Source organism: Abramis brama (genome assembly GCF_963993115.1).
Source record: "Abramis brama genome assembly, chromosome: 13".
NCBI lineage: Eukaryota > Metazoa > Chordata > Actinopteri > Cypriniformes > Leuciscidae > Abramis > Abramis brama.
In genome coordinates this window covers 21,187,024-21,246,046 of record NC_139975.1, presented here as the reverse complement: position 1 = coordinate 21,246,046, position 59,023 = coordinate 21,187,024, and the positions used below count along the sequence as shown (strand labels likewise).

The following is a 59,023-nucleotide window of genomic DNA, read 5'->3' as shown; positions in this document are numbered from 1 at the left end:
TACATTCTCGAGTGCAACCCTGCATGCTAAAAAGAGCAAGATGACATGTATTGCAGGAAGTCTTCAACAGTTCCGCGTATCATTAGTGATATCCATAGGCAAATCTTGAGGAATTGTTTTGAGATTTGCAGGTCAGGTCACTAATGTAAAAGCTCAATTTCAGGCTTTTCAGGGGCTAAAAGATGAGAAGCTTGAAATCAGAGTCGATCTCTGATCTAGTTTGATCCACATGATCTATTTGTTCAAGTGCGATTCACCGGGTCACTGCATGACGATCTGGTCCGGCTCGAAGCATTTCCTGTGATATTCTCTGCTGTTTTATATAAACATTTTTTATTGGAAATGTCCAGGAAAGATATTGTTATGGCATATCAGGTTTCCAGTTAGCCGTGCTTTTCTTTGCATTTAAGACTAATTAACTAATTACATTTGTTTTCAAGCAATTGTTTTTACATTTCTGAACAAAGAAAAACTAAAAAAATGAAAGAACCGAATACTCTTCTTTGATATTTCAGTCTTTATTATGTGTTCAAGCAGATGTGTGTTCATCAACATAATGCTCCTGTTTCAATAGATATAACTTAGCAAAAAAAAAGAATGTAAATCATAGGAGGAAATATATATTATATAAAAATTGTATAATATACAAAAAAGTATATATATGAACTATTGTTATTTATGTGAGTCCAAATAAAAGTCTGATCCCAAATGCGTGTATTGTTGCATCATTGTCCTATTTTTCAGAACATTGTGTTGTAGGAGGAGGTTAGTAAATGCCCATATAGTTATGAGCAAGAGCAGATAGAAGACTCAGTGCACACAGTCATATAATAAGGCATTGCTTATGTTCCTCAGCTGTTTATCTGGCACGAGCAAGGGTTCCACACACAGGATGACTGACACAAAGGTCACAATAACAAGCTTTTGCACTATAAGCCTACATTATAGTCACATTTTAAGCATGGATAAATGCCATTGTATTAGGCAACATAATAATATTTTTTTATTTATTATTATTTATTTACTTACTGTAGGGTTAGGACAAGGGTGTGGTTTATCGGTAGTTGCATTTAATCATGCATCATTTACAGTTATTACTACAGTAACTACATGCAACGTGTAAAAAAGTGCAAAAGCTTGTTATTGTGACCTTTGTGTCAATCATCCTGTGTGTGGAACCCTTGCCCATGCCAGATAAACAAAATCCCATTGGAAAAAATAAAATTGCTTAAAACGTTTTAAAACTGTTCTTGCCTTAACCCGCATAGCAACAGGAAGCCTTTTAATCACCAACATTGATTTATATTTTGAAAGAAAGGTTGGGACAGATTTAGCATAAGTTGCAGTTTTACATCAGTCGTCCTTGTTGTTTGTATGTCCGTAAACAGAGGGAAAAACAGTAGCAGATAATGCTACTTGCTTGCTCAGATTATCTATTTTTCGGATAAATGCTTGTATTGACTATGGACTTTAATCTTACTGTCAGTGGGTCCTGGTTTAGCTAGTCAGATCAGTCTTATCCGCTTCAGAGTGCCTGCACACAACAGACCTGAAAAATGGCAAAGCTCGGCATGTCCTGATTTTGCTGAGTTCCAGTACAGTTTCCTCTGTAGACGCGTTCCTGGGTCAACATATTTTGATATATCAACATATCAAAACATTCCTGTCCGAAAATGTAATGCTAACCATATCCTTACCCTTAAACCTAACCCTACACATAAGTTATCCCTAAAATCAGATTTTGTAAAATGTTTGCAACTGCTATTTTTCCACTTGATTAATTACTAAATTGTGTAATATGTTACAACTGAACATACATTTAAAAGTTTCTTTTAAAGTGCAAGCTATTGAAAATCGAAGTGTGTAAATAAGGCTATATAATTTTTCACATTGCATTTTTACAACAGTATGTTGTAAGTTTGTCCCATTAAGTAATCAAAAGTTCAGTTGTGGTAGCACATATTAATGCCTTATTCTCCATGACCATATTCTACATCCCTTAATCCTACCCAGTACCTAAACTTAACCACTACACTACAAAAACTACCTTACTAACTATTAATAAGAAGTTTATTGAGGCAAAAGTGAATATGTGTTCCCCAAACTAAAGTGTGATTATTCATAGTTAAAGGTAGGGTAGGGTAGGGAATTTTCAGAGAGGCTAGCAATAGCGAGCTAGCTTTGAAAGCATAAGATCCCACCCTCCCTAGAGAGTGTCTCTAAATCCACGCCTCCTTCAATACACATGAACGCACAGCAGGGAGCACAAAAGTGTCACGAGAAGGCGTTAAACTAACTAATGTCTCAAAGCACATAACATTACAATAATAATGAACAAAAACAGCTAAAGGAGCACTGACCTTTACCACCTGACTGCTGCAGATTCATTTCGGTATCGATAGTGTTGCCATTGAAACGCATAAATTCGAGTCACAAAACGTTCTGAGTAACGTCACAGGTTTCACAGGCGGCTGCTGTTTCGTTTGCGTTGCTCGGTGACTGACGTCTGTCTAACTCAGCATAGCATGAGACGCACTGATGACGTGTGAGGTAGGACATCGTATCGTTGCATTCAGACCGAGGGCAATGATTGGACGAACATTTTATGGTCCTACACCTTTCACAGACGATATATATACATGTAAATACATTTAGACCACTTAACTTAGTGATTGTTATCAGGATGTGAAGAGACTTTCTACCAGCATAGCAACAACAACAACAAAAAATCTGGAACAAATCGTCTACCCTGCCTTTAATGAACTTTACCTGTGGTTAATCTCTACTAGGACACCTGAGTGAACTAGTTTCATCTGAAAATCACCTTCAAACAAAGCTTTTAAAAAAGGGCAAAATATCACAATTGACAATCAATGATCCAATCGATTCCTGATGGACAAACTCAAGTGCCGCCCTATATTTTTTTTCTTGTTTGAGAGGCAATTTCACTTGGATCAGAATACGGAAGAAAAGACGACAACTTCAGTGCGACTTTAAGTATTCAAATACTTTTTGGGGCTACTGGGTAAGTAACACACTGAGACAATATATATGAATTATTTTAGTTCTTTGAAATTGCTTGTTCTAGTATCATGATTAGGATGAATGTTTCCCCAAAGGTTTGAGAGAAGTGAAATGTACCTTTTATTTAACTAAAGCTGCTGCGTCTGTCTGTTCCCTTCAGTGTAATTGAAGACAGAGTTTCTGCTACAGTGCTTCAGTATCTTGGTTGAGTCCTGCACTAGTACAGTCACAGCGGAGGCAGTGATTACGGTCCTCTGCGATAATGACTCTTATCACAGACTCCATGTGTGAGCATGGAAATCAGGCCCAATTTGAAGAGCTCACCCCAGCCTGCTCTTCAGCACAACACAAGACCTTCAATTGCTTTGCCACTACGGCTGCAAAGACTCCAGATTGAAATATTCAGTTTCAGTGACAGTGAATGCGTCAGAATGTCAGCAGAATTGTAGAAGATTAAAATGTGTGAACGAAAGCTTCTGGCTGGCATGTGCCAGATTGTTGTGTTGAACGTGTGATTTGTTTAGCTGGCTGTATGCAGCGCAGGCTTAGCTTCATATTGATCGAGGAATAGATCTCAGGTTAATCTTGCTCTGTGTTCAGTGAGGCATTATTTTTTTGTACAGGCTTTATTCCTTTACCCCGAATACTGTGAGATGTCCTGTTTAGTCTGCTAGTAAAGTTGTTTTTCTAAAAGATAAATATCCCCAAACCTATTTAGCATATGCAGAATGTATTGCTTTTTTTGTGTTGGCTGAGACGTCTCTTCAAATAGACAACTAGTTGTATTCAAATACAATCTACTCTGACATGATTGATAGTCATAATTTACTATAAAAGTTCAGAAGGGAGGGTAATTTGATTGATTTGTAATATAAAGAAAGGTCTGTCATGCAAAAACTTGCAAAAACACTGTTCTTTGGAGGTATAAATGAAATAATAAAGAATAAAAAGTATCACTTTTGCCTTGGAAACTTGGTAATTGAGTAAAAGTATTAATTTTCAGTAGGTTCTATGTAATGTAAATTCAAAATTCCCAGATAATTTTCAAACAGGGGCATGCACGGACCCCCTAGTATTTTTTTTATTAACCCTAAAAATAAATGTTCTGTATTTTCAATGGGGTGCACAGAACATTTTAGAAAAACATTTTAATGTTTGCACAATATTTATTTATTTATTAATCGGCTATCGAAATTAACATGTTGTTCACTTAAAGTTTTTTTTATTATAATATTAATTAAATGTTTAACATAGTAATTTAACAAATAACTGACACTATACTTATTCATTATGTTTTCTGAAAAAATGGCCTCAAATCATGAGATTAAATGTAATTATTTTTATTCAATTGACAGACCCAGGTTTTAACAGAAATAATCAAAAATATCTGCAAATAGTTTTTTTTTTTTTTTTAGTATTCATATTTTCTTATACATGATTTCAAGAGTTTCTTCTTTCACATAAATTGAAGTAACTATATATAAAAATGTATTCAGTCATATTCAGTTATACGTCACAAAGGGTTTTTCATTCCAACTTGAAAATAAATTTGAATTCCATTGGGGGAAAAAAAAATAGTTTTGGTTGTGGTTTATTATATATTTATATTTTCCAAATATTTTAATCTTTTTTTTTTTTTGTCAATATTTGTATTTTATTTATAGTTTTGGCTTTAGTACAATATAAACAAATAAAATGTCTTACTATTTTTCTCACACAGTATAAATGGGTCTTTACATGAAACTGCAGTAAACACTTTAAACTGAAGTTGTGAATCACATCACAGCCTCAACAAGTCTTGTCGATCAAGCTCTTCAGTGCCAGTGATAATGAGAGTCTTATATGTACCCAATAGCTAAATGTAACGTTAATTCCCACTTAGCTTCATCACCTAGTCTGCAGTCAAACACCCTCTAATTACCATCTTAATTACACAAGTAATTAGAGGATCCAGAATGACTTGTTATATCATTTGTCACCTTGTCTCGGTGATGTAAAACAACAAATTAATTAGATCTGCCTGAAAAGTGCATTTTAGCATCACTCTTATGTGTCACAGTGGCACTTTGTCAGGATAAATGAATATCAGACTGAAGCGTTCTGATTATGAACGCAGGGTCAAAAGTTCTCTTGGTGACCCTGAAATGACATTTAAATGCTACAGATAAAGCCTCCAGTAGCAATAACATGTTAGCGCAACACAATAGCTGGCATATTTCCAGCTCACCTGACCTTGCACTCTCTAAAATCTCTTTAATTCACTAAGTTCTGTTGAAATCCGGCAGCATTATTCATTGCATGAAGGTGTTCCGCTGGTAGCATTATTCAGTGTTGTAGTGGAGTTTTTAGGCTGAATGTAATGAGGCTCTGGCTGATGGCTCATGAACACCTGCGGCAGCTGCATACCTGATGACTCTCTGACACCTTCATAACATCCCCAAATCAGCCCACTTTAGTCCCATCTGTTCCACTCATAACTGTCCCACTGTACCACCTTCAACAACCCCACCTCCACACTTACCAGCTGCTGCTCAATATCAGGGAAATTTATGGAAAGAAATCGAATAGATGTGCAAAAAAAAAAATTAGCTTAAAGGAACAGTTCACCTAAACACTGAAAATGATGTCATTATTTACTCACCCTCATGTTGTTCCAAAATTGTATCTATCTATCTATCTATCTATCTATCTATCTATCTATCTATCTATCTATCTATCTATCTATCTATCTATCTATCTATCTATCTATCTATCTATCTATCTAGTCTGTCTGTCTGTCTGTCTGTCTGTCTAAAAAAAAACATAAGATGAAATTGAAATTACTACCTGTATGTAATTTTCTTTTTATCAATATCATATGGCAGAAGGTTTTGAATTCATGGTAAAAAAAATAAAATAAAAAAAGCTCCAACCGGGCAGCGACCACTGAAAACAGGGACAACTGTTCACCATATTAAATAGTCATTAGCATTAGCATGCTTCACTGTTCACATTAAATCATAACAAAGCCATTTCTGGCTTGTGCATTCAGGCTTTACTGCAGAGAATGTAAAAAATGGACAGTATTATAATACAGTTGCCGGATGGCCTATTTTTTCAATTCATGCATTATTGATCACACTTCTTCACAATATATTAATGCTATACCTTTCCAATCAGTCTTGCACAAGAAAATGTATCATACTTGGAGGTGAGGAGGAGCAGCGAAAGAGTACCTCCTGTCTTTTAGAAATAGCACACTGGGCCGGAGGCATGGCGTCCAGCCAACTGACTGATGAAGCGGCGCTCTAAGTCCTGCGCAACGAGGATCTAAGCAGGCAGTAGATCATTACTTTCCTGGGCCCAATCGAGATTAATCTCACAAGCAGCCATCAATCACACCGGTCGCGCATGTATCCCTGAGCCTCGGGGCTTTATGGTAGTGTCTGACAGAGAGTGATGTACCTGTGATTCTGCGAGATCTCAGCACACCTCTGGAGGTACAGGACCTCTGACATGCACAAGGAACTGGTCATCGGCGTGAGTGTGTGGTCATAGATCTCCAGCTGATTGATGCTGCAATACAGTTGATATCAGCTAAGGGTGAGTGAGCTTTCTCTGACCCTTTCTCAGTGTAAGACCCTCTGTGGCCATTCATTTTACACAACCTCGACTATACTGTGAGACATTTTCCTCTGCAATATATTCTGTTTGTATCGACCAGTCAGATCCAGCTGAGAAGAAAAGTTGCTCCCTGTGTTGTCAGACCCACAATTGATTTTCACTTAAAAACAAAAAGAGATGGTAACAGTCGCGTTCTAAATTCCAGTCCCAGGGGAATCTGTTCTGAATCTGCGCATTCTGTTATTCTGGGATCTGTGTCTCCTTACAGTGCGTTCTGTCCTTTAACCACAGGATCTCTATCACAAGGAAGTGTAGAGACAGAAACTCACTTAACACTCAGGTTATGTTGAGATTGGTTTTGTTATTGAAATTTATATTATTGGTGTTGAAAAATATATTATTGGCTGCAAATTACATTTATGTTATTGGTGTGCTTGCCCAGGCAAAATTCATTGCCATGCAATTGCAAAGGTTATTTTAGTTACAGAATATGGATGGTTGTTTAGAAGCAGTTCATTGGTTGCATTTTACATTTTGGTATATATACAGCCATACTATTTTACTTATTATACTATTACCAAATGCTACAGATAACAGTTCTACAATAAAGTATGTATTTTCACTATATAAATACAATATTAGTGTTTATAACTTTCATTTTTTATGTATGTCGTGAAAATCAATTTCCACCAAGAAATTCAGACAAAATACAGTTTAACTCATAAAATAGTGAACATACATACCCACAGTGGTAAAAACGGTAAAAACAGAATGGGAGAAGTAAGTTAAAGACCGGAAAATAGTGCACTAGGTCCAAAGAGTCTAAAACTTGATTTATTTTTATTGTTTACATATTTGTACAGACAAAAAACTAATTGTAAATTACTTGAAGAAGTTTTGCCATGACTAAAACACACCATCAGAGCACTACAGCATCCTTAATATCAGTTATTATGATTATAATGTCAATGTAGACAGCACTGTTTAACTGAATTATCCAAAAACAATTCCTGAAAGTGGTGGGAGGAAATACATGTTGTAGAGATGGATGCAGATAGCATAAGCCTTTGAGACGTGATCTCTTGGGTAAGAGCTAGCGATGGTAATTTGACTGTCAGTCGATTAATGAATGAAATACAGCACCTGAGCTCTTTGATCTCGGAGCGCATGTTCTGCGTAAACACCTCTCCAAATATACCACTTCGTCCTTCTGGGAATGATTTTCCTGTGTCCTCGCTAGTTTTGTCTAAGCCTTTGATATTTAATCGAATCAGTCTTTCATGTGGATAAAGAAAGATTAACTACAGATTTATTCAGGGCAACAGTGTTTGCCTAATTAGTTCAGGCGCTCATAATAAACTGGATGAACAACCTTGACTTATATGCTTCTAGATTTCCGCTTCGAAAGCCGTTACAGGATTCTGGAAAAAGCAGCTTGAGTGGCTTGAAGCTTATTACTACCATGCCCCATTTTCCAGGCCATTTAGACATGAGTGTTTACAGTTGTTCATCTCTGATTAGTGCCTGTTTCAAGAGCTTTGGTTGGGTACGACAATCCTGAATGTGCCCAACACATGATGGACTTCTGCAGGAAAAAGGCAATGAAATGTATATTATTGGTGTGCTTGTCCAGGCAAAAGTCATTGTCATGCAATTTTAATGGTTATTTTAGTTACAGAATTTTTTTGGGGTAATTTACCTTAAATTACACAGCATCATTTGAGCCACTGGTCTGTAAAATAACTGATGTAGTCGCTATTGAAAGTATACGTCAGAGTAATGGTTCATTCTGAACCAAAAATGATTTAAGGTTTAGTGAGGGAGTCAACTGGGAACTCAACTCAGTAACCTCTCTGAACGATTCAAATTGCTAACTCACAATCAAGTTTGTGAATCTTTATGGTTGACTCACTAAAAAAGAACTGGTTCATAAAAGCTATTTGTTTGTGAATAAAACATCAAGGTGCACACTGTGTTTATTGTTGAGTGCAAGAAACACTTCTGTACTCTAAAGATATAGGCTAATTAATGTATATATCTGATGAATCTGCAGATGGACTCACAAAGTTTTCTGAACTGTTGCCAGTGGCAATTGGATTATTAGAGGAAATAAAAAACGTGTCATATTTTTTGACCATTATATTCACTGTCCCTACTTAGCACAAACTTTGCATTAACGTTCTGAAGTTTAATCTAGTTGTTAAAGTCACCATGAAATCAAAATTGAAAATTCTTATTTATAATAACATGCTTGTTATAAATGCTTTATCTGTGCACATCTTTTTTTTTTTTTTATTCATGGCCTCATAATCTTTAATCAAAAACATTAACCTCTCCTCCCCCTCAAAACCATATAGTTAGCAACGCCCAACTTCCTACAAACCAATCAATTCCTGAAGGATGAAATCAAGTCCCGCCGTACATTTTTCTCATTCCAGAAGCCATACACAATAGGGAAGAAAAGACTATCGCAAGAGTCGCAACCAGTGTTTCATGCCGACTTTAAGTCTGACGTCAAGGTTCACTGTTTCCAGATCCAAACACTCTTCAAGATCCCAAAAGCAAATAAAAACAGTGCTATTATATTGTAGACTCACAGTGTGTTCCGTATTTCTAAAATAATGACAACCATTATCTCCATTACAGAATCTTAGTTGGCCAGACAGTGATTCATATTTTCTGAATTGTTAAAATACTGGCGTCTGAGACAACGTGAGTTTTTTAAAACTTAGCTTAAAGGTGTGCTATAAATGAATAGTGCCCATAAACTGCCGTTAAATTTTTATGAATTTGTATGATCTCATTCATGTGTTCCTTATGCCCCAGTGATGGTTATATTTTATCATGCTTACTTTTTTTAAATTTTCGTACGCTTTACATCATACAACATTTACATTTACATTGTGTTTACATTGTAGATCTGGTTTGATAGCAATCTCAATTGAAACAGAGTAGAGACTTGGACCCCGAAAAAAAGTATTTCATATGTCACTACTTACTCCTAAAAACAACATTAACGGACAACTGAACTGAACCAAACAGGGCTTAAATACACAGTGAACTAATCAAAGAAACAAGACACAGCTGCACATAATAATCAATCAATGCATGTAAAAATGTATACATGTGAAAAATCACACAAAGAACACTGATAACGTGTAACATCTATGTAATGCCCACATTTCCTGATCTAATCGATTCCCAAGCCAATTAGCAGTGCTTGCTAATTAAGAGCACATAATATTGATTGTGTGCTAAAAACGTAGACAGCCTTATACTAAATGTGTAAATCTGCCCCTGCTAAACGCTCTGTAAACACAATTTACTGCTGTAGCAATCAGCAGTGTTGAGTTCATGCCAGGTGTGTTTGTCCTCTATGTCAACCCTCTGTGCTTGTCTAGCCACATTATCCCTGAGTTCTATAGAAGAGATGAGTTAAAACATTGAGTCATTGATCAAGCGTTGGTACTTGTGGGTGTGCTAATGCCCACACACAGCTGGAGGCTGCTGCTGTCCTTCCTGTGAGACTCCAGTGCACGTGTCTTCTCCTCAGAGGACAGATAAGAAGGATGTTGTTGTCTTCTTCAGGCTTCAGTGGCTCTGCACCAGTCTGTCGTTCTCTCTGGAGTCAACCGTGACCATTGTCTCAGAAGAGCTTCACATCATTCTGGGTAAGAGTTTACAGCAGATTCAACAGGGGGAACGTTTGTGGTATTTTGATGCCCTTCAGTGATTACTGCACATGAAATGCCACACCTCGGTGGGATTCATCTAGAAGTATTTAACTCTTTTATGAGGAGATAATTAGAATTTTGACCAGAACAAGTAGCTTATTATTATTATTATTATCTTCATCGTCTGCCTCCACCTTGCTGACAATGGAGAGGTGGTGTAAAGTTATTATTACCAGAGCTTCTCAGTGATTTTAATCCTGTCCGAATGTGCCATCTCAGTAATCATTACGGACAATGTCAGTAAAGATTACAGCGACTTTTACCTTCTAGAAAATGGTCTGGAAAAATGACCTCAAGTAATACTAATCCCGTGCCATAGACCCGCTGTAAATATTTACGTAAATATTCCGTCATTTCCTGCTTAAAAGTAGTTTTTTGCAGTTTTTCAAGTAAGGAGGTGCTTGAAAAAGCATTCAATAGCGTTTTAGGCGGTGGGGCGTCAAGTCTGTGGCAAAACTCAAGGGTTTTCCACATACCGATCAGATCAAAAAGACGGTTTGGTAACACTTTACTTGAAGGGGTGTGCATAAGACTGACGTGACACCTTCATAATCATGACATGACATGTCATGAATAGAAAGGAGCTTTTATGCATGTTTGCAACTGTCATTAAGTGTCATTCGCTCAATTATGACATTTTTAATGCAAATATGACATTGTTTGAGATGTCTTTGTCATGACAACTTGACAAACCAATATATCATAACCTGTCAGTGTCTTTGTCATGACAACTTGACATTACCAAGACAACATAATCTGTCATAAACATGACATAGCAGATTAATTATCAAATTTAAGAAACTACTTAGCTTTATGGATTGAATTTGTCATTAAAATTACATTTTATTCATGATCAAAAATATTCATGACACAGTTATAAAATAATTTGACAGAGTATTAACACTTAATGACATTTTAATGACAAATTAAATTTGTACCACTGTAGTTGAGGTCAAGAAAAACATTCATGAGACAGTTATAATGGCCTCGTGACAGCCAATGTCAAAACCAACCACATGACAGTTTAATGTAATGTTAACCCATAAAGCTAAGTGGTTTCTTAAGTTTGATAATTAATCTGCTGTGTCATGTTTATGACATATTTATGACAATTTATGTTGTCTTGGTAATGTCAAGTTGTTATGACACTGACAGGTTATGATGTATTGGTTTATGTCAAGGTGTCATAACAAAGACATTTCAAACAATGTCATATTTGCATTAAAAATGTCATAATTGAGCGAATGACACTTAATGACAGTTGTCATAAACATGCATAAAGCCTCCTTCATATGTATGACATGTGTCATGTCATGATTATGAAGGTGTCATGTCAGTCTTATGCACACCCCTTCAAGTAAAGTGTTACCGAAGGTTTTCACTTGCATCACAGCGTCCTCCGACACAGTTAGCATTGCAAGTGTATTGTGTCAAATAATGCCTCAACATTTTGCACCTAACAACCCTTCATAACTAACACTTGTCCTGTGGAGACAAAGTAGTATTACAGTGGGTTTATTTCTGTGCAGTTTTTTCTGACTGACAGCTCTTAGAATGGCACCTAACAATGAGTGATGGGCCATTTTTCCTGAGCTAGATGAAACGGATAAAACACAAAAAGGTATTGACTTCTATAATATATTTGTGTGGGTGTGTGTTAGGCTTTTTCTCTCCATATTGTACCATATTAATATTAATTAATGTCAATGATGTTATGATTGCATTGTAAAGGCGTTAAAATAATGATCATTGATGTGCAGAACTTATTCTTGTACCATTTTAATATTATCTGATGTATTTTAATGTGGGACACAATTTTAGCTTCTTAACTTTAGCTTTAGTTGAAGTTTATTTTATATTGTATTTTTTTTTATTTATTTTTTTTTTATACAGCTTTTCAAGTTTTTCACAAAAATTGAGAATAAATAATAATTGCCAGGCCCCCCTGCAGTCCAGCTGTGGACCTCCTGTTGAAGACCCCTGCTGTATTGCTACATTTTCAGAGCATTCGATTTTGGAAAAATACTGAGAACAATGTAGGCAACCACATACAAAGAAAGCAATTCCGAAACAAAGATATAAATTGTTTTAGGCTTTTGCGTGGTGTCTTTCTCTTTGAATCAAGCGGATCTTTCATCACTATGGTCTGAAATGTATCAAATTTGTGTTGTGAAGATATACCACCACTTGTAAAGGAGATCACGACACAGAGATAACTTGGAGAGATAGATACCAATCTTGAATTACTCTTGAAACTATTACTATTTACATCCATTTATTTTATTTTTCACTGATACAAAGAGAATAGTTTTTTCTTGAGGCAAATAGCTTATGAAGTCTTTCTTTAGTTCCCTACAACTGCTCCTGAGGAAATGTGTCATGTTGAATGTACCGTTATTTGTGTCTGTATGAAATAAAAAGAAATAGGGCTAAGATTAGATATGCCTAGTGACCTGGGAATAATCCACATATGATACGTTGACTGTCTAAACTGATTTTATTCTTCTCAATGCATCTTAGGTTCATGCATCGTATGATCCTCATGTTACAAGAAATTGTTATGAATATTAAACATGGTTTTATTTATTTATTGTAGAGTATACATTAACGTTCACAAATTTGGGGTCAGTAAGATTTATTTATTTTTTTAAGAAATTAATACTTTTATTCAGCATGGATGCATTAAATTGATCAAAAGTGATAGTAAAGACTTCACATCTGTTTTAAATAAATGCTGTTCTTTTAAACGTTCTATTCCTCAAAGAATCCTGAATGAAAATGTATCTCTGTTTGCTCAAAAATATTAAGCAGCACAGCTGTTTTCAACATTGATAATAATCAGAGCTGTTTCTTGAGCAGCAAATCAGCATATTAGAATGATTTCTGAATGATTGTGTGACGCTGCAGACTGGAGTATGATGCTGAAAAAAGCACAAGAATACATTACAATTTAAAATATATTAACATAGAAAATAATTATTTTGAATTGTAATAATATTTAATAAAACACATTTGTGTATTTTATTCATTTAAAAACCATGTAACTGTATATATATATATATTAATGTTCCTCAATATTCCTTTGAAAAGCACTTACAGGTAAACCATGCTGTTTGTTTCTGGTCTCAGTTGCCTCTGTTTTTTCACTGTGGATTATCAGTAGTTTGTTAAATTATCAGCACTTAAATCTTTAGTCTCTAATCTCTGACTCATTGCAATTTGATTGTATCAGTTTAATCCATTTCCCCGTACCCTCAAAAGAACCACACTAAATATGTTTACAGAACAAATGCTCCATCACCCCAATTAGTGTTTCCATAATGCATACTACTTTATATTCACACAAAAAGAATGTATATTGCACCTCCATTAGTGGCAGGTGGTTATGCCAAGCCAGCTTTCTGAAACCAGCATTTGAAATCTCTTCACCCATTGTGATTCATCTCCTTCCTGTGGCAATGGAAAGATAAAAGAGCGTTTGAAGGAGAAAGAGTGGTGAAAAGAGGATGACCTGACCTCATGCCCAGGAGGTGACCTGTTCTTTCTACCAAATGAAGGCGGTTTATATCCCAGCCTCCTGTTAGCATTCTCTGCACTCCCTAAAAGGACAATTATTATTCACGCATTTACAATTAGCTAAACCAAACAACTCTCTAATCGACAAGCTTCCACCTCGGATCTAAGTAATCAAGATATTTGACTAATTAGATCATTTGCACCACAGATCGCATCACACTGTAAATCTCTGAGAGAGCATCTGAAGTCAGCTGAAATGGCTTTTAAAGGGGGATGTTGAGATTAAAAAGCATAAAGATGATTGGATGACCGTGTACAAAGTTATTTGTTAAAAGTGTCTGTCTGCCTTCCCCTCTAATCAAGAGAGATCTGAAAAGGTTATGAGCATTCACTCTCTGGCACATTGAAGATGCCTGCCATCATCACCCTCTGTTTTTCGATAATGGCAAATTAAATTTGAAGTAATGAACTTTATTTGCCTTCTAGACATTTCTTTGGCTTTTAACTGTACTGAAATGGCGTTCATGCAAAGGTTCACACATGCAAAAAGTAGTTATGGTTTCTGCTCACATCTTACAGTGGTAGGTGAAAGCACAGCACATTCTTAGATAGCGATCTTGGAAAGGAAAGCACAGTTGTCGATCAAATTCCTTCTACAGATCTTTCATTTAGACAAGACTTATCTTCAAAATCTCTGCCGGTTTCCACACAACATGGGATTCCGCCAGTGAGAACGCTTCCAAAGCCCTTACAAAACCGCTACCACCCACTGAGAAAAACGTGGGTTTTCATACCAATGTAAAATGAGATGTGAAGTGGTCCGTGGAGAAATATGGTTTAGGACTTTAGGAATAACCAAGGGTGAAAGCTCACTGCGAAGGTCAGTTCTACTTGTCTTTGTCCAATATTAAATATAAAAACCACTTCTGTTTAAACAAAGCTCTTGTATTCTCACAACATTTAATCTTATTGATTCATAGTGACTGTTATCATTGTAAGCTTTACTGGCCTTATGTATGCTGGATCTAAATCCAGTCAGGAACAGTTTACGATTGCAAGTGTGATGTTGCTTTTATAAAACAGTTCAATAAACAAGAAGTTAGTGCTGAAAACATACATTTTAGACCAAATATTGAAAGTTCCTTTGGCGATAGTGAAGGCAGTTACAACCAAAGTCAACACACAATCGATGTTACAATGGCTGGCGTGTGCATGTGATCGTGAAGTCCACAACACTGTGGTGTCCCATTTGTCATTTTAGATTTCAGAATGAATGAAATCCAGATGTTCTACATCCGTCATGTTGTCATGTGACCTACAGCATCAGTTGTGTCGCTTCACTGCCATTCACAACTCTTCTCCCATTTTCATCAGAAAGAATTATAAAAGGCGGAAGGCATTTCACATAATACTTTTCGCTTGCTATATAGAAGGGAAGTAGGCATACAGTATATCTGTCACTTGTTTTTTTCCTGAATGAATCAGCATATTTGAACAAATCAATTCAATGAAGTAACTTGTATTGGTGTTACACTCTTTTTTTTTTTTACACAGTCATTGATAAGTCGAATCCCTCACACACTGCCATCTGCAGTGGACTTTCAAATGAGAGCTTCACTGTGAATTATGAGTGAATCAAAAACAAACACCAAGGAAATCCTAGTGTTGAAGAGATGCCTGAGGGATCGCAAAACTGCATTAGGCTTATTACTGTTTCAATAGGCTACATCAAACACTCCACTTTTGAGGGGTCCAGATTCTCCTGCACCATTTATTGTGCGATATGGATCCAACTCCTGTGAGATACCTTCACAGGAAGATTATGGAGCAGCAACCACAATAGCAGAATGGGACCAATAGCCTTTAATATCACAATATTGTCTGAGTGTTACTGGACTTCCAATAAACTGGGATTAAAGGATCTGAGGAGAAAAATCGATCTTGTTCCCTGTACATATCGGGGGTCTTTAAACACTTTCTCCATGAGACAACTGTTACTGAAGGACAAAATACTAACATTGAACCATGAACAGTCTGTCCATACATGACTTAAAATACCTCTTTCAATGATAATCTCCACGATTTGGGGTGTCAGAGTTTTGCACTCTGAAATCAATTATATAAAGTTGGAAATTACATTCTGCCAGTTTCAGCTTACATCTGAAAGGCGTAAAGACCCTTTCACCTCTCGTCATAGGATAATCCTCTCAGGAGTACACTACAAACTCCATAAAGTGCACTCTGTTGACACTGATCAATTACTAGGACATTTACAATAGCTCTTATTAAACAACCCCACCGCAAACCCCGAAGACTGGGCGGAGATCGAACCGTGACTCACACCTCAAGGTCTCCTTCATGTCAGGTAATAAAGTGAAATTATGTGCAATGACACCGCTTTCTAACATGTGATTGCTTTGACCTCCTCTCATCATTTGTGATTAACGTGTCATGCATGGTGAGGGGAAATGTGAACACTGTTCTCTAGTCACTTTTTACAGTAGGCCTAACTTCCCACTTTACATTTTCTCCGTTAATGTGAAACAGGAGCATTATTTAAAGAGTCACATTAAGTGGTGAAGCTTGTTTATGAGAAACAATGTCACAATTGAGTTTTAAATCACATTGCAGATACATAAGTCATATTGTGAGTAAATACGCAATTATGAGAAACACTGCAATATATAAAGTCATCGTTGGATATAAAATCACAATTTGGATTTTGTGAGATTTAAAGTCGCAATTGCGATATTTCAAGTTGTATTGCAAGATATAAAGTAATTGTAAGACAGGCCTATAAATCGCAATATAAGTTATAAAATTGCAATTGTGAGAAAAAATATTGTAACTGCAAAATTTAAAGTCACATTATGAGATAAAATCAATATTGAGAGATATAAAGTCATATTGTGAGTTATAAATCAATTATGCGAAACAAAGTCGCATTTTTTTATTTTTTTTATTTTTTTTATTTAAGCTTAAGCAGATACAGGCTTTAACAGTTCATGTTCCGAGAGCCTATCGTGATCTGCAGCTAATCAGGACTAGATATATAGGATAAGTGACATTAAGCTTCAGGAGATTACAGTTTTTTTGCTAAGGAGGTGTTTGTTTAGTCTCTTCTTGAAGGCCTGAACATTCTTTGAGGTGATTTCACCTACTACAGTACAGGGGAGGCAGTTCCAAGTTGTTACAGCCGAATGAAGAAAACTCCTCCCCAAGCATTTGGTGTTGGACTTGGGGAGTTTTAGGGCGTGACTTGGTCGTGCTCTTCGAGTGGTTCGGCAAAGGAGATCAGGTGGGGGTAGCAGAGCTTTCTGATCCTCTGGACAGTTTTCAGTGTGCATTTTGAAAAGCACAGTTGTTGCTGCAACAATTCTACGATGGCTGAGCTGGCAGATTGCATATTTCCTTAGGGCAGTGTCCTCATCCTCCCCAATGATTTTCAGTGCCTTTTTCTGGATGTTGTCAAGCTGCCCAAGGGTGGTCTGTGATGCGTTCATCCAGGCAAGGCATGAGTACTCCATGGTACTCCTGACTTGTGCCTTGTAGACATTGGCCCTACCTTTGACATCAAGCTTGTTGGCCAACCTGCGCAGAGCTCCAAGACGCTGTCCAGCACGCTTGCAGATGTTTGACAGGTGATTAGTCCATAGCAACTTCTTATCAATACATAGTCCCAGAATATTCAACTGCTCAAAAAGGTCAATTCTGGTTGCCCCAAAAAAAAGGTCCGGGCAGGATGGAGGCCTCTTTCTCGACAGAACCGTAGCCTTGCATTTGCTGGGCTCGAACGTGACCTTCCAGGTATCAGCCCACCTGTGAATATTCTCCAGGTCTTTATTTAGGGATGCTGCCACATTGGGACCATTAAGTGTCGTTACTGGGGCGTAAATGGTGGAATCATCCGCATATAGAAAAATGCTATTATCGCACTGTTCTACAACATCGTCTATGAAGATGGAGAATAATAGCGGGCCGAGAATGGATCCCTGGGGCACCGAGGCGTTGATTGGTTGAGGTGATGAGGACTGACCAGAGAGCACGACCTGGATGGACCTTCCTTCCAGGTAGTTCTGTAGCCAAGAATGTAATGGCCTAGTTATGCCTTTAGCAGAAAGCTTATCCAGAAGGCCGTTGTGCCAAACCTGGTCGAACGCTCCTTTAATGTCTAGTCAAGTGCAACAATGTACACCTCACCTCCTTTGTCTAAGATGTTGTTCCACGTCTGCGACAGAACTGTAAGGAGGTCTGCTGTGCAGTGGTTCGGTTTAAATCCATACTGTTTATTAGAAATTAATTTATGACGGAAGAGGTAGCCCTGGAGCTGTTTATGAACTGAGGATTCCATCACTTTGCTAAGGACTGGGAGGAGGGATATGGGACGATAATTTGTTGGATCTGATTTTGAGTCTCTTTTATGTATTGGTATCACTCTGGCGTTTTTCCATTGTTTGGGGAACACGCCATGTGAGAAGAGAAGTTGAAAGAGACGACTGAGGGGGCTGGCCAATTCTGCTGCACATTCTCTAAGGACTTTTGTTGGTATTTCATCAGGTCCCGTTGCCTTTGCTGGGTCAAGGTTGCGAAGAATGTTTCTAATGTCTTTGGGTTTGAAGTGCACATAGGCAAAAGAGGATGTTGGTTGCTGGCACTGAGGCAACGATTGCGCAGATGCATCAAGCAAAGTACACTTCTCTGCAAAGGTTTGGCAGAAGATGTTAGCCTTTGCACTGGCACTGATGTGGGTGGTACCCCGGTGTTCAATGACAGGGATGTCTGTGAAACCACTTCTGCCTGAAAGTGAATTTACTATGCCCCACCACTTTTTTGAGCTTAGTGAGTTATCTGCAAGATCATTCCTCAATTTGGTGTAATACTCCCTTTTTGCCCTCTTTTCAGCTTGACTGAAAGCTGCTCTTGCCTTGAGGAACTTCCGTTTCATAGCCGGGTCATCAGAGGTCCGTATGTTGTGATAAAGCTTTCTTTTTCTCATGGCTAATCTTCTGCACTCTGCATTGAACCAGGCTTTATCCCCGGGCTTTTTGGTGATGGTCTTGTTGGGAATATATAATGCCATGGCATCTCGCAGTATGGTGGTAAAGTTTGTGCAGATGATTTCAGGATCTTCATCCTTGAGAATACTGTGCCAGTTAATGTTAGTAAGGTAACCTCTCATTTCCCAGAAGTGAGCCTTATCATATCTCCATACTGTTCTCTTGTATGGCTTATCTCTGAAGACTGGGATTTGTAGCTGTATTAGAACAGGGTTGTGGTCAGAGGATCCCATTTGTGCTAAGGTGGTAGTGGTTGCTGGTGTGTCTGAGAGAACTAGATCTAGAATATTATCTCCTCTAGTTGGTTCCCTGACAATCTGATCTAGTCCCAGACAGTTGGCGAGTTGTAAGGCTCGCCGTCCAGCAGTGTCTGTTTTATTACTGCCCAGCCACTCGTGATGGTGTACATTAAAGTCGCCTATGAGCATTACAGACTGTGCTCTATATTCATCCATCACTGAGAATGTGTTCTTGTCAAGGTAGTCCAAGATATCACAGGAGGCACTTGGGGGGCGGTATATAGCACCTATCAGGAGTGTCCTGGTTTTCAGAGCAACAGTGAACCACATGAGCTCAAAGTCATCAGGGTCTCTAGCTGGATTGTGATAGATGGATATTCCTTCTAGACAGTATACTGCTATACCACCACCGTTTTTTTCCAGTGCGGTCTCTGCGACAGTTGAGCGAGTAGCCAGGGATCTGGATGGAGTCAGCCCCGTCTGGAGTGGTGGAGTCAAGAAAGGTCTCAACTATGATGACTATGGAGGGTTTCTTCACTGAACAACAGTTGGCAAGATCCCCAATATTGGACCGTAGTCCTCTGATGTTCACTTCAAGGATAGTCAGTTCGGATTCGCCAATTCGTAGTCGTGGTCCGTGCAGTGGTCGGCATTGGGTAATCCGATTGTTTCGAGGCTTTCTTTCTAATTTTGTAGCAGAGGTTTGACGGCACAGGGGGAGCTAACCCCTGTGCCCATTGGAACACACCTGAGCAGTGCGGCAGGAATCAGTGCATACATGGCCTGATCCGAAAGCATCATGCCTAAGCAGAGGACTCATAACGGATCGGGCCCCAGAAGGAGCCACTTGGCCAGGGACGGGGTGATCGCACTATTAGTGATCCCTACTACCCCATAATGATCCCTACTACCCAATATTTGCAAACTCTAAAGTCACATTGTGGAGAATAAAATGGTCATATTTCAACAAAATCACATTGAATGTTATAAAACAATTATGAGAAACAATATGGCAATTGCAAGATATAAAGTCATTCATTTCTTGTACTATATGAGGCGTAAACAGGCTTCCATATAGACTTCAGCTCATATTTTCTAAATGACTGAGTAACATTAAATTGGAGCATAATGGTTATTCGAAAGTAGTAACATATGAGCCAATATATCTAACAGCTGAACTGTAGTATAAATTTGTGCTGTACAGTTTCATGGTTAGATTCATGTTACAGTCCTGATATGAGCCGTTCAGACAGCTGTTGTTGTAGGTATTTTTAACATAGCGTCAGCACAAGATGGTGAGATCAGGTAAAGTGCCATCAACCTTTCTAAGGGGCTTTTACTCTTCCACTGGATAAAGCAATTTGCCTTCTACAGTCGTAGCTGATGAGTTAGATGTAATTTTCAGTGCTGCTTTTAGTCCCTCTGTTCTTGGGTTAGAATAGGGCAGATTTTCACATGGGCGATGTGGTTTGTGATATGTGCCGTCTCTGGAGACGCAGCCGGGGCAGGTTAGAGTGCAGGCTACTGTCACCATCTTCCACCTCACTTCTTTAATACTCACTGGTCTCCAGTGAGGCTGTTTCACCGGAAACAATGGCACATCAATATTTTAGAGCTGTGACATACAACAGTCAGCCTGGAGATTTGTAGTATTCCTCTGCTTGGAAGAGGGACAAAACTTATCCTGTGAGCTCGACTCTCATGCATAGTTTTTGATGTTTTTCTTTACTTCCTTCCTGTGGTCTTGAATGAACTTAGCCAAGTGGGTTAGAGATTTAGAGTACTGCTGGAACCAATGAATTTTCCATAAAATATGTTCTGATAAGCAAACAAGGAATTTAAGCATCCAGCTTTCAGTGGAACACATGTGTGAGGAGCGGTATGGTAATCTAAGCTATCTAGCAGAGAAATCTCACACCAATGTAGGCCAGACATGTGCTGTCTATTAAAGGTCAAGGGAAACATGTTCGCCTGAGTTTCCTCCCATTCTCTCTGCAGCACTTCCTTTCTCTTGAATATCATGACTGTTTGAAAAAGTCTGGCAAGCCAATAAGCATGAGGCTGTTCACCAGAAAAAGGCCTACAATAAACTTTTTTGAAGATAATCAGCAAACAAAGCTCATTGCTATAACAATGTTTTTAATCAATTTGCATGTTAAAACTGGAGGGCGCAGGCTGATATGTCCTTTACATGAAATCTGCCAGCAATCACAACATTATTGCATGGCACAAGCTGATTGGCCTCTGCTGATTCTGCAGCCAATGATATTGCTTGCTCAACATTTAAATAATCTGAAGATGAAATACTCCAAGGCACTAAAAGGCAAGTAAAAAGCCAATGAGCACCAGTGACTATACGTAAAGACACCCATTCTGTTGTTTTATTTAAATAGTCTGCTTCCTCTGAAACTCTCCACCTCCCCAGTTCCACCTGCCTAGATCTGCTATAGTATTTATGTATGTCTATTTATGCAGCATCCTCACAGCATCATGTCTGTGTTTAAGCAGAAGCAAGTCCATACTTGCAGCAATAATCAACGGCAGCAGCCTAGCAGATCTAGTCCACCAATACCAAACACATTAATATTGACACTACACCAAAAGTTGTCATAATTGAAAGCAGGTTGTTCAATTCACCAATTCATGAAGTAAAATATAATTAGGACACACCAAGGTAAACAACACGAGAGAATAAAGGAAAAATCTAATTATAATTTAAGAAACTTTTAGAAATGCAAGTCAAAACTCAGACACAAAAACAAACAAATACACTTAATTAGGATCCTATGGTCTCATTTTTAAAAAATATGCAAACAAAAAAATCAAGTTGAGCTAAAGGGCGGAGCACTCGTGCAGAAATCAATCAATAATGCATCAAACTTTGTACAAAGCCCTAAAGACACGAGTGACAAGCTCTCCCGGTAGCTAGTTTTACTATGGATGAAATATTGACAGGTTTTAAAGTGACAAGGCACAGAGGTGACTGCTACTTAAAGTGGTCTTGACCTGTTTGCATTTATTCTTGTCTCTCGTTCACTCTTCTAAATGCATAGGTGGATAAATAAAGAAACATGCTAGACAATCCATCTGGCTTATGGAACATTTTAAAAGCTCTATCCTGAATGACTCCTCAGTCCATGTTTTACTTCTTTCAGAACATTGCATTATAAAAAATAACTGTATTTTGTGGGAATTACTTTACATTTTTAATGTTCAGAGTTGTTTTCTTTACAGTGGATAACTTAAGTATAAGTGAAAAACAGGTTTTTAAGTTTGTAAAATGGGACTTCATTTGTGGTTAGAGGTGTTCTGTTTTCTCCACTCCATCTATAAAAGTGTACACAAGCTTTAACATCAACATGACCTTGGTTTTGGAAGAACGAGGATTCTCTTGTCTCATGATACACACACACAAAAAAGAAAAAAGGGGAAAAAAACAGCCCTTCCTGGCTGGGACTGATATTATTTTTAGCAAAATAATTTTTCTTCTTCTTCGATGTTTAAAGATATTAAAACAGACAAAATAAATAAAAAAACATTCTGTGAGGAGACCTATCTCCTATATCGATAACACACTTTCCTCTGGGGGCGGATAGTGAACATTCTTAAATAAAATATAACACAGGGCCATTTATACAGTAACACATGGCAGTTTCTCTATCGCACTGACTAATTCCCTGCTGGAAGAATCTGGACAAGTTTAAGGGAAAACGCCTTAAATGGAAAACAACTGCAGCTGTCACCCATAAATTTACAGAATCGGAATCTCTTTTACATTTCAATAGTGGAGTGAAAGCACAGGAGGAAATGTTCACATGATAGTCTCCACTGCTTTCACATTTACAAGCATTGTTTAATGGACATACTGAGAGATCATTTTGGTAAATAATGTATGAAATGTGTTAAATCTTTTCAAAAAGTAGTCGGCTGGGTGCCATTGATATAATGAATTTCTGTATCCACTATAAAGGGTATTTAAAAGGCAGCAGTTTTATACTTCAGTCCTGTGATGTGACTGATAATGCCAAGATGAGAAACTATGATGCGTTCATTTTCTGGATTGGGGTGTAACACTACACATTTTCTTACTATAGAGTGCCACCTACTGGTTATACTAGGTAACACTTTCAAAAGAGCACTGAATGCTTGGTAAAACATTCTTGATGAAAAATATCTATAAAATCACACTATTTTATAATATTAGTTATAATTCATTAAATATATTACAAAATTCTGTATTTAATATACTCTGAATTTTTCATACAATTCCAGCATTGCTGAAGTTCATCATTATGTCAGCAGTCAGCAATGGCTGTTAAAACAAGGAAAATTAATTTCTCTAAATAGGACAGGCATGATTCAGCATGTTGTTTCTTGGTCAAGGTTGAAAATGAGGTAGCAGGTCTCCAGATGGTCTGTCCCGATCATGTGCTGGAACTGTGGCTGCAGGTCTCCTGGCGTGAGGCCATTCAGAAAGTGCTCACTGATTTCCTCATAGACTGAGGCTCCAACATCCTCTATAACGCCAGAAAGCAGAACAGCATTTACTTACTTGTATATGCAGAGACACTCTGAGAACCAAATTTGTTGGCAAACAGTATTCAGAACTATACTGATATATATACATTACAGGCCAAAAGTTTGGAAACATTAATATTTTTAATGTTTTTGAAAGAAGTTTCTTCTGCTCATCAAGCCTGCATTTATTTGATTAAAAATACAGAAAAAATAATAATATTGTGATATATTATTACAATTTAAAATAATTGGTTTTCAATTTATTATATTTTAAATTATCATTTATTTCTGTGATGCAAAGCTGAATTTTCAGGATCATTACTCTAGTCTATCACATGATTCTTTAGAAATCATTCTTATATGATGATTCATTATCAAAGTTGGAAACAGTTCTGCTGCTTAATATTTTTTCATAACCTGTGATACTTTTTTAGGATACTTTGATGAATAAAAAGTAAAAAAAAAATAAAAAAAAGAAGCAAATGTTTTAAAAGTAGAAATCTTTTGTAACAACAATATACACTACTGGTCAGTAATTTGGGGTCAGTAATTTTCTTTCTTTTTTTGAAATAAATCAATACTTTTATTCAGCAAGGATGTGTTAAATTGATAAAAAGTGATAGTAAAGAAGAATTTATATTATTAGAAAATAGTTTTTATTTTGAATAAATGCAGTTCTTTTTAACCTTTTATTCATCAAATATATTAGGCAGCAGAACTGTTTCCAACACTCATAATAAATCAGAATAGAATGATTTCTAAAGGATCATGTGATAGACTGGATGTCACATGTGACACTGAAGACTGGAGTAATGATGCTGAAAATTCAGCTTTGCATCACAGAAATAAATGATAATTTAAAGTATAATAAATTGAAAACCAATTATTTTAAATTGTAATAATATATCACAATATTACATTTTTTTCTGTATTTTTGATCAAATAAATGCAGGCTTGATGAGCAGAAGAAACTTCTTTCAAAAACATTAAAAATAGTAATGTTTCCAAACTTTTGGCCTGTACTGATATATTCATTCAAATGCTCTGAAACAATAATAGCAGTAATCATTAAAGGGGTATTTCACCCCAAAAATATTTTTGTCATCATGTACTCACCCTCATGTTGTTCCAAACCTGTATGAGTTTCTTATTTCTGTTGAACACAAAAAGATATTTTGCAGAATGTTGGTCTCCAGACAGTTGATGGCACCCATTGACTTCCATAGTAGGAAAAAAAGTCGATGGCTACCGTCAATTGTCTGGTTACCAACATTCTTCAAAATATGTTATTTTGTGTTCAACCGAAGAAAGAAACTCATACAGGGTTGGAACAACTTAAGGGTGACTAAATGATAACAAAAAAATATATATATTTAAGCAGGTTGTTAAATTAATCACTGAAATAAAATATAATTAAGACTGACCCAGGAAAAAAAAAACAAGAAAAATCAAGTGAATAAAGAAAAAATAACCAACTTGTAATAAATGTCATGGCTACACTTTATTTCGATTTAGACATTATACTAACTATAAGTAACTTTGCATGTCATTTGCAACTCTTGTTAGACTATTAGTAGAATGTAGTAGACTGTTAGGTTATGGTTAGGTGTTAGGGTAAGTATAATAAGTTGACATGCAGTTGCAAAGTTACTTATAGCAAAGATTTTATATACAGAAAAAAGGGACTTACATATAGTCTGTTGGGGAGCATCAAAATAAAGAGTTAGCAGATATTAAGCAGACAGTCTATTAATACTCTAATGAGAGTTAGCTGACATGTAGTTGTAAAGTTACTTATAGTTAGTAGAATGACAAAAGTGGACCATCGAAATAAAGTGCTGCCAGTTTGATATGTGCATTATTACCTATGTATTTCTCTTTTAACAGTTTCATTGTGACAGAGAAACCGCCTGCATCTTTGAGCTCCAGTTCCACATCAAACGCATCATTCTCTGGAACACAGTTCAGGGCATCTCTGGCGTAGCTGACTACCTCAGCCAGGTCGTCATCCTCAGCTTCTTCAAAGTCATCTGGATAGTCAGAGATGTCCTCATCATCAGCCACAACTGTCATAAATGATACATGCAGTCAGAGAATATTCAAAGGTGTTAAAGCCAGCATAAATTCTTAGATCACCATCAGCCTACGCCTGTTGCCTTGGATGTTGCCTCATAATAATAATAATAAAACAATGGAAAACATTATTAATGTGATTATATGGTACCCCTACCGTTAGATTCCTCAAATGCATCTTCAACCACATTGGCAAGGCTGGAGGAGACATCTTCCCTCGAAACATCCTTGGAGGACACATAGCTATCATGTTCATCAAAGTCCTCTGAATAATCAGACTCTGTTCCCTCATGGGCCACTTCGTCCTCAGCACTGAGTGACGTCTCTATTTGCAGTGTCTTGTCAGAGACAGCTGAGGCACTATCTGTTCTGCTTTCCATAGATGCGTTTTCTACATTAAAGTCTTCTTTTGTTTGAGGTCTGGATTCAGCATTCACCTTTGTAAGTTCTTTCTCCTGGTGCTCGATGAAGTTTCCCAGATGTTCCTGCACGTAGGTCATACTAAGTATGCTGCTCGCACTCGGTCTGTTTTCAGGAACCACGGACAGCATTTTCCCGATTAATGTATGGATGTCCTCTGAATACCTCTCGGGAACCTTGATGTACTCCCCTTTTATGATCTTGTAAAACAGACTTAGGAGATTTTTAGCTTCAAAAGCTGGTCTGAGGGCACAAAGCTCATATAGTAGGCAGCCAACAGCCCATATGTCAGATTTGATGCTGTATGGGACATCCTGACAGAGTTCAGGACTCAGATAACTGGGGGTTCCCACACAGGTTGAGGCCATATCCAGCGTGTGGTTCATAATCTTTGATATTCCAAAATCCCCAAGCTTAATCACACCTCTCTTGGTTAACAGCACATTGGACGGCTTGATATCTCTGTGAAGGATCTTTTCATAGTGGATATAACTGACGGCCATGACAACTTGCACAAACCAGTTCATAATTTTGCATTCTTCAAAGTATTCCCCACTCTTCTGTTCTTTAATGTGGTCATCCAACGTTCCACCGTCACAATAATCCATAACAATGTAAATATACTCATTAGTTGGGTCAAAAAAATTGTCAATCCATGTTATAATATGAGGATGCTTCAAGCTCCTGAGAATGTCTGCCTCTTGCATCACAACATCTTTGGACTTTGTTTTTCGGGAACTGTCCACATGAATTCTCTTGACTGCACATAATTTCTTTGTATCAACATGTTTCATCAACATTACAACGCCTGCTCCTCCTCTGCCAAGATTCAGTACATTTTCATATTTCTCCATGTCTTGAACCTATTCATTCACCAAACATCTTCTTTATACCCTTACTGGTTGCAGAAACATTTATTTTGTCTCGTTGAGAGCTAGATATGAGTAGCAGCTAGTGACACTAGAAAATTATTCACAAACTATTGGCAAACCGTCATTATGTGATCCTCCAATTAATAAACAGGTTCGTTCTGCCAACTAGCCAAAGTAACAGGTGAAACAAACTTTTTCGAAAACAAACATCTTTAAAATCTTTATTACCTTTGGGTCCTCAGTGCCTCATTGATAAAAAAAACTCATTTATTTTTATTTTTTATTTTTAAATAATGCGTCGTGTCAGGAGAAGAAGGCGACTGTGTTGTCTTCATGTTACCATGACAGCTCCTCCTCAACAAAAGGGAATCCGATTCGTTCCGAACTTTAGCTACCTAACTGTTAAAGGCGAATACATTGCTTAATTAAAATGACGAAGGAGTAACGTAATGTAAAATATAACTGCCCAAAACTAATCACATCGAACATTTTAATGTTTTTTTTTTCAGCAATAAATATCCATACCTTTCACAAATGTATTATAGGAGTAAGGACGTCATCATGAGGCTCTGTCGTGTTCGGTTGTTCGTTTGGACTGGACACTAGATATATATATACATAGATTCACATTAGTGGCTGTTTCTGTGGGCCGCCGTCCGCCATATTGGACCGGTCAAAGCCGGTCTGTGAACACGGAGAGCAGGTTGACTGAGCGTCTGCAATCGCAGTTAGACGAATATATCTGCAATAGACCGCAGCAGATGATTTTGCTAAACTAACACAATACAAGAAGACGAAAGCGTCAGCTGTACAACATTAAAAAGTCACCACAGTAAAAGTAAAAACGTTTTTCCCCATATTGAGTTAATACACATAAAAACATATTAAAACAACCAACGCAATCACACCTGTGAAAAGTTATCCAATTTCTTCGATAACTTAAATCTCGGCGATTTCATAACCAGAACCTGCGCAATGTTGTGGCATCATTGATTATTACCGTGAGTGACGACACGCTGACCGTTCCAAGATGGCTGCCGCGCCGACGTGTCTGGAGCGGACAGGCTTTGACCGTCGAATTTGACATCTACGTATACATATCTATGGCTTGGACACATTTGCACGTCAGTGTGATTGTCTACTCTAAACCTTACTATTATAATCTGTTTTAAACATAAAATGCAAAAATACAGTTGAAATTAAAACACATTAACTGGTCATCAATATACTGGTCATCACCATGAATTAAAAAAAATCGATCATCGATGAAGAGAAAACAGTAAACTGTTAAGGTCTCTAAATGTATTCAAGCGCATCATCCCTCATGTCTGCGCAAAGGTTTGCATTTACACTTTCTTATAATAATCGGCTTCAGTTGTTGCATTTGCATGTGTTGTTTACTGCACAATATAGACTGACACAAAGTATACTGTAAAACTGTACGCTGAAAAAAGCTTCCGCGCAATTTTCAGGCTAACCGCGTGGGAATCAGTGAGTTACTAGCTCCTGTGAGCTAGCAAAGGGTTCAGTGGAAACCATAGACTGGAAACACGTCCAACACGAGGAGATAGAAAATGCCACCAAAAGGAAAGGGTGGCAAAGGTGCTAAAGGTAAACAACAAATATATGGTGCTGAACGAACAAAATTAAACAAACACCATATGCAATTTTATAGCACATTTTTGAGTGTTGCACTATTTGCTGACATGCTAGCTTAGTGTTTGTGGCTAACAGATTGTAAACATTGTTATACTATTTTAGCTGATGTTGTCTTGTTTTATACAAGACCAACTGGTGTTAATGACACATTTCAGGCCATTCTCAATTGTATTGACCATTGTATTAAATGTGCTGTGCAAGTATAAATGTGTGAAATGCGTGAAGAATGTGTCTAGATGTCCGATTCGCTTAATGTGGCAATTTCAAAATATACATACAAATGAATAAGTATTATTTAAGTTGCCTTGTTGTACTTTTCAGATGCTAAGATAGATGTTGTATCTGTGCAGGGGCTGCTGCTTCAGGCAGTGGAGAAAGTGAGAAGAAGGAGAAGGCTCAGAAAGGAGGTACTGCAGTAAAGGTAAACATCTGTCTGTATACCGCAGGGTTATTATAGTTAACTAAAACCATCAATAATCGTCGCACTGTAAAAATTATTGTTGGTTTCACTTTAAAAAGTAAGATCATTAAAAAAGGAAAATCTGAGTTAATACAATGGCGATGGCTTAATTAAAGGAGAAGTTCACTTTTAAAATGAAAATTCTGTCATCATATAATCACCCTCATGTTGTTTCAAACCTGTATGAATTTCTTTTTTCTGCTGAACAGAAAGGAAGATATTTAGAAGAATATCAGTAACCAGACAGTTTTTGGGTCCCATTGACTTCCATAGTATATTTTTTTCCTACTATGGAAGTCAGTGGGACCCAAAAACTGCCTGGTTACTGATATTCTTCAAAATATCTTCTTTTGTGTTCAGCAGAAGAAAGAAATTCATACAGGTTTGAAACAACTTGAGGGTGAGTAGCTAAATGATGACAGAATTTTAATTTTTAAGTGAATTATTTCTTTAATTCTCTATTAAACAAATTAAGGCCTTAAATCAAAGTTATGGCATTAAATTATGCATGTATTGCAATAAAATTGATATCTTCATCAATCATCAGTATTTTTGTCCTGTATTCCAATACAAAATACAAAGTCTTGAAAAATTTAACAGAATGAATAAGTTTATGCTTAAAACAAGAACAAATATATGTCAGTGAGGTATGAAAACTTCAAAAATTAAGTTGATTTTTCTAAGCCCATTGGCAGATATTTGTTCTTGTTTTATGCATAAACTCACTTTGTTTTGATAACAAGACTTCATATTTTATTTCATTTTGTTTCTCCAGTAAATGCATCTTGATTAAAGAATCTTTAGACTATTGCACTGGAAAACAAGACCAAAAAATACTGATCAGAAGGAAAAGTAAATGTTATGTCCATATTCTAGTGGTTGAGAGCAGAGGTTTTCAAGATACTTTTTTTGTCAATTGAATGAAAAAGTGAGGGAGATCTGTTGGAAGTTGTATTTTCAAACTCTGAAGTGCTTTGCTAATACAACTCAACTAGTGTTTCTCCCTATACATCTACTTTTAGAAAACATAGTGACGTATTGTGTTCCCTTCAATAAATGAATTCCCTACATTTTCTTTACTTGGTCTTAAAAAGGTCTTGAAAAAGTCTTAAATTATTCTTCATAAAACCTGCAGAAACCCTGAAGTGATAGTAAAATAGCACTGGTATATGGTCCTTTTTAGATGGTTTTACAAACACCAATCTTAGCATTTTAAGTTTTTTTTTTTTTTTTTATAACAGAAATTACACTGATTCTAAGTTCCTATGAATATACATTTATATAATATGAATATTATAGATATGAATACATTTATAATATGTTTATTACATGTTAATTGTTTATTAAATGTTAATATTCTTATTATTATATGAAATTAGAATTATTTTAACTGTTTGTTTCGGCATTATCTATTGTTTACATTTCCTCCGCTGTGCTGTTTTAAAATAGTACAATATGCAAACTTGTTTGCAAATTAGCTAAGGTGTCTCAGAAGCCCTTTTGTGAAGTCTCATTGTCACTGTCAAACTGTTATTTGAATAAATGACATTTTTGTTTTTTGGTCTATTTTCTGCTAGGTTCGGCATATTCTGTGTGAAAAGCATGGCAAGTGTATGGAAGCAATGGAGAAACTCAAATCTGGTATGCGCTTCAGTGAAGTGGCAGCACAATACAGCGAGGACAAAGCCAGACAAGGAGTAAGACATTTTTCATGTAGATAACAGTATATTAGTAGCAGTAATGTGACACTTGCATGCTATGAGAAATAGTCATTCCTGTGGTTCCTATGGGTACTGTTTGTTTGTTTGTTTTATCAGAAGATGTCATTCAATGCACTATCCATGCAGGAAAATTCCAATCTAATTTGCATCGAACACTGAACCCATATTATTCTATAGAATTTCTCATAATATTTCATATTACTTATTCTTTCCATCCTTTCCTAAAACTAAAAAACATACCTGGAAGACTAGTACGTTTAGATCTTTACAGTTTTGATCAAAGTATGTACTTAGTAATTTGTTATTCGAATTCGGGTTTTTATCAAGACAGCCTAAATGTCTTAATGATGGCTTGTATAGCTTAAAGTTTTGGTTTGCATATGACAGGGTGACCTTGGCTGGATGACAAGAGGATCAATGGTGGGACCGTTTCAGGATGCAGCGTTTGCTCTAGCTGTCAGCACTATGGACAAACCCGTATACACAGATCCTCCCGTGAAAACAAAGTTTGGTTACCACATCATCATGGTTGAAGGCAAAAAGTGATCCCTCTTAAAAGGACTGAACAACTTGATGTTGTGGTACAATTTACAACACTGCATTTACAACTTAGCAACAATGCATTGTGCAGTCATGGAACGTTGGATTTTTTTTTTTATATCACCATGTATATAGGAGCTAATAAAAACTCATCTCAATGAGCAAACTGGTTTTGGTTCATTTGTCTCTTTTCCCCACAAATTTTGTTGTAACCAGTGTTGGGGGTAACTCATTACAAGTAACTTGAGTTACGTAATCAGATTACTTTTTCAAGTAACTAGTAAAGTAATGCATTACTTTTTCAATTTGCAATAAAATATCTAAGTTACTTTTCCAAATAAGTAACGCTAGTTACTTTTTCACATTTATTGACTGACAGCTCTCCTGTCCCCATGTTGAGAGAAACAAAGAGGTGGTGGTGTGTGCGCTGTGTAAACATGATGGTTATTGTAGTTCTAGAGTAAATGTGAACTTACTCATCTCACTGCTTAAAATAAATAAAAACAGTAAAATGCAATCTCAGAACTTTACTCAACTTTTATAATTAACTATTCAGTTACACAAATATACTTTGTGAATTTAATCTCACTTTATTAATGTCTTTGCTGCTGACCTTCAATGATCTAATTCAACCATACTAATAAGCAAAAATTACTTTATAAGATTTAGAAATAAGAGTGTTGAACTTCCTTCTCCTGTATATTGTTGTTCTTTAATCCAGAACAGGTTAGTTTGAGCGGCACCCTTTACTGTACAAGCGTAAATATACATTTCCTTCAGCCTGAGGGTTATTCAGTTCACTTTTGGTGTGAAAGGGCCTTAACATTTGCCAAAAATATAACTTTTTTGTTGGTCTTGTTATTAAAAAAACAAAAAAGCAAGCCCAGCCCAGGTGAGAAGAAAAAGTAACGTAAAAGTAATGTAACACATTACTTTTCATAAAAAGTAACTAAGTAATGCAATTAGTTACTTTTTGGGGGAGTAACCAAATATTGTAATGCATTACTTTTAAAAGTAACTTTCCCCAACACTGGTTGTAACAAATTTCCAGTGATCCTTCTGATGCTTTGCATATACTACAATAGTTTATTTGGTAACCCTTTACAATAAGGGTTCATTAGTTAACATGAACTAAGAAGGAACTATACTTCTACAACATTTATTAATCTTAGATAATGTTAATTTCGACATTTACTAATACATTATTAAAATCTAAATTAGAATTTTTAACATTAGTTAATGCACTGTGAACTAACATGAACAAACAATGAACAACTATTTATATTAACTAACGTTAACAAAGATTAATACTGTAACAAATGTATTGCTCATTGTTAGTTAATGTTAGTTGATACATTCACTAATGTTAACGAATGAGACCTTATTGTCAAAAGTGCTACTGTTTTTCTTTCTTTTTTTACTACAGATCAAGAATAGTATTTTAATATTACTTCCTGAGTTCAATTATCCCAAAACACCACCAACTCTTACTTTACTGTCTAGAATATGATATGGATTTTACAATTTTTCACAGAAAAAAAGATAGACTACATTACTTATGAAACCACAGACCTTGCCATTTTAATTTATTATAACTAATATTATCACTAGAACCATTGTAGCCGTGACCTGAAGTGCACCAACAGCAACGGGAAGTGAATGATGCGCTTTTGCTCATTATCTAGACGACTATTGGCTGAAAAATATGGAGTCAGATGACGCAATATTTCCGGGTGTAACAGCACGCGCTGGAGGTAACTGTCGGTCATTGCGCTTGGCAGGCAGAAACTCAAGCAGTCGATCCGGCTCTGGAGGCAAGAGACTAAACGCCGGTAAGATTTAACGGCCATCATTTTCTAATCAGCTACTCGTACACTACTATAATCTTAATACCTCAGAGCTTCTTTACGAGGGGATTGTTTTTACATTGTTTACTTGTTTACTGCGACTTTATAGATGAATGAAAGATAAAGGGTGCGCTAGCTGGCTAACATCAGGGTACTTCATCAAATCTGAATATCATACGTCATTACTAGGTCTGAATGACAATTAAAGTGTGTAAATTGACTTTTAGTACAGAATTAATCGATATGAGGCTAGGTGATGGAAAAGCATGTCTTGGCATCCTCTCGTGATGATGATGATGATGATGATGTTGTTGTGACGTTCGCAATTCGCATCCGACAAAGAGCGCCACCATCATCGACATCACATTCAAATGATCACACTAGCGATATAGAAGAGCTTTGCCGGATTCTAGTAATCAAAGCGATGTGGTTGAAATTAAACGTGTTTCATTCATCAAACTGCGCCGTTTCCACGGTGACGGACGGAACACGTGTGTGTTGTGTCTCAAATCATAAGAGCTGCGTCGTGCCTCGAGGCGGCATTTTGAGCATATTTGGTGCAATATTTGGAGCAGAAATTGGTGCAAAGTGCAAATATATTAGTGGTGGTAGGTTTTATATAGCTTTTATTATCGAAATCAGTCTATTGTTACAGTCTAATCAGTGTTGTATGGTAGTTCTTACTTTATCTGACCTTTAAATCGTTTAAAAGTACACGTCAACTCGTTGTGTGAACAGAAAGTTGGACTTTCGAAGGTGTTGATGACATGACAACCTCATCAATGGATTATGCTAATATTTGTAAAGGAATCGTTGTCACAACCACTCAGTCTGTTGTAGTATTGATGTAAACTTTGAAAGTGTGCAATTAGGTCAACTTGCCATAAGGTGACCTTTTAGTAAACAGAGGTCAGTTTGTAAAAGATACAAAGATAATGGGATCAGATCCAGGATCCAATCATTCTATTCCCGTCTGCTGTGTGTCTGTCCACCTGCTGAAGATCTGGTCCGTGAGTGGGGTGAGCTGGAGGGATGCATATTATTGGCTGTCCAGCTCACTGACCACTCTCACCAGGATTTAAGGCTTCAGATTGAGTTTAACCTTTGTACAGGTTTCAACTCATTAGGGTAGATAAAAAAAATTATCCAGTCAGCATCAGTGTTTGTATAATAATAAACTTTTATTTCCAGACCCAGAGGGATCCATAATTCAATACAAAACACATACATATTAAAAAACACATACACAAAAACACATACATAGTAAAACACACCGTGTTCAATGTCTAACATACAGACATGTACCCCAATGGTTCCACAGTCTGGACGACAGTCTTACAGAACTTCGTCTAGGGTTAGTTAACACAGCAATTAGGTCATTTTTTGACTCAGACACCCTACCCATAAATCTAAACATTAAGTTACGCAAGACTGCAGCACAGGTAGGTACCCCGGCACTAACAAACATATGGCTTGCACTGGAGTCTCTTGGAACTCTTAGCAGCAGCCTCATGCTGTCATTATAAGCTACTGTGAGCTTTCTAATGCTATCTTGCTTGTAACGGCACCACAGATAGGCAGTGTACAACGGTGTACAGTATGTTCTAAAGAGTGAAATCTTCACAGGGACAGAGCACATACTAAACTTACGACACAACATGTTCGCCTGCACATACAGCTTACGACGCTGCCTATAAATATCCTTGTCATCAGACAGGTCATTTGCAATAATATGTCCAAGATATGTAATATCTGTGCATACATCAAGTACAGTACCAGATAGATAAAAATCAGGGAAATGTGAATATTTATCTTCTCTACTTCTTATAGTCATAATTTTACTCTTTTTTGGATTATACTTTATATCAAAAACTACTCCATACTGTGTGCATAGTCTCAAAAGCTGTTGTATACCAGCACTACATGGGCTAAAAATGACCAAGTCATCAGCGTACATAAGATGATTAATTAGTGAGTCACCAACCCTACAACCTGTACCACAAACATTTAAAATCATAGACAAATCATTCATATACACATTAAAAAGAAAAGGAGACAAAATTCCACCCTGTCGAACCCCATTGGTCACTTTAAAAGGAGCCGTTGTTACACTCCCCCATTTAACTCTCATTGTCTGATGAGAATACCAATAGACCAAGATTCTAATCAAATAACCTGGAACCCCACTTTTAATCAATTTTAAAAACAATTTTTGATGATTAACACGGTCAAATGCTTTAGAGGCATCAATGAAGCACAAGAACATTGTGGAATTTTGTTTATTATATCTATCTAAAATTTCCTTTAGTGCAAAAATACATAAATCAGTACCATGCTTTCGTTTAAAACCAAATTGATTATCCGTAGACAGGACGTACCTCTCAAGTCTACACAAAATAACTGTCTCCAACACTTTTGACATAACACTGGCCAAAGCTATTGGCCTATAGTTATCTGAGCTATTCAGCTTCCCCACTTTATCCTTGATAACAGGTACCAGCTCAACAGACAGCATAGAATCAGGTAACTCTCCATGAACAAAAAACCCTGTGTAGCACATAGCCACCAAAGGACACAGTTTCTTACTGGCAAGTTTAAGATGTTCGGCTGTAATATGGTCCGGACCACATGCCTTATTATCTCTTAGCTTCAATATTGCTTCATGGATTTCAGAAGAAGTAATAACAACATCATCATTATACTCCACATTATCCACCACAGACAGATTACTTTTTACACAGTTTAGTAGTTCACAATAATGTTTCCGCCATAACTGTGAAATTTCATCAGGACCACTCACACCATCTATATTAGACGGAAGAGATATTTTGCAATTATTAATAGTTTTAATTTCTTTCCAGAAATCATTAACATTATTATTTTGCAGCTTCCATGCCAGTGAATCAGACCTCATAATGTTTTCATTTCTTTTAATATAGCGAAGTGCACATTTAAATCTGGCATTAGTGCTTTTTTTTGTTTCAAACAAGGGGCCATGCCTACTTTTGCCTGACTCAGCCCATTTTTTAAAAGCATTACGAGCCTCTACATGAAGCTCTTCTACGTGTTCCTTCCACCCCGGCTTAACAATGCACAAATTTTTCCTAGGTTTATATAGAGGCCTACTCGAAATACTGAGAGAATCCACAATAGCTTCATACAGGGAACATAAAGCCTTACAGTGTTGCACATTCTTACAATTCATATCCCGACACAATAAGGCATCATTTGGGACCTCAATATTGGCCAGCAAAGCATCTGAATGATCAGCATACCTATTAAGATCTTGCTTAGAAATTTTTTGACCAATTTATTTTCTCTACATCAATGCCATTGTCCACAGGCAACAACACCGGTATAGTGCCCGTGTTCAACACCATAAAAAAGGGTATATGGTCCGTAATAGCCAGATCATACTCAATCTTCATTATCTCAATGGAGTCATGGGCATCCACTGTACAAAGGCAGTGATCTAGCCAGGAAGTAGAGTGCCAGGCCTCACTGATATAAGTATAACTATCATTTGGTAATAGTACCTTACTAGATAAAATTAATCCACTGTCTGTACAAAACTGCAATAAATGATTACCAAATGAAGATTTTGCATCAGAAATGTCAGCATTCATGTCACCTAAAACATATATACAGGTGGATGAATTATCCTGAATAAAAGACATGATAAATGCCAATCTACTGAGGTACTCATCCTCATTATATATGCACTCATATGGCGTATAAACATTCAAAATTATTATCTTCATGTCATTACAACACAGCTCAATACCAATGGCCCAATCAACTCCCAATCTTATAACATTGACCAACTGATCATATTTTTTATTCCACAACGTAGCAACCCCCCCAGGAATTCTCCCCCGGACAACTTTAGCACTTAAGTCTGTTGTTGATTCACCCGCTCCATGAAAGTTTCTATGCAGGGAATTTAATCCATCCAGTTCTTGTTTAGCAAGGAACGTCTCCTGGACACACAGAATGTCACATCTCTCCATCAATTTGTCCACAACGACACGGCGTGATTTATCAGTATCACTGTGGCCAACACGCAATCCACGCGCATTATAAGACGCGACACAAATGTTCATATAGATGAATTAATTACATAGCAGCAACTGCAGACTGACTCCCGTGCGGAGCTACAAGTGTACCAAGACAGTTCAGTTCACCACCCCGCTCATTGCCCAAGACTTTGGAGCCACGGGCCTCATAATAGCGGCGAACATAAGTCCCGTCGGGCCAGAGTTTTGGATTGTATATATCAGCAACATTATTACATTCAGCAGTAATGTGAAATGAGCCATACCTGCTATGGGCCGTCTCAATCTTCCGACACGTCACTATTCCATTCTCCAGTTTCTCAGATAAATATCCACGTAGCGTGTCTGCATCCAGCGTGGGAGAAAATCTAGTGGCAAACACATTCACCAACTTTGTTTTCACCACTCCAATGTTGCTCTCAGTACCGGTTCCAATTATTCCCACATTCCTCTGCCCACGTTTAAGGTGACTTTGCTTGTTGTGGGATTTCCGTGGCACAGTTCCTTTAAGGGACCCCGACTTTTTGCGACCTTCTTTCACAACAACGCTCCACTGTGAGGACTGTATTTGTGATCGTGGCGATGTTACTGCTACATCCAGGAGCTCCTGCTGTTGAGCGGAACCCTCCAGTCCCTTCACCCCCCCACATGAGCTACTGGCGATCTCAGCATCCAGACCCAGGTGACAAGACTTCCCTGCGGGAGACGTTGTTAACTCCTCCTGTCGATCAGGGCCTGCACGCCCCGACATCCCTTCACGTGCGATGTCATCAGCCCCTATATCATAACCCGATGTGCAGTGCGTTTCCACCGCTGTCACTCGGCGATCCATGGTCGCAACAATTGTCCCCAAGTTTTCACCCACTTCTGCCTGTATTTGCAATGCCCTCCTCAGGCCAGAAACTTCTTGGTTCAGTTGCTCCATTCGGCTAAGCAACGCCGAGGCATCCATATGGCCAAATCCCACAGGTGGCAGTTCATCCAAATAATGTGAAACAAACCGCGGAATATTCTCACCACACTCATTTAAAACCTTCAAACAGGCCTTGATATTATTCACGTCCTTCTGTGGGCCTTTGTGTCCGATACAGCGTAGCGTGGTATCCGGGCATACATCAAACAAAAGCCGCTTGGACTCCTCTATCCACTCAGATGAAAAGTTATTAGTTGCTAGCAAAACAATCTCATCATGGCTTAACGTCTTCATTTTAACCACGATGAAATTTAACAGTTCATCTTCCACTATCACCTTCCCATTATCCGTTTTATAAATTGCAGGTTTTATACGGGGGCAAGCCGAGCCTCCACCAGCGGCTCTCATCAACACTGCCGCCATACTGCTAGGGTGTGTCTTTTTGTTTCTTTATAAGTTAATTTGTTACTGGTTAATGCAATTAACTTTGCATGAGCAAGGGTAGAGCTGTAATTAATATGTCCCAGGTAAGAAGTAGAGCTGCCCGATTTTGAAGGAAAATTCGATATGTGATGCGATATTGCTTTAAGTGTTAAAAATAAATGTAAATTATATTTAAACATTCTTAAAAACTGAAAATTAAACAACCAATATAAAAAGAAAGCATCAATACAAATTCTAATATACACTGATCCATTATAAATCTACAAAAGTTATTCAGTCAAGAGCAGTGAGCGATTTCCTCTTTTTCTTTAGTTATTTGACATACAGTAGCAGATTTACTGTATTAGGCTGCTGTCACTTTAAGACCTAATTTATGGATCCTTTTGACACGCATCCGATTTCATTTCTAATTGTTGACGTTCACTTACGTTAAGACATAACCGACTGTTTACATGAATTCTCAACATGACATAACTGTGTGTGTGTATTTGACCATTTGAGTGCAATAAACCGCAAAATGGAACTGAATTTGGGATCGCACGCTGTCTGAGAGTCACCTTTCTGCGTGCGGGCTTCAGGTGTGTGTGTCTGACGGTATCGCAGTGAGTTGTTTTCCGCAGCTTATTGCGCTTAACAACTCTTATTAACGTCAAGCAAGTCACACGCAAGTAACAGTTGCGTTACCAGTCTATTGCTGCTATATGCGTCGACCTAAAACTGACTTTTCAACCTAAAACTTAAGTTTTTGAAGTATAGCCTATTAAAATCTTGCAGATATCTCAAGCCATTGCAATATGCATATTGCGATATGTACATTAACAATGTTTCAATATAGTGCAGAGCCCTACTGTGAAGTTATGTGAATGTTTTAATAATGTATATTTAATTGTAGATGCTCATTTTTCCTATTTTACATTTAGATTACCTTTTCTGTCATTGAACACGTAATAACCTTTAAAAACAATCACTGTTAAAGTCACTAAAAACATTATCTGACCACTAGTTTGTTGTCTTTCTTGCATTGGAATTTCTTGCATTACTGAACTGTAAATCAGGCTGTGGGTTGTGTCAACGTCATGTGCCGTTTCACCAGGATTGATCATGACTTGGTGTCTGTACCCCAAAATGTTGTCAGCCTAAACAAACAGAGAGAGATTACTAACTGCCATAATAAGAGGGCTTTGGTTATCTGAGTCAGTGGACTATGTCCTACAATAACCTTGTGCCATTTGTTGATACTTTTTAACAGCCCGTGCAGATGGTCACACTTGTCTTCACTGTCAGCTGTGACTTGAAGGATCTAATTTCATAGACAATGCACAGTTTGTTAGCACAGCAACGTGACTATGCAAAACTATGCAAATTTACTTAGGTCTTTGTGTACAGGTTGTAGCATTAGTGTTAGGTTGAAGTCGTTTCTTGTATCCGTCTATGAGTAACTCATTTTTACTTCCTTAATCTGACACCAGTCATTTGATCAAGAGATGACCTTATGCCTGTGATGAAGCCATAAGACAGAGTTCACCTACGTGGCTAATGACGGAGATAACTCAAGGAAACTGATTTGTTTATGGTTTTATTTGATAATTTTGGGTGTTTCCTTGAAATCTAGACTAATCCATGACTGTACCAGCAACAGGAACACTAGATATGAGTGTATCAAGTTTTACACAAACATAATCTCCAAAAGCTAGATGTGTGGTAAACATGTGCCTTAATACACACTGTTGATTGTTCATTTGTTCTTCCGCCCTGTCTTTAAGCTACGGCCGCCCTCGCAGGGTGTTTCTGACTTCATACTAGTGCAATTAAATGTGAACCAGAGAGACACTGTTCACTGGCCTGGAATGTGTCTTTTCCGCAGCACATGTGACTGTGCTTTAACAAGCCTTACTTTTCTCATTAAAGTGTCCGACTGAATGCAAACTGGTCCGCTTGAAGCCTCAAACTTGCTCTTTCTCATAGAAATGTCGTCACCTTTATTTATATAGTACTTCATATAATACAGAATGTTTAAAAGCAGCTTCATAATGATGAACAGGAAGTAATGACCATTAAACTTCAATAAATGAGAGAAATTCATTCTGCTGTAAAGCATCTCTATAGAAGATACGAGTGTCATTATTCAGTTCAGTGTTGATTCAGTTCAGTTCAATAACTGTAATGTTCATCAATTATGAAATTAGTTCAATTTGGCTATAAGCTATGGAAGCTTGTTTCTGCCACAGGATTAAAAGTAACAAAATTGCAGCTTTTTAATCTCACAATTCAGACTTTATAATTCGCAATTGCGAGTTTACATTTCAGAATTCTGAGATACTAAGTCAGAATTATGATAAAAAGTTAGTAACCTATTTTAATCGCGAGTTCTGACTTTTTTCCCCTCAGAATTCCGAATCTCACAATTCTGAAAAAAAAAAAGAAAAACTTAGAATTAAATGGCAAAAAAAAAAGTCTTACAGGATATAAATTTGCAATTATGAGGCAAAAACGTTTTGCAATTCTGACTTCTAAATTCTTTTTCTCTTAATTATGAGATATAAACTTGCAATCGCGAATTATGAAGTTTGCGAGAAAAAAGATTCAGAATTGTTAGATAAAAAGTCAGTTACCTTTTTTATTTTTTCATTCCATAATGAGCAGCTCCACTGAAGACGACAGTGTCGTTATTCAGCTTTAATATCGATTTAGTTAATTTCAAAAACAGTGTAGATGTTTTTGTGTAGAAAGTTTTGTTTTCATCCAATAGTGTCAGTGCAGTCAATTCGATTATATTACTGAATATTAAGTATCTTTTAAACCTAACCTAAGCAAGGCAAAGTAGGGTACTGTGCTTTGGTTGAGTACACTTGAATATAATAAATGTCCTCTATTTCTGACTGTCATTCTCACCAGGTTGCACATTTTGGAACCACATATTGGACACTTCCCCACTCTTTCTGAACTTTGATTCCGATTCTTCGATCCTCAGTTGGACACAGAACAACAAACTGACTCTACCTCAGGCTTGGCCTGATCCCTTCATCTTTCAGTCCCCTCCAGCTTCTCAGCATGGACCTGAGTACCGTTCTCTTGTTCCCAGTACACACAGTGGTGTGGCTCTACTCCCTCTTAAGCTTTCTGCCATGGTACTTCCTGACTGGAGCCCAGGAAAAGAAAGTCCTGGCAAAGAGGCTCAAATCCAAGTCAACCACCGGTCAGGCGGATGGACCATATCGTTCGGTGGATCACTTCGACTCCCTGGTCACGGTGGACTTACCTGGAAAAGACACTCTTGATAAGCTGTTTGACTATGCGGTGCAGCGTTTCGGTAAAGCGGACTGCCTGGGAACCCGAGAAGTTCTGAGTGAAGAAAATGAGCCTCAACCGAATGGGAAAGTTTTCAAAAAGGTACATATTCTGTGATCACACTGCAAGAAAATTGCCTAGATTTAACATTTTCTGCTGACCTAAATCTTCTCATGACCTTTTCAAATTTGGCTCACGTCAGACATATTATATTATTTATAATTCTACATTACCGTTCAAAAGTGTAACCGTTTTTGAAAGAAGTCTCTTATGCTTACCCAGGCTACATTTATTTGATCAAAAATACAGTCAAAACTGTAACACTGTGGAATAGTATTGTGTGACTTTATCTATTGTATTGGAATACATTTTAAAATGTAATGTAATGCAAAGCTGAATTTTCAGCATCATTACTCCAGTCTTCAGTGTCACATGATCCTTCAGAAATCAATCTAATATGCTGATTTGCTGCTGTTTAATAATATTGTGGAAACCATAATACTTTTTTCAGGATTATTTGATTAATAGAAAGTAAAAAAAAGTGTGTATATATATATATATAATGTGTGTGTGTGTATATATATATATATATATATATATATATATATATATATATATATATATATATATATATATATATATGTTTTTTTGTAATAATTCAAATTAAGAGGTAGTGTATTCCTTTATATTCCTAATATTCCTTTGAATATTAACTTGTATATTAATATTATATTTATGGATATGCATGCATTTATATATGTTAATTTTTTATATTTATATATAAATCATATTTTATTATTATATGAAAATAGAATAACATTTGAACAGCTTGTATTGGCATTTTCTAGTGTTGAAGTACATTCATAACTTTTTCCATCTTGCCGTGTAATACTTGATATAGTGAAATTTTCAACTTCATTTATTTTTCACAACAATGAAATTGGGTTAAATTGACATAGAACTTACATAAATTCCTACCCGATAGTTCACAGTGAATTCTCACTGGAAAAACACCTGCCACATCTGGTTTATTTCCATGCATATAATTGTGAATTAAACGTAGAAAAATATATAGAAAATGTGTGTGTATTAGTGTTCTTTTTGCTGTTCACACTGTCATCCTAATAAAAAAACATTTGGTCCACATTCAAATGCAGTGTGAACATTGCAAAAATCATAATTTGTTGGAGAAAAATAAACTCCTTGTTGAATAATATATTTGTTAGTATGAAGGTGTTTGATGGTTTTGTCTTGGCAGTTAATTCAGGGTGATTATAAATGGCTGTCCTATGAGGAGATGGACACTGTGGTCAGTCAGTTTGGGAGTGGACTGTCAGCACTAGGCCAACAGCCAAAATGCACCATCGCAATTTTCTGTGAGACGCGGGCAGAGTGGATGATCACAGCTCAGACCTGCTTCAGACGCAATTTCCCATGTAAGGAAACAGAAAAATATTTCATATGAGTCATAGGTTTTATCCCTTAATTTCTTGTGATGACTCAGATGTTCTGTGACATCCCAAAATTGAATGAATGTGTTGTTTAATCTTCATCTTCTTTTGTTAACCTGTGTTTCATGTGGTTTTTGTAGTGGTCACCTTCTATGCGACTCTAGGAGAAGAGGCAGTGACTTTCGGATTGAATGAGTGTGGAGTTACACACCTGGTCACCAGTGTAGAACTGCTGGAAACCAAACTGAAGGTAAGCTTGTTAGTCAAAGGCCGAAAACATGTTGCTAACAATCCAGTTTACTTACTATATTACAGATCCAAGGCAAAAGAATAACTATTAGATGAGTTATGAACTTAGTCAATTAATCAATGCCTGAACACAGCCGACGCTTGTTTTCAATTGCATCGTCTTTGCTAGCTCCACTCAAAACCAGTGCAGTATAAACTACAATCAAACAAGTGACTCTTGTTAGCTTGTGCTTATAAACCGTTGCAAAAATGTACTAATGAGTTGTCAATTTGAATCAGCGATGAAATCTTCACTGAATCTGTCTGAAAGATCTGACTCACTGACTGAATCTCAAATCTTCATGTTTGACCCAATAAAAAAGTTCTGTAAGAAACACCACAGGGTTTAACAGTAATGCCCCGTCAGGCCCTATTGTAATTTAAAATTTCCCAGCGGGCCACCAACATCATAAGACATTGATATTTGGTTAATATAGATGTCAGGTGACCAAAATTCAATGTCAGGACAATTTGACATTACGCTGACAACAGCTCATGTTGACATTTTGTTGGTATTAAGTAAGCAAAATTCATCATCTGTCCAAAGTTGGAGTTGACATCCAGTGCCAGCTGGCTTTACTTACCCTGCCATTTGAAATATTTAAATTATGGAAACATTGAATGAAAAATATGTTTTCTTCACCTTATTCCCATACAGAGTGTTCTTCCTCAAATGCCCAATCTGAAGCACATCATCTATGTGGACAAGAAGGGCATCAGCACAGCAGGATTTCCACAGGGCATCCAGATCCACAGCATGGACTCTGTGCAAGAGCTGGGAGCCAAGCCAGAAAACCGTAAGAACGCTTTGATACATCTTATAAATAGCACAGACTTTACAGTTGACATTTTATTTATATGCTAATTAACCTTTTCACAGATTGCCTGTAGTTTACCCTCCGTTCACCCACACAATATCGATTGAGCGATTTGCGATCTCCATCACCAGAGAAGAAAATAATGTGTGCTTTGTGTTGCAGTGAACATACCAATAGTGAAGCCCATCCCGTCAGACCTCGCTGTTATTATGTACACCAGCGGCTCCACCGGGAGACCTAAAGGGGTGATGATCATCCACAGTAACCTGATTGCTGGAATGGCAGGCCAGTGCGAAAGGATACCTGGATTGGGGTGTGTATAATGATCAATAGAATGCAACAGTGGCCGCTTACTTTTTCAGTGGTCTTGGTTCTGGAATTATTTTTCCCATTCATTTTCCCCATAAGGATTAAAAAAAAAAAAAAAAAAAAAAAAAAACCGTATAGACTTATAAGCCATTAACCAATTAAACCAGCTATGCAGTGAATTTATTTGAAGCAAAAAAGTATTTGAAAATCGAACATTTATTTGCAGACTCGTGGGTAATGTAGTTTTTAAACAATAATTCTGCTGTTAAACATGATTATTTAAAAAATAGATTGAAATAATGCAGGCTGATGACTTCAAAAATAGCATCGATTAACAACCTCATAGCTTACAGTAGGTTTCTCTTTAACGCTTCGTAAGTTATAGTTAAAAATCAATTCCTCAATAGAGAAAATTAATGGAATTTTTTACTTCCGGAACACAACTGTTGCAGTGCAACACTGCAATGCAAAAGTGCCTGACATTAAAATGTCTCTATGCTTCCACAGACCAAAGGATACGTATATTGCATATCTTCCTCTTGCTCATGTCCTGGAAATGACGGCTGAGATCTCATGTGTGACATACGGCTGCAGGATCGGCTATTCCACACCACAAACGCTGTCTGATCAGGTACAGCACTTCAATTTGTTACTGGATCAGATAAATATAGTCCCACATTTCCACAGATTTGTGAGGTTTTTACAAAATATGTTAATCTCAGATGATTGAATTGCTTGTTTCTGCTTTGTAGTCAACCAAAATTAAGAAGGGAAGTAAAGGTGACTGCAGCGTGCTAAAACCTACTCTAATGGCAGCCGTACCTGTAAGTCGGACTCTTCTAAAATGATCATCTTGCTTTGTTCACTTAAATCATGTTAAAATCTGACACTTTCGTTTCTTCTGTCAGGAAATAATGGACCGGATCAATAAGAACGTCATGAGCAAGGTGCAGGAGATGAGCTGCGTTCAGAGAACCCTGTTCAAACTGGCTTATGACTACAAGCTCGAGCAGATCAAGAAGGGTTACGATGCTCCCCTGTGCAATATGTAAGACGAGATGAAAATAGGCCTTCATTTAATCACATTGCTCTTGTTAATGAGTCTGGAGTTTTAATCATCTTTGTTCCTCGATGTGTTCAGTTTGTTTAAGAAAGTCAGATCTTTGCTGGGTGGGAATGTGCGTATGATGCTGTCCGGAGGAGCTCCTCTGTCTACCGCCACTCAGCGCTTCATGAACATCTGTTTCTGCTGTCCTGTTGGTCAAGGATACGGTCTTACTGAGACCTGTGGAGCAGGCACTATAACCGAAGGCAAGTAGTCCTGATGCATCTGAACATCTTTTCCAACCTATCACTGTTCGTTTTATCATTACTTGTAGAATTATATTTAGAAAGGCAGCCGCTATCTACACTATGTGCAAATAGCGATAACTGCTATTTACAGTGTAAATATAATTTATTGCCATTTAAACAAAGTGCAAGTAGCAAATAGATTTTTTTTACACCAAGTGAAAATAGCGATAGATTCTATTTACACTATGTGAAAATAGCAGTATTTGCAATAAGTGTTAGTAGATAGATGCTATTTATGGTTATAAATAGTGGCAGATAGGGTACTATTTTCACCTCAGTGTTGTTGTACATTAAACGGTCTACAATAATAACATCGAATAAATGGATGCTGCCTTATTGGGACAATAAAGCCCTCCCTACACCTACTCCTAACCCTAACCGATAAACACTATTATTAAATACATTTTTATTGAAAATAAATTCCTTTCCGATCTGATGTGAGATGGGAAAAGTGAGTTGAGCAACTTCGGCAAAAGGCGGATATGAACTCTGGTCGATTTGCATAAAAATGATCTGCCACGCTTCTTACCCTACACTGTTGCTACTGTTGACAATCCGGTTTCTTCCGTAATTTCGTTTGGCCCAACCAGACATTAGTGGGCGGAGTTAATGTCAATAGCCTCTGCCAACAAGGCGGGCTATTTGCACTTAGTGTAAATAGACACACTCTGGTTTTGGAATATCTTCAGAGATATTTGTCCTAATGTTTCAAGCTGTGACCGTGGATGTAATGATGACATCTGTTTTCTTTGTTGTGCAGTTGCAGACTATAGCACAGGACGAGTAGGTTCTCCTCTGATCTGCTGTGAGGTCAAACTCAAAGACTGGGCTGAAGGTTGGTCATGTACCCTATTCCATTTAGCTACTTGTTAATATCTTAAGAAATAGTCCACTAAAAAGTATGTATACTCACCTTCAGGTTGCTCCAAACCTGTATGCTGTTATCTTTTTTGCAGAGCACAAATTAAACAAAAAAAAAACTGCTTGCTTCTATTTCAGCATTACTGTAGCTCAAACAGTAGAACATGGCGAAATCAGTCGCAAGGTCATGGGTTCAATTCCTTGGGAATTCATGAACTGATAATGATCAAATGTATACACTAATGCAGTGCAAGTCACTAGGATAAAAGCATCTACCAAATGCATAAATGTAATATTGCATAATAAGTAGGGATGCACCGATATGAAAAATTTGGCCAGTACCGATAACAGATAATTATTTATATTTGATAGCCGATAACCAATATGTTGGCTGATAAATCTAAATTCAAGTTTTTATATATTTTTTGAGAGCTTGATTGCAAAAATAAGTGTCTCACCATTAAAAGCCATGTCCAACACAATTATATGTTCTCATTATAATTTTATGTAGCCTATTTGACAAACTTGCACTGTATTTCAATCATATTTCAAGCACTACAAAACCTTCATGGTGAACAGTGCACATCTGAAGTGTCTCAGCTGAAGGAAATAATCTATTATTAATCGACTTTAATGTGTCGGACATTTTTTTTTTTTTTTCGGGCCGATAACGATAACATTAAAAATGGACATATATCGGCCGATACCGATATGGTGGCCTTTATATTGTGCATCATCTAATAATAAGTAATCTGATGGCATCTAGACTAAAAAAATGCTTTGTATTGTTTTTGGTGTCATAATTTACATGGAAAACTTGGACTAAAATGATGTTCAAGTTGAAGAAATAGAATTACTAAAACTGTAATAAAAATAAATTAAATAGAAATAGAAATATACAAACAAAAAGACAAAAGCAAATTTAACAAAATTACTGAAATTAAAATGAAAACTGAAAATATAAAAATAAAAGATGATTAAAAGTATTGATAAATACTATAATAGTAAATAAATATAACAATATAACAATAGATGCTAAAATAACACTGCTGGTAAGAGTATCAGTGAATAATGGCTTGAATTACAATCCGTTTCTCTATGAAGTGTTGTTGCATGATGAGCTGGGCAAAAATGGTCTGCTTTTGTGTTCTATGGAAGAAACTAAATATCGGCATACAGATTTGAAATGACACGAGGGTTTTTCAGGTGAACTGTTCCTTTATCTTTTAGTTCTTGTTACAGCGGTCGTAATTCTCATCATATCCTTTCTTTCAGGTGGCTATACAAAGCATGACAAGCCTCATCCACGTGGTGAGATCCTCATCGGAGGTCCTAATGTAACCATGGGCTACTACAGGAGTGAGAGCTGTAATAATGACGACTTCAATGTGGATCAGAACGGACAGCGGTGGTTCTGCACTGGTGATGTAGGAGAGATGCACCCTGATGGCTGTCTTCAGATTGTTGGTAAGTCTAGATTCAGCATCACAAGTCTTGTTTCCTGGTTGAATCAAAATCACACATTTATTTTATCTATCGTATTATTTTGTAACGCCTAGATCGCAAAAAGGACCTTGTGAAACTTCAAGCTGGGGAGTACGTCTCTTTAGGCAAAGTTGAGTCAGCTCTGAAGAACTGCTCTCTCATCGACAACATCTGCGCTTACGCAAACAGGTTCGTACACTCAGCTTTGTCTGACGCATATGGGATGTTACTGACCCTAACAAAAGGTCCTCTCTTTAGAACAGCAGACGTACTGTATACAGACCTCTTTTTTTCTCTCTCTCTGCCCACCAGTGACCAGAACTACGTTATCAGCTTCATTGTTCCTAATCAAAAGAAGCTGACAGCTTTCGCCAATCAGAAGGGCATTGAAGGCACATGGGAAGAGATTTGCAACCACCCACTTATGGAAAGGGAAGTTCTGAGAGAAATTAAAGAAGTCGCAACTTCAAGTGAGTGTTACTTCCAGGTTTTGTAGCAGCAAAAGGTACATGGTGTCATAGTTCAAAATGGGGTCACTGTATCAAGGCATTTACTGAAGCTAATTAAAATGAGGCCCCTGAAGGCCTGTTGAACACCCAGTCTGAATTTTTAGCACAGTTATTTTATTGTAATGTATGTAATTTATATGGTTGTTTAGTTCATCAGACTTCGTGCACACTTGACCTTAACTTGACTACTTAAAATGCACTAATGTACAAAAGTTTTGGTTCAGTAATATTTTTAAAAAGAAATTAATACTTTTATTCAGCAAGGATGCATTAAATTGATCAAAAGTATCAGACATTTATAAAATAATGTTACAAAATATTTATATTTCAAATAAATGTTCTTTTGAACTTTCTGTTAATCAAAGAGTCCTGTGAAAATGTATCAGTTTCCCAAAAAATATTAAGAAGCACAACTGTTTTCAACATTGGTAATAATAAGAAATGTTTCTTGAGCAGTAAATCAGCATATTAAATTCAGCTCTGCCATCACAGGAATGAATTACATTTAAAAATTACTAAGTTATTATTTAAGTTATTTTACAGTTATTTCACAATAAAACAGACCCCAAACTTATGAAAGTTAATGTGTACATATTGGAATTGCACGAAATGTTTTCATCTCGGAGCTTGTCTTCTAATAATCTTTCCATAATTCTAGTTAAACTCCAGCGCTTTGAGATACCAGTCATGGTCCATCTGAGTCCAGAGCCTTGGACCCCCGAAACGGGCCTGGTGACGGACGCATTCAAACTGAAGAGGAAGGAACTGAAGAACCACTATCTCAATGATATCGAAAGAATGTATGGCCACAAGTAGGACCTTTATCACAGCCAAAGACATCTTCATCAGTTCCTCACCGTGCAACATTGCTGTGTATCAATAAATGTTAAAAAACACATTTTGCCACAACTTTCACCACTGCCCATCGTTTAGTGAGGCGCACAGATTTTCGAAGATGAACAATGTTGATAAGCCTGTATTTTCTGTATTTTTATTCCTGGGCTTTGTGGGCTTTTCGTTCCGAGATCTGTTGTCTCTCTGCTGTGAACTAGTTTACAATTAGAGTTGTAGCTGAGTAGCTTGAGAACTGTTGGACAAGGGACAATATTCAACTTATCCAGCATGAAGTATCCACTAATTTCTCCTTTTAGTATACAAAAGGAGTCTCTTGTAAAGAGGATTTCAACCATTACAACAGCGATATACTGCCATCACCTCGTGCTTTTTTTTTCAATATGTGTGAAATTTCATTTTCTTTGTTAAAAAAAATGTTAATTTGCTTGGTTTGATAGTTTGAAAAATGAAACCGCTAGCTGAAGTGATGTCATTGCACTGCAGAATTCGGCCTCCTTTTAAGAGGCAAGTAATATATAGTGATGTTTTTGTGCCTTCTGATTGGTCACTATTTTAAACGTTGACTATTGGCTGTAAATTATAATTCGATTATGTGTGCTCCATCCATGCAATGCATTAAGCATTAGTGTCTTCATAATGGTTACAAACCATGTTCTTTGTAATTTACTAATGACACTTTTTGTTGTTGCTGCTGTTATGATCCACACATTTGCTAGTACATATTTGCTTATGGAATGACTCAGGGCAGGTTGACATGATCGGCAAGTGTTTTATTGCTTATTCGTGCTGTTAAACTGAATTTAAATGAAGGGATTTATTTTATTTTTTTCAGAATAGTATTCCCCTCTTATGCCACATCGGTTAAGTTTGTATTACATCTGTGTCATCTTTTTTTAAACCACTCATTTCTGTGCTTACAGTGTCTGTCTGCCACAAACTCTTGTATCTTTCAAATTCCACTTCGGCAGGCTTTTAATATATTTGGTAATATGTCATTAAATCAGTTTTCAATTCTTAATTCATAAAGTTAAAAAAAATCTGTTTGTAAGTTTAGCCTCAGAATATGAATTTTGCCATTAATATTGTATTCTTTATATTAATTTATTTGGTTAAAACTATACTTTTCATTTTTACCCTTGTTTATTTTTGTTTTATTTTGAGAAAGTATGATCTGTACAGGTATCGTCACATCTTGGCTTGTTTTATTCTAGGAAGTGTATTTTATTTATAATAATTTTATCATTTGCACTATTCTTTTTGTCAGGGATTTTTAGCCATTGTTAAATGAATAGCCATTAATCCAAGAAGTTCAGCAGTTACTACTACCCTTCTGGAATGATCTTTCCTCCACGGCCCTCAGGGTCCCTATCACCACCATAAGCAAAACGACAGCAGTCAAGTGTTTGCATTGAGAAATTGTAAATTTGCTTGTAGAATGTTCTATTATGCTTATTTATTATTTTTATTGTGAGTCACTGTATGTAATATACGCTGGGGACAAGTAAAATCGTTTTCTACTCATTGTGTGGTATTCCATTTTAGAAACACTTCAACTGTCTTTTATTTACAGTACATACTTCAATTGAAACGAGTTAACAAAAAAGAAAGAAAACAAAAGCTATACAAAAAATACTACTAATAATAAATCAACACTATAATTCAGTTTGCCCAGTCTTGAAAGCGAAAACAATCGCTTGCAATCTTCCATACTGGCTGGTCACTGTTTGGAGAGGCTTGGGCAGTTAATAGGAAATTCTGGTTGAAGTATCTCTGTTTGTTTCCTTCAAACTTCACTGAACCAGCTGTAACCACCAACAAAGTAGTTTGGCCCTGAGTTGCTTGTTCTGTTAAAAAAAATATTAAATAGTATTAGATTGAATAATTATAAACATTTAATTCACAGGTGTAGATTTTATTAATACAAAATGAAATTCAAAATATGAAAAAGCATAACAACTGTAGTCTTAGTTTGCATACCATGCACAGGCTGGCAGTCGAGAGTGTGCACTGTAAACTCGCTGGAGGGAAGAGACTCGAAGAACTCGCCGAGAGCATCTTGTCCAGTGACAGCATTGCCGTTCCACACCAGCGTTGCTTTGTCCAGATACAGCCTCATCAGAGTCTGAAAGCAATCATTCATTATGAAGAATGCTTCAAGTGCACAGCTAATAAACATAATAAATCCGCATAAATGAAGTGAAGTTAAACTTAAGCATACCCTTCTTTTCTTATCCATACAGTCATAATAGATGTTGACGAATTCCTCCGAGTATCTGCATGACTGATCAACTTGAGCCCTGAAATCCTGATCAATATCGAACAGAATTGATGAGTATAAAGTTATAAACGTATTGTTATTTAAGATTTCTGATTGAAGGGATGGTTCATTAAAAGAATATATATATATATATATATATATATATATATATATATATATATATATATATATATATATATATATATATATGAAGAGTTCAGATGCAAAAGCCTCTAAGTGTCATCTGAAATTTTCTTCTAGAATGATCATTTTTATAAAGCTTGTATATTTAAGTTAAATAATTTCACTTAAATGGCAATGCAAATTACCTATTAATTATCATTTAAGTGAAATTACTTAACTTAAATATACAAGCTTAATAAAAATTATCATTCTAGAAGAAAATTTCAGATGGCACTTATCGGAACTCCTCATATATATGGTAATTTACTCACCCTCAAGTTGTTACAAACCTGTATGAATTTCTTTGTTATGTGGAACAACATAAAAGAAGATATTTTGAAAAATGTTTGAAACCAAACAGTTGACGGTGGCCACTGACTTGCATAGTATTTTATTCCCATACTATGTAAGTCAATGGGGCCCCACAACATTCTTCAAAATATATATTTTTTATGTTCAGCAGAAGAAAGACATTCATACATGTTTGGAACAACTTGATGGTGAGTAAATAATGACAGAATTTTAAGTTTGGGGTGAACTATCCCTAGTTAAACTAATGAATGTTGATATGAATGAACTTACCACCGTTGCCGCAGCAGCCATGGTTACTAAACGTACACTCAACCGATCTTTGCGATGTTCAGTCGTTTTAAGTGTTTGAAATCCAAACTAAGTTACTGATAAAACATAAAATGGCTAATGCGATTTAAAATGCATGTACGAGCCAGATTAAAAAAAAGCAAGCAACACAGTGTACAATTACGGTATGTAAGAAAATAAAGTTAAATCGTAGTTTATGCCCACGTCGAAAGGTAACTTATATTGTGTGTAAAATATCAGAATTATGTTATCTTACTTTTTTCGAAAAACAAATCCAACATCGGAGAAAAAAATGTGCTCAAATGTGTTTGTGTTCACGATTATTGTTCCGCTGGAAAACCACACCGTCATTCTAAGTTCCCAGCATAGTTCCAATCAATAGGAAACTCCACGGGGAATACAAAATACACAAGACCACAAAAGGGTGAAAATATAAAAATATTTATACATAAAGGTTGAATATGTTTCTTTTTTTACTATTCATTTCACTACTATAGATTTCCTCAGCATGGCAATTGGGCTGGACTCTATTAGTAAAATTATATTTATCAAGTAAATTAGTAAATTGTAATTCTGTTAATTAATAAAAAGGTTTACATACTTCTTAAGATAAGCATAAATAGTACATTTTCCTACAACAGTAAGCCTGGAGGATTTCATAGATTTCAAATAATCAATCTTTGTATTTTACACCAAAATGCAAAACACAAAGCCTAAACAAATGTACAGTAGTTTCAGGATAATCAACAACATATAACGTTATCCTTAAAAAAAAAAAAAACATATATCCTTAAAAAAAAAAAGTAATCTGCAATTCTGCAAGTCCCTAAATATAAAGAATGTGGCTATATTGGCTAAAGAAAATCATACAGCTATTATGTAACCTACAAACTATTAAGTGTAACGAGTAACTCGTCTTTATTTCATTTTAGGAACTTTTTTGTTAGATTTTGTATATTTGTTTTAATCAGGCACCATTCTGCGGCACCTAAGTAGCTGCTAAGTTGTTTTATCCAATGACATTGCAGCTTGTATGTTTTGGGCGGGGCCAGTAAGTTGAATTGAATTTGTCACATTGGTGCTCCCTGAAGTCTGAGATGGAGGGAAGCGTATCAAATGTAGAAATCTGTAATTTAGCGTACACTGGAAAGTTTGAAGAACTTAAAAGTTGCGTCTTGTCTGACAGCTCACTAGCGACGAAAACAGACCAGGTAAGTGAGAAAGTGTTGGTGCTGTTGCACAGTGGTTAAGCTAGCATGATGCTATACTGAAGTTTTCCCATTGAGTCTCTAAGATGTTTTAGTGATATGCTATGTTGCTGCTCCATACAGGACTGCAGGACTGCTCTGCACTGGGCTTGTTCAGCTGGACATGCGGATATCGTGCAGTTTCTGTTGGATCTTGGTGTCGAAGTGAATATCGAAGATGATGTGAGTCAGCATTGTTTCATGGGACATTCCAGAAGCCTTATACTGCGTCAGTGAATGCTATTGCTTTTAAACCCCCCACCCCTTATTATTACTGCTCTCCAATTCATTTATAAGTGCAGTTAATGCAAGACATCAATATTATGTAGTCAAATGTGTTGATGGTAGAAGATACTTTGTCATTCACTGCATATCCTCTTGGTGGAGTTCTTTACCATGTTATGTCATTCCAGGCATGTTGGACTCCTCTTCATATAGCATCATCTGCTGGGAGAGAAGAAATTGTCAGATCTTTAATATCCAGAGGAGCTCAGTTGAACTCTGTGAACCAGAATGGTTGTACGCCACTACACTACGCTGCATCTAAAGATCGATATGAGGTAGATTTTACATTTGTCAGCTCTTTATCTTCATCAGAGGGTTCAATTATTACATAAGATCTTTCTTAAAATTGTGAAACTTTTTATATTATTAATTTGATCTCATATTTATTTTATGTATTTCTATGAACATATTGCCAGCTTTTTTATCAAAGAGTTTAGCTTAAGTTTTAGCTTTAGTTGAACTTAGTTTAACTTTGTCACAGAGCAGAAATTTGTCTTTGGCACTGGTATCATACGCATAGATGCATTCTCATGCATTATATTAAATTAAGTTATATAAAATGATTACTTTTTCTTAAAATTGTGAAACTTTTTTTAGATTAATTTGATCTTATTCAGGTTTTATATTAATATTGCCTGGTCATTTTTTTATCAATCAGTTATATTAAATTATTACATACATTTGTTTTTCTGAAAATTGTTAAAAAAAATAAAAAATAATAATAATAAAAAAAAACTTTGATTTTTTTTAAAAAAAAATTTAATCAAAGTTATATTAAATTATTACCTAAATCTTTCTGGAGTTAGTTAAACTTTCTACATTTTAATATTATCTTGTATTTTGTATATATATTTTGCTAGCTCTTTTTAATCAAAGTTCTATCAAATTATTACATAAAATCTTTCTGAAAATTGTTAAATGTTTTATATTAATATTATCTTGTATTCCTATTAATGTATTTCCAACTCTTTGTCAAAGTTATATTAAATTATTACATACATGTTTTTCTGAAATGTTTTAAACATTTTCTATTAAAATTATATTTTTTTAATTAATATATTGCCATCTTTTTTTTAATCAAAGTTGTATTAAATTATTACATACAATTTTTCTGAAAATTGTTAAATGTTTTATATTAATATTCTCTTATATTAATTTTTATATGAATATATTGCCAGCTCTTTTTTTTAATGAAAGAGTTATATTAAATTACTACATAACATTTTTATGAAAATTGTGAAACATTTTTTTTTTTATATTAATATTATATTATGTTCGTTTCATATTAATATATTGCCAACTCTTTTTTTTTTTTTTTTTTTTTTTTTTTTAGTTATATTAGATTATTACATAAAATCTTTCTGAAAAATGTGAAACTTTTATATTAATAATACAATTATCTGGTACTTTTTAACAGATAGCCCAGATTCTGCTGGAAAACGGTGCAGATCCTAATGCAACAGATAAACTGCAATCCACACCTCTGCACAGAGCATCTGCTAAGGGCAACTACCGACTCATTCAGCTTCTTTTGAAAGAGAGCGCTTCTACCAACATTCAAGACTCAGAAGGAAACACGCCACTGTAAGTAGTGCAGAACCACTAGTGTTATTTTTCCTCTATTGTATTATGTATAGATACCTCCTCAGACCTGTTCTGCATGAACTATTTTTATTGTTTTTGCCAGTCATCTTGCATGTGATGAGGACCGAGCAGAGGCTGCAAAACTCCTTGTGGAACATGGTGCCAGCATCTACATTGAGAACAAGGAAAAGATGACGCCTCTACAAGTGGCTAAAGGTGGCTTGGGATCTATGTTGAAACGGGTAGTAGAGGGCTGAAGGATCCTGAGTGGAAACGGAGCAACGCAGCTTTTGATTAAGCTGCTGTTCAAGTATGATGAATACTTGTAAGGGTATTTAAAAGAAACAGTAGAAAAAATGCTTTTAAAGATGTCTGCTGAAGAACGACATTATGATCAGCATTCTCTTTATGGTAGTTAAAATGCTCATGACTTGATATGTCAGTCATTTTTCATGCTTTTTATGGGGTGCATGAGTTTCAGGCTTACACATAACATTCTGATTATTATTTATCTAGTTCAGCCATGAATGCTTTATTTCTGTTAAACCTAAAGCTGATTTTGTCATTGATTTGTCACTTAAAATGTCATTTCTAGTTTTGTGTCCGTGTGCGAAGGTCACGAGACCATAGTGTATTCTTCCATCTTGATGCTTATTTTTTATATGGGAAATAAATTGTTATTGAATAGAGGTGATTGGTGCAGTCATATCTGAGTGTTGTATTAAAAGGACACACAAATGATTACATAGACATGTTCATCTTGACTTGTACACATTCAAAAGTTTGTGGTCAGTAAGATTTTTGTTTTTTTAAAGAAAATACTTTTATTCAGCAAGGATAAATTAAATGTATCAAAAGTAACAGGTAAGACATTTATAACATTACAAAATATTTCTGTTTCATAGAAAACATTTTAAATTGTAATCATTTTTCACAATGTTACCATTTTTACTGTATTTCTGATCAAATAAATGCAGCCTTGGTTCAGCATAAGTGACTTTTCAAAATGCAAAACATTTCAAAATCTTACTGAGTGTGGAAGTGTATAGGTTGCTGAGATTTCCGGTCGCATAACTGAAACAACTGAGAACATAAAACTGAAATGTGGATGAATGGCATGACAAAAATGTGGTCTCATGTTACCCACCTACATGTATTCATTTCTGATTTTACTGAATGCAAATAGTGCCATACACTGCTCTCGGCATAAATGAGTACATCTCTGGAGGACACATTAATGTGAAGTATAAGTTTAGGTATGGGGTTTAGAGCCAGTGGTTGTTCTGTAGGCAAACATCAGTGCTTTATATCTGATGCGAGTGGCAACCAGTGCAAGTTTATGTGAGGTTCCCTCTTCGGCTCCTTCAAGAACACTCGCTGCTGTATTCTGGATCAGTTGCAGAGGTTTGACAGCACATGATGGAAGGCCTGACAAGAGAGCATTACAGTCTTGCCTGGATGGAACAAGAGCTTGGGCTTGGGTTGTGTAGCATGCTAGTAATGGCTTGATCGTCCTATAATGTTGTATAAGGCAGACCTGCTGGACCAGGCAGTTCTAGCAATGTTCTCTGTGAAGTTGAACTGATCGTCAATCCTAACTTCAAGGTTCCTGGCTGTCCTGAGCCCTGCATGGGAATTGTTTCTGTAGTCCTGCTCCCGCTGGATTTCTGACCATTACCGCCCGCTCCCACAAACATTCTTGCAGCTTGTAGGAATTGTGAAAAATTACACTAACATTAGGGCTATGCTGAACATTCAAAATAACAGGGATAAAATGGTAACACTTTACGATAAGGTCTCATTTGTTAATGTATTAACTAACATGAACTAACAATGAGTAATAGCCTACATTTGTGACAGTATTTATTAATCTTTGTTAATGCTGGTAAATACAAATCCAGCGGTTCATTGATTGTTAGTTCAAAATAGGTTTTATTACTTTATGGAATAGTAACATTATATAATTTAATGGAATACATAATTTTGTCCTGTAAATTTAAGCTCAGTCCCATAAAACCTAAAATGTTGCTGTTTTTTGTTTTTTTTTACTCTAAAGTGTTGAAACCACAGATATCCTCCCATACCAACAAATACAAGAACTGATAACAATCCAACCGTTCAATCTTTACATTCCATCTGAATTACTGTATGGCCCATATGTGACTCTCACTAGTTTCACTGATAAGCAATTTCTCTGGTAGTAAGGAATTCAAGAATGTCAGTTTCAATCACATTTCTTCCATACAAATGCGTTAAAATGCGTACACCCTTGATTAAATTAAATGTGTAATATTGTAGTGCATATGTCCATAACTGTATACTGCTCTGACCCTTCTTGACATTGAGTACACAAGTTCATGACAAATTCTTATATATATTCTGTTAAACTCTTTGAGGATGACACCCTTGAGAGCTGTTTGATGGGGAGTGTTGTCTCTACAAAATCCCCCACTTGTCCACTGATGGATCTTTACCTTAAGTTTAATTTTCTCTTCAATTCAGTTCAGTTCCATTTTCCCACTCATCATTTGTTACCATGGTTATTGATTAATTAGTTGTCACGTGGGGCACGTTCAAGTTCAAAACGGTGCGCAACGTTTTGCTACGGTTTCCGGGTTGAACGTCATGTTTCCTGGAAACGGCGTGCACCGGTGTGCAACGGGGTTTGAGATACGTTTTCTCTTGTTTGGTGGGTGTGTCAGAACTGCCGTCCAATCAGCAGCAACATGTATATAAAGCACGTGGTATTAAAGTGAACTCGCACAATGGGTTCTAGGAAAGTAATTTACAAATGTGTTCGATGCAGCTCGGTATACGCAACAACTGAGGATATTAGAAGACATGTTTGTCGTAAGTTTTATTGTAAAAATATAGGATATCAACATAATGATGTAGTTGTTTATATTTTTAGCTTCATTGCAAGTGTATGACATTTGGTATAGAAATAAACAATGG

At 36.5% G+C, this 59,023-nt stretch overlaps 5 protein-coding genes across 6 annotated transcripts; 3 read left to right on the top strand and 2 right to left on the bottom strand.

Moving 5' to 3' along the window:
• Positions 1-21,329: 21,329 nt before the first annotated feature.
• nek12 (NIMA-related kinase 12) lies at positions 21,330-27,651 on the bottom strand. Its single transcript, XM_084133759.1, has 4 exons — positions 27,582-27,651; positions 25,922-27,455; positions 25,557-25,757; positions 21,330-23,690 (listed from the first exon to the last, which is right to left on the bottom strand). The coding sequence occupies exons 2-4, from the start codon at positions 27,036-27,038 to the stop codon at positions 23,533-23,535; spliced, it is 1,476 nt and encodes a 491-aa protein (XP_083989885.1). The 5' UTR covers positions 27,039-27,455; positions 27,582-27,651; the 3' UTR covers positions 21,330-23,532.
• Positions 27,652-28,149: 498 nt separating this feature from the next.
• Positions 28,150-31,606, top strand: pin4 (protein (peptidylprolyl cis/trans isomerase) NIMA-interacting, 4 (parvulin)). The gene is made up of 5 exons (XM_084133709.1): positions 28,150-28,394; positions 28,529-28,667; positions 29,066-29,136; positions 30,753-30,872; positions 31,284-31,606. Exons 2-5 carry the CDS (start codon positions 28,631-28,633, stop codon positions 31,440-31,442), a joined length of 387 nt encoding a protein of 128 aa, XP_083989835.1. The 5' UTR covers positions 28,150-28,394; positions 28,529-28,630; the 3' UTR covers positions 31,443-31,606.
• Positions 31,607-33,176: 1,570 nt separating this feature from the next.
• Positions 33,177-51,433, top strand: acsl4a (acyl-CoA synthetase long chain family member 4a). Its single transcript, XM_084134114.1, has 15 exons — positions 33,177-33,268; positions 41,591-42,085; positions 43,242-43,419; positions 43,575-43,684; positions 44,381-44,519; positions 44,703-44,853; positions 45,357-45,480; positions 45,602-45,673; positions 45,758-45,897; positions 45,991-46,160; positions 46,963-47,037; positions 48,339-48,530; positions 48,623-48,737; positions 48,861-49,018; positions 49,716-51,433. Exons 2-15 carry the CDS (start codon positions 41,747-41,749, stop codon positions 49,871-49,873), a joined length of 2,121 nt encoding a protein of 706 aa, XP_083990240.1. The 5' UTR covers positions 33,177-33,268; positions 41,591-41,746; the 3' UTR covers positions 49,874-51,433.
• On the bottom strand, positions 51,351-53,341 carry nxt2 (nuclear transport factor 2-like export factor 2). 2 transcript variants are annotated; one of them, XM_084134116.1, is made up of 5 exons: positions 53,209-53,341; positions 52,935-53,029; positions 52,131-52,217; positions 51,890-52,034; positions 51,351-51,756 (listed from the first exon to the last, which is right to left on the bottom strand). In XM_084134116.1, the coding sequence occupies exons 2-5, from the start codon at positions 52,953-52,955 to the stop codon at positions 51,572-51,574; spliced, it is 438 nt and encodes a 145-aa protein (XP_083990242.1). In that variant the 5' UTR covers positions 52,956-53,029; positions 53,209-53,341; the 3' UTR covers positions 51,351-51,571. The 2 variants fall into 2 exon arrangements, with proteins under 2 accessions (XP_083990242.1, XP_083990241.1); XM_084134115.1 differs by having other exon boundaries at positions 51,434-51,756; positions 52,935-53,341.
• A 642-nt stretch (positions 53,342-53,983) lies between these two features.
• Positions 53,984-56,762, top strand: psmd10 (proteasome 26S subunit, non-ATPase 10). Its single transcript, XM_084134113.1, has 5 exons — positions 53,984-54,163; positions 54,284-54,382; positions 54,613-54,759; positions 55,902-56,068; positions 56,172-56,762. The coding sequence occupies exons 1-5, from the start codon at positions 54,050-54,052 to the stop codon at positions 56,323-56,325; spliced, it is 681 nt and encodes a 226-aa protein (XP_083990239.1). The 5' UTR covers positions 53,984-54,049; the 3' UTR covers positions 56,326-56,762.
• Positions 56,763-59,023: the final 2,261 nt, after the last annotated feature.

Excerpts from the sequence above, each read along its gene's own strand:
- nxt2 (XM_084134116.1), bottom strand. The coding sequence starts at position 52,955 with ATGGCTGCTGCGGCAACGGTG. Across the intron at positions 52,218-52,934 it reads TGGCTGCTGCGGCAACGGTG|GATTTCAGGGCTCAAGTTGA; the intron begins GTAAGTTCATTC and ends GATATTGATCAG. Across the intron at positions 51,757-51,889 it reads CGACTGCCAGCCTGTGCATG|AACAAGCAACTCAGGGCCAA; the intron begins GTATGCAAACTA and ends TTTTTTTAACAG.
- acsl4a (XM_084134114.1), top strand. The coding sequence starts at position 41,747 with ATGGACCTGAGTACCGTTCTCTTGTTCCCAGTACACACAGTGGTGTGG. Across the intron at positions 43,685-44,380 it reads TGCTGGAAACCAAACTGAAG|AGTGTTCTTCCTCAAATGCC; the intron begins GTAAGCTTGTTA and ends ATTCCCATACAG. Across the intron at positions 45,674-45,757 it reads CTCTAATGGCAGCCGTACCT|GAAATAATGGACCGGATCAA; the intron begins GTAAGTCGGACT and ends TTCTTCTGTCAG.
- pin4 (XM_084133709.1), top strand. The coding sequence starts at position 28,631 with ATGCCACCAAAAGGAAAGGGTGGCAAAGGTGCTAAAG. Across the intron at positions 29,137-30,752 it reads AAGGAGGTACTGCAGTAAAG|GTTCGGCATATTCTGTGTGA; the intron begins GTAAACATCTGT and ends ATTTTCTGCTAG. Across the intron at positions 30,873-31,283 it reads AGGACAAAGCCAGACAAGGA|GGTGACCTTGGCTGGATGAC; the intron begins GTAAGACATTTT and ends TGCATATGACAG.
- nek12 (XM_084133759.1), bottom strand. The coding sequence starts at position 27,038 with ATGGAGAAATATGAAAATGTACTGAATCTTGGCAGAGGAGGAGCAGGC. Across the intron at positions 25,758-25,921 it reads TGCATTTGAGGAATCTAACG|TTGTGGCTGATGATGAGGAC; the intron begins GTAGGGGTACCA and ends CATTTATGACAG. Across the intron at positions 23,691-25,556 it reads GTTAAAAGAGAAATACATAG|AGGATGTTGGAGCCTCAGTC; the intron begins GTAATAATGCAC and ends CTGGCGTTATAG.
- psmd10 (XM_084134113.1), top strand. The coding sequence starts at position 54,050 with ATGGAGGGAAGCGTATCAAATGTAGAAATCTGTAATTTAGCGTACACT. Across the intron at positions 54,164-54,283 it reads TAGCGACGAAAACAGACCAG|GACTGCAGGACTGCTCTGCA; the intron begins GTAAGTGAGAAA and ends TGCTCCATACAG. Across the intron at positions 54,760-55,901 it reads CATCTAAAGATCGATATGAG|ATAGCCCAGATTCTGCTGGA; the intron begins GTAGATTTTACA and ends ACTTTTTAACAG.